Source organism: Lygodium microphyllum, chromosome 16 (genome assembly GCF_053477565.2).
Source record: "Lygodium microphyllum isolate KBCC chromosome 16, Lygodium_microphyllum_v1.1.10, whole genome shotgun sequence".
NCBI classification, from domain to species: Eukaryota; Viridiplantae; Streptophyta; class Polypodiopsida; order Schizaeales; family Lygodiaceae; genus Lygodium; species Lygodium microphyllum.
The window spans coordinates 21,653,226-21,725,314 of record NC_141150.1 but is presented as its reverse complement, the minus strand read 5'-3'; the positions used below and the strand labels follow the sequence as shown (position 1 = coordinate 21,725,314).

The following is a 72,089-nucleotide window of genomic DNA, read 5'->3' as shown; positions in this document are numbered from 1 at the left end:
AGGGAGAGACAATGGATAGAGAGAGGGAGGGAGAATGAGAGATACATGGAGATGGAGGGGAAAATAAAAACAGAGGGAGAGAGAAATAGGAAAACAATGAGAAAATGAGAGAGAGGGTAAAGACAGAAAAGTAGAGGGAGAGAGAGAGAGACATCGCTTTTTATTTCTTTGTTTTTTAAGTTTCTTATTTTCTCTCTTTATTTGTGTTTGTAGAGAGATGTGTTAAGTGAGAGGGGAGAAGGGAAAGAGAGGGAGAGAAAGAAATAGAGAGAAGAAGGGAGAATGAGGAAGAGAGAAAGAAGGAAAAATAAAATAAAGGAGGTAGAGGGGCTTCAGAAATAGAGAGAAGAAGGGAGAGGGAGGAAGAGAGGGGCTTCATAAAAACTAAAAAGATAAAGAGAGAAAGAAAGAGAGGGATAGAAAGTGAGAAATAGAGAGATGGAGGGAGGGAGAGAAACACTGAGAGAGAGGGGGGAGAAACAAAGTGAGATGAAGGGAGGAAAACAAGAGAGAGAGAGAGAGAGAGAGAGAGAGAGAGAGAGAGAGAGAGAGAATAGAGAGGGAGGAGAGAAAATGAATGAAGAGAAATAGAGAGATGAAAAAAGGGAGTAGAGAGGATGAAGAGATAAAAATAGAGAATGGAAGAGAAAAATAAGGGAGATAAAAATAGAAAAGGGGAGACAAGAGAAAGAGAGAGAAATATAGAGATAAAAATAGAGAGGGTGAGAGAGAAGGAAAGGAGAGAAAGGGAGCTTTATAAAAATTAGGGAGAGGGAGAGGGAGTGAGAAATAGAGAGATGGAGGCACGGAAAGAGAAAGAGGGATGAGGGGGAGAGGGGGAGAGAGAAACAAAGAGAGATGAAGGGAAGGAAACAAAGAAAGGAAAAGAGAGAGAGAAAGAGGGATGGGGAGAGAAATAGAGAGGGGAAGAGAAAAGAAAGGGAGAGAAATAGAGAGAGAGAGAGAGGGAGTATAGATAAAAATAGAGAGAGAAAATAAGAAGAGAGAAATAGAGAGAGGGAGGGTGAGGGAGAGAAACAATGAGAGAGAGAGGCGGAGAGATAAACAAAGAGAGCGAGAGAGAGGGAGGGAAAGGGAGAGAGAAAGGAAGAGAAAAAGAATGAAGGGGGAGAGAAAGGAAGGGAGATGGAGGAGAGACAAATAGAGAGATGGAGAAAAATAGAAAAATAGAGAGAGAGAGAGAGAAGGGGGAGAGTCATAGAGAGATGGAAGGAGATAGAAAAAGAGAGATTGAGGGAAACAAGAAAAATAACGAGAGACAAACGGAGGGAGAGGGAAAGAGAGATGGAGGAAAAGAGTGAGATAAAGAGAGGGAGGGAAATCGTGCTTCCCATTTCTTTATTTTTTAAGTTTCTTATTTTCTCTATTTACTTTTATTTTTAGAGAGATGAATGGGAAAGAAATAGAGAGGGAAGGGGACACAAATAGAGAGATGGAGGGAAAGATAAGAATAGAGAGCGAGAAAAAAAGTCTACAAAGTCTAAGCTAAATACATATGTATTCACAAGGTCTATGCCATGTAGTTTTAGCTCTCAGTCAAGCAGCATGGTGGTCTAGGTCTAAAAAATAGCACCATCTCCTAAGGTCCCTTCTATTGTCACTGATGATCCATCCCAAGTGCAACAATCCTCTCACAATAGTTGCAAAAGTATCGATCACGTCCACTCTAAGGAATGGCAAGGCATCCACACTTCCACTAATTTCTCCCACTACTCCATTGAACCTAGCGGGTCATTTCTTTGCTTGTGTTCAACTGGTTGGTTATCCCACCAATACCCCCTGCATTTTCACTCTCTAATGAAATGGCCCACCCACTTATATCCCACTCCCAAAATTTTCTAGATCTTCCAATGAGGATCTAAATGTGTTTATATGATAGTTTGATGTCACTTACATGATCAACTTTCCTCGTCAAGTCAAAGAGTCTCACAAAGTCGTCATATTCAAATCTTTAATGCAAAAAAAGAAGGCAACCTAGCTAGCATCAGAACATGGATGGCCCACCTAGAATGACACATTGATCACATTCTAAATTAGATTTCAACCCGATCAAAAAGATACACGTAAGCATAAGCTCTCCCAGAGACAGCACCACCAAATCAGTTGTCAAATGCTTATTCAAAGATATCTTCACCTGGTATGGTACTCCCATTGAATTGGTCAATGATTGAGGTATGCATTTTGTTAATAAGGTCATCAAGGAAATGACTTCCTTCCTCCTTAGCATGCATAAGAAGTTATCCCCCTATTATCCACAAGCTAATGGCTTAGTAGAATCCATAAACAAAGTGCTTTGTAAAAGTTTAACTAAATTGGTAGATCAAAATCGAAAAGACTAGGATACCAAGCTTCCAACCACATTATGGGCCTACCACACTTCCTTCAAGGCTGCTACCAGAATGACACCTTACAAATTGGTATTCAGCCTAAAAGCCATCACATCTTTGGATGATATTGTCACTAAATTGATTGCTTATTATGCATTCTCTATTTAATAAATTCATGTCAATAAATTAATGACTCACTTTTCTTTAAGTGTTGATGATGATCTAGCATGGCCATGAGACCATTTAGAGACCAATATTCCTAGTGCATCACTTAATGGGGTGATCAGAGCACTATTGACAGGGATATCTGGTACAGGCAGTACAAGTTATGAAGGGGGAAAGAAGTGTCTTCCAAGTGTAAGAGTGTACACAAGAACCAAGGAGTTACACATAAATGAAGATAGATTGAGTTCTAAGAAGAGGGAGTGCATTAGCATTGTGTATATGTATTTATGTGTGCATCCCGGGATGCCCGGGAATGTTTATCTGTGTTTGCATTCATTTGGGGTCATCCTTTCCCCTACAAGTCAAGGTTTAAGGTCTTTTCTTTCATTAAGAAAGACAAGAGAGGGAATTCTCTCACTAAGAAAGACAAGAGACGTGATCCTCTAGAAGTGAGGAGAGAAGTAATTTTCTCTTTCTAAGGTCTAAAATGACACAAAATTTTGTGTGGAATTCAATCTTAAGGTTGAGGCCCAAGGCAAACTAATGAACTCTCCTCATCTATGACTCAAGGTGGTTGCATGGACCACAAGTTAAGAGTACAGTTTAAAAAGCTATTTTTTGGAAAATCCATTTTTAAAATATCTCTCAATAGAAAAACGATCTCTAAAAATGCGTCGTGAGGGTTATCAAAAACAGCGAGATCTACAACTTTCGTGTTGGATGTTTTTTCATCCAAACAACACACAAAGAGATATCTCAAAATTAGTGCTGCAGAGTGGAACAACCACATCTTGCATGAAGATCAACTCAACTCTCTCTCCAAGAAGAGAAGCTCTTGAAAGCCTATAAAAGAGGAGGCTCTCCTTGGGTGTAAGGGAGAGGTGAAGGAAGCATTACTTTGCATGTATCCAAGAGAAAAAGATAAGCTACAAGTGCTGCGAAAGCCCTGCTGAAATCAAGTGCTGCGAAAGCCCTACTAAAATCAAGTGCTGCGGAAGCTCTGCTGAAATCAAGTTCCAAGAGGAGAAGAGAAGGTGCAAGTGTTGCGGAAGCTCTGCTGAAATCAAGTTCCAAGAGGAGAAGAGAAGGTGCAAGTGCTGCGGAAGCTCTGCTGAAATCAAGTGCCAAGAGGAGAGCCCTACACATATTGTGTAGGAGAGAAGGAGACTCAAGAAGGATCAAAAGGTGCCAACTTCCAAGTTATGCAAGTGTTAGCCGGTTGTATACCGTGCAAGGAGCTCTGATCTTGTTTCCAAGATCTACAAGTAAGAATTGGCTTATGTGTAACGGAAGAGCTTGCTCCTTGTCAATAATATAGCTCCACAAGGGGGGGACTGGCCCATCTTCCAGTCCCTAGTGTATTGCCAAATTCTCTACCTCTCTCTCTACATCTTTCTTTTCTCTCATCTATTCTCCCTCTGTGCCAACATAATATTCGCCATATATATTTTAAGCATATAAGAAAGTGAGCGTGTATCTCGAATTCTATAATAGATGTAGTACCCAATCTACAAATCATGTTATAAGGATGGCTCATCCCAGAGGAATCTCTTTTCTTCTAGATGGAAGCCCTCACCCAACTAGAAGAAGACCGGATCCACAATGCTTACATCTTATCCGAAGTCCAAGCCCAGTGAAAGCATTAAGTCAATAGGGTTTCCAAGAAACAACTCTTCCAAAAGCGCCAACTTGTCATGGTCTTCAAGACTCGGATGGGCAAGCTCTCAAGCAAGCTAAAATTCCAATGAAGTGATCCCTTTTAGGCGTTCCATGATTCTGGTACTAACTCTTTCTACTACTTGGCTGACTTACAGCTAAAGCTACTACTAGAACCCATCAATGGATTTTTGCTACACCATTATCATGCCAATGGCTTCCATTGTCCATTTCCCATTGACTCAAAATCCCCTCCACCTTCACTACCAAATTCTAAACATTTTTCCCCACTGGTTACCCACCTTACTTGGATCTAATAGTTGCTAGTCACTATTACATGGTGTTTATTTATGAACCCCACTCATTTGATGATACCCTTTATGGTGTCATGGTCTCTCAAAAAGCTTATCTTCATCATATTCTTTTATGGCCTATTTTGCTTACGTGGAGAACATACACTGGCCACAACACATTTGCATTAACTTAATGGCCTTTTAAGGAAGATTCTTCCTCTCATCACCCTTATTTGTCATCTTAAATCTATGTCCATCACCTTTCTTTTTCGATCTTCTTTCACTTCTTTTATGTTCTCTCTGTATCTACATTCTTGGTCCTCTCTTCTATGGCTACCTTTCAACTCACAATCGAGGAAGTTTGCCCTCCTAGCCTACAGACTATCGCCAAAGTATAGCCTTGGATCTTCGACTCCGTAGAGTTCTACCACTTCATTAGACTACCATGGAGCACTACCCTAGTTCATTGTGACACACAATAAATCTTGGTGTAGCTCATCTTAGGCTCCACCATCTACATCCAGGGTCATAAGTACACCTTGTCCACCAAGAGGGTCTAGGAGAAGTGTGTGCCCAGTCATGGAGACTCAACCCTCCACTGCTCTTGATCTTGGCCTCCAATTCTTCACAAATAATATCTTGAGATTCCTTGTGGAAGCCCTATATTTGTAGTCCAAAGCATTTAGTGTATCCAAAAAAGTTGCTTCTTTATTATTCTCTCCTTTGGCTTTTCCTATTTTCTAGGCCCATGTCTTCTATGATCGCCTCTTCCTCAAGGCAAAATGCCTAGTCTACAAGACAGTCAACACAAAAACCATGAAGGTTATGTGTGGCCAACATTTTACTCTTCTCTTTTTCCCACCTACTTTCCTCACCCCGGACTATTAGCTTCCACCACCTGCAATAGATGTCACCCAATATTGGAATCTCATAGAATCCCAGCTCTAGCCCTCAATAGGACCAAATCCCTAAAGATCAAGTCCTCAAAAAATATGACTAGATGAATCAAGTCATTGCCAAGCCAATACCAGATCATAGCCGACCCACTGCCCCATTAAAGACACTCCCCTAACTCAACCAAGAAGTCCACCTCTGCCAGTAGCCTCTTCATTAACCACCCTCCTCAAATCTTAAGGACAAAAGTGCTAGTGTGAAGAGGAACCTTCACAAGACAAAAAGCATCCCATTCCAATGACACTCATAATTTTGAATGTCACCTCCTTTGTTGCCACCCCATCCTTCGCAACTCTTTCCCAGCAACTCATTCTCATCCCTCCAAACTTTAGATGGGAAATAGTGCACTAATCCCTAAACTTTGTCAATGGATTCTTGATCCACCAAAAACACAACATCTGGATCTCACCACCCAAGTGGACTAGTCCCAAAGCCTACCAAACCACCCTCTATGAATAGCTCTATGGGAAAAGGATACCACACTTTGCAAACACCAACAAAGGCTAGAGGCATGCCAACATGTGTAGCTAGCCTTTACAGATGATATCTACAGTAGAGCATAAGAGCTAGAAAGGGAGAATGTTTTTCTCCAAGTGTGTGCTATAGGATTAGAGCACCCAGATGGCATGACTCCACTCACCTTGGAGACCATTGAAGAACTCCAGCGAGACTATGAGAAGGTGTGGCTCGACCAATAGGAAAAGCTAAAGAAAGAACTCTAGGCTACCATGATGGACTCTTACTCCAAGCTCTCACCCCTTAACAACAAAATAGATGAGTTGGACACAAATGCCAAGTTCGCCCCTTCTACCTAACTTCAATCCACCACCACTTCGCACATCCACCAATAGTAAGGAAAGAGTACCCTTCATGGTCTTGCCCCATCTCACTCGCACTCTGCTTCTAGCTCTATTGCTAAGTTCAAACTTGTGGCCTTGCCCCAAATCAATCTATCCACTCTCCAAATCCTTGCAGATCGATCACCCAAGGATCAAAGGATAGCAACCAAGCATCCCACATCTCCGCCTTTAGGACAAGGAAAGAAGCTTGCCATGGAAAATCCCATCACTACCATGAGTGATGAGGATATTGTTGGGGGTAAAGGCACCTCTGCCTAGCCACCCATGTATTACTACATCGATAGTACCCGCGACTGCACATTATAGGTAGTAGGCACTCATCACTGTCACTTTATTCTTTATTCTTTCAATGACATTTTTTGAATAAAGGGAAGGCTGGTCACACATTGTGACTGTTAGAGTTTCCACATTGTGTGTTTCTCTCTCTTGCTCTTGCTTCTTCCACCAAAGCTCTTGCTCCCACTCGTGCTTCCACTTTAGGGCCCACCTCCCTTCAACTAGTATCAGAGCCTTCTTTGTAAGCTCTCAAGCTTGGTTTGCCACACTCTTAACTTCCATTTTAATACCTATAGTAGTCATCTCTTTGTTGGTAGCCATAGCCACTCCGTTCGACCTTCTATCAGTTGCATTCTTCTTGGGTACTCTCCAAGCCTTCTCAAGTAAGTTAGAGCAACCCCCATAGCCATCACCTTGTTGGTGCAACATCACGTTGTGTGAAAGAGGCCTTTTTTTTAGCAGTATCTCACATTTTTCATCTCCTATAGCATATCTTCTTCATTGGGCAACTAAATAAGTACATATACACTTGGTTTTGATGTTTGGCATCTATCCTTCCACTCTTGGCATTCCATTTGAGTGCTAAGCTTCAGTTTTGGACTGTTATAATAGTCCACACACTATCATAAAACAAGTCACCAACTTATCTTTGATGTCTACACTCATTGCCATTGGTTCGATGATGCCCGGTTGATGCTTATATATTCATGATTGCTATGTCACTGCTTAGAGTTGATGTTGGATTGATTTAACCCCTTAATTTACTCTGTTTTGGTTGAGGTTTACTAGCTAGAAATATAGGGCAGCTCTCTATTTGATGCTTCTATGGTCAGCTTTGTTAGTCTTATGATGCTCGATTATGTTGAAGTGATGTCTACATGTATGGGAATGCTATGCCCATGTAATGGGTTGGATTTGGAGCTGATTTTGGTACTGAAATAGCTTGGTTTGAAAATGTATTCATTATTATATATAGTAGGGTTGAACCTCTTTTAACAAGGATTTTATGTGCCTATTGCTTCTAGCTATGATTCGGGTGTTCTATATGCACTCCTGATGTATACTATTGATGCTAGGACATTGGTATATCATATGCCCATGATTTGAGGTGGCTTTGAGCTTCATTTGAGTACTGATTTACTCAGTTTTGATAATGAATTTATTATTGTAATAACCAAGGTTGAAGCCTATTTGGTTTGTGTATGCTCTATCTATTGGTCATGGGTGCATCTCGAGTGACTCATATGACTATACGAATGTATACGGAGGTTGGCACATGTCTTGTATTGCTCTTGAATGCCTTTTGAGCTTTGATCAAGCTCTATCTTGGTTGTAATTTGATTGGCATTGGTCTACAGTGGCATGCTTTGTGACAGTCATTATGCTTATGGTCTATGCTTGACCCTTCGGTACATGCTTTGATGCATATGTCAAAAATGCATGCTCCTTACATTGTTTGTGTTTGATTGCCACTTGGAGCTTTAGTTGGGTATTCATTTGCATACTTTGGAGCTCTTGGATGCTTATTTAGGTTGTTAGAGATTTGATATTGATTGTTACATGATATACTAGATATTATAGGTGATGCTTGACCGATCCCTTACTCTGGATGCTCCGTTGATATACGGTCTTGGCTCCATGATGCCTTATGCATTCACATACTGTCTTTGAGCTTGGTTGCTTGATTGACATCAATCTTTCTACTACTGGGAGCTTCATGCTATCTTTGGATATTGCAAAGATTGTGGTTTATGCAATTAAGCTTCTTGAGTAGATGAGACTGGGATCTCTTACATGTCTATGCTCTTGATAGATACTTGTTTGAATTGGATGCTTTTGGGCTGGTTTGATCCATCTTCTCTTTGAGCTCTTGATAGATACTTGTTTGAATTGGATGCTTTTGGGCTGATTTGATCCATCTTCTCTTTTGGGCTGGTTTGATCCATCTTCTCTTTGAGCTCTTGATAGATACTTGTTTGCATTGGATGCTTTTGGGCTGGTTTGATCCATCTTCTCTTTGAGCTCTTGATAGATACTTGTTTGCATTGGATGCTTTTGGGCTGGTTTGATCCATCTTCTCTTTTGGGCCTTCTCTTTGAGCATACACCAAGTCAGGTTTTTGGGTTTTTGGCTCATGGTTCTTGGCTGCTACAGTGTTTGTTACATTCCCACTTCATGCAAGATCTAATGTGGTAGTCATACTTGACTTTGAATCATTATTAGCTCATTGTTTGCTCTCTTTTTCTCACTGCTGTAATTTGTTACAACAAGCTATTTTATGCGGACTGTGATGTATTTACTTAGCTGAATCATGTCATTTTAATGTACTTTTGGTACTATTTGGTGGACAACTGGTCATTTTAGTAGTTTCTCTTATTTTAACTTGTTTTGGTAATGGTTTTGGCATGTTTATTGCTAGTTATAGCAGGTTGTTTTCTGCATATTTTGCCTCTGTTTGACTCATTATGGCTACTCACCTCAAAGATATGGTTTTGTTTAACATTGCCAAGTTTTATGGCACCAACTATGGCTACTAGAAGTCTCAAATATGGTAGGTTTTGGTGCAAAATTTGCAGATTAAGCCAGTAAGAAACAAAGGTATTAAACCCAAGAACACAGATGATGATGACTGGGCTAATTTAGATGCACTATGCAAGTCCGCTATCATTTTATCACGTTTTGAAGAGGTCCACAATAATGTTGTTGAAGATGAAGATAAGAGTGCATGGAATCTATGGGAAAATATTCAAGAACTTTATGCAAACTAGAGCCTTGCTTCGTAGATGTATTGGCTTAAACAGTTGATGGATCTCCACATGAAGGAGGGGACCCCATTGTCTGCTCACTTTAGCCAGTTTCATTCTATCATGAAGAATCTGCTTCAACAAGGTATTGAGTTTCGGGATAATCGGCATTCTTTGTTTCTGCTTGGCACTTTACCTGAGTCTTGGGATGTATTTCGCACTGCAATCTATACCAACAAACTTGATGGGCTGAAATTGAAAGATGTAGAGAGTGCTCTTTTGACGACTGAAGAAATTAACATGAAAAACAATGATGCTTTCCACAGTTCACATGTTTTATCCATTAGAGGTGGCAGAAGTGGTAAGAAAGATAATGATCGTCATGGGAAGGACTCTCAAAAGTCCCGTTCTAAGTCACATGGATGCAGCAAGTCCCATGGACGTAAGTCTGATCTTACATGCCATTATTGTAGGAAAGTAGGATACATACGGCCTTAGTGCCATAAGATGCGCAATGACAAGTGCAAAGAAGACAGGAAAGAAAAAGTGCAAGAGAAATCCAATGATTGCGGCATTATACCTACAAAGTCTAGCATAAAGATTGAGGAGATAAATGTGATGCACTAGCCTGAGTGTCTCGATGGTGACCAAATCTTAGCAGCTCTTTTCATGTGATGCCTCTCAACTGATCAAGGCTCAGTCTATGCATGCACATTATTGGCTCTTGGATTCCGGTGCGTCTTTTCATGTGACCCCCTACCGTGAGTGGTTTCATACCTATTGCAATGTATCTGGTATTGTGCGCTTAGGTGATGATTGGTCTCTTGCTATTGTTGGCATTGGTGATGTCACTCTATAGTTTCCCTCTGGTAGAACTTTTGTTTTGCATAATGTATGTCATATACCCGCCTTGACTAAAAGCCTTATGTTTGCTAGGCAGCTTGATGATGTAGGTTACCATATATGCTTTGGTGATTCTGCATGGAAGATAATTTGTGGCAAGCTTGTTCTTATAAGAGGTACCAAGTCTGGTAGCCTCTACTCCTTGGTTGTATATGGTACTATTTACCATGTATTGTTGGTGCTTTGCAATATCTTTTGCATTTTGACTACTCGCATTTTAAGTCATATGATCATTATTTATATGGCAGGCAGACTAGGAATTCTCATAAAAAGTCTAGTATTCTATGCATGGGTGAGCCTTTGGCTCTTGTGCATTCACATATATATGGACCCATGCCATGTCAGTCATTAGGGGGTGTGAAGTACTTTGTCATGTTTAGTGATGATTATTCACGTAAAATTTGGGCTTATCCCATAAAGCAAAAATCTGATACCTTTGTTGTTTTTCAACGTTGGCTTTATTTAGCAGAGAATCGGTTTGAGCATAGGCTGAAATGCCTAAGGACCGATAATGGGGGTGAGTACATCTCACATGCCTTTGGGCAGTTTTGTGACGAGCAATGTTTTAAGCGTCAATTGACTAACCCTTACACCCCTCCCTAGAGTGGTATGGCTGAATGTATGAATAGGACTATCCAAGAGAGGGTCCGCAGTATGCTTAGACAAGTAGGTTTATCACAGCATTTTTGGGCTGAGACAATCTCTACTGTCGTGCATCTCATTAACAGGTCACCTTGCAGTGATATTGACTTCTAGGTTGCAGAGGAGGTATGGACAGGAAAGCCTCCCTCATATGCTCATTTGCATGTCTTTAGATGTGAGGCCTTCTGCCATGTGCCCAAGGATAAATGCAATAAGCTGGATCCTAAAAGTATAAAATGCATTTTCCTTGACTATGGAGATGCAGGTGAGATGGGATATCGTCTTTGGGATCTGCATACACAAAAAGTGATCCGCAACCATGATGTTGTGTTCCATGAGGACAAAATGCATATGCAGCCTAAGAAAGTTGTTGAGATATGCAAGCTTATCTTTTAGGAGGAGCTCCCTGCTCTCGCTCTCGCACAGCTGGCTAGACGACCTACACTAGCATCCGATCTTCATGGCACCACAATGTTAGACAGGATGTTGGACAGGCAACATAGCCTACATTGAGGTGTTCTACTAGAGAATGACTATTATGAGCCCTCCATAAATTATGTATTGGTTATAGATTCAAGAGAGCATCTCCCCTATGATGAGGCTATGTGCAAGGGTGACAATCACTCTTGGGAGAGGGCTATCCAACCTAAGATTGAATCATTGCACAAGAATCGTACATGGGATTTGGTTTCCTTGTCTAGTGGCAAGAGGGCTTTGCCTTGCAAGTGGATGTACAAGTTAAAAAATACCCCTTGACACCCCAGGCTAGCATACAAGGCCAAATTGGTAGCAATGGTTTATAAGCAGGAGCATGGTGTTGACTTTGATGAGGTCTTCTCTCCTATGGTTAAGATGACCACCCTATGCTTAGTCTTGACTTTGGCTGCACATCTTGACTTGGACTTGTATCTGTTGGATGTCAAGATGGCTTTCTTACATGGGGACTTACATGATGAGATACACATGGAGTAGCCTTAAGGGCTTTGCAAAGCCTAGCAAGGAACGCCTAGTGTGCACATTGAGGAAGAGTCTTTATGGCTTGAAGCAGGCACCTAGGAAATGGTACCACAAATTTGATACATTCATGCAGTCACAAGGCTACAACCATAGTGCTATGGATCTGTGCTTATACACGAAGAAAGCCCGTGATGGTTCATTTTATTGATTTTGGTACTCTATGTGGATGGCATGCTTTTAGCAGGGAAAGCTCATGATGAGCTAGATGCCCTTAAGGCTCAACTCAAGAAGAGCTTTGAGATGAAAGATATAGGATAGGCCTCTCATATACTTGGTATGCATATTACATGTGATAGGTCTCAAGGACTACTCTATTTGTCACAGAAGGAGTATATCCATAAAGTCCTTAACTGCTTCTGTATGCAGGATGTGAAGCCTATTGGTCGTCTATTACCTCCTCATGTGCTGCTGATTGTCCACAAACAGATGAGCAAAGGGCTGAGATGGCTAAGATTCAATATGCATCCGCAGTGAGCAGTCTTATGTATGACATGGTAGCCACCCATCAAGCAAGAATTTCATACTTGAGGATAACTTCCTTGGAGTTTCGTAGGTCTTTGTCCACAATAAAAGAAAATCTTGGCTAGTTTAATTATGAACAATGCCATTTGGCAATTACATAAATTGAATAAAATCTTATTTTACGCATGCAGTTTTTGTTGCCTATTCATGAGATAAAAGCGGATCCATGACGGGTGCTTGGTTGATGGTATTTGCCACTTCATTTGTAATCCCCGTACTCGCCATTTTGTTTGTAGTAATTGTGTCTGCAGCATTATTAGCAGCTCCTACCTCCGTGACCTTTGTATCTTTCTTCTTCAAAACCATGGTCTTTAATCACGAGATCACAAAAAATGAGAATTTGGCAAAGGAGCTTGGGGTTAATTAGATTGATGAAATTTTTTATTGACAAGAGGGGGGGAGAAGCAATCACCAAGAATTCTGAGAAATCGAGAAGAGTCTTGATTTCACACACAAGAGGGCAATAGGATAGAAGGGATAAAGGAATTGAATTCAAGAGATCGTGGAGTATCCTCCTTATCCTCTTAATAAGAAATTCCCATGCTCACTCTTCTCTTGCCCCACTAGCTCTTGCTCTATACTCCTGAGAAGGGCCTCTCCTCTCTTGCTCCAACTACCCTCAATGGCTCCCCATGCCTCGTATTTATAGCTAAATTGGAGAACAAGGGTTGTGGCTAAGAAAAAGAGCTCTTTATGGAAGGGATCTTGGAAAAATTAGTAATCTAAAGCTTTCAAGATGCAATCTAATGTTCCATTGGCTCCGAAAGGGGGGTAAACCATAAGACACCTATTCAGAATTCTTCCAGATCACTCCTTCTTCTTTTCCTCATTCAGAGTGTTGTTTGCTACATGTAAACTAGATTGCAATGCACACGATTTCACAATCCTTCTTTTTGCATGAAATCTCCAAAACTGGCCGAAAAAGCCACTTGCTTTTTTCAATCACACCCTATTCTAGAAGTTTCCATATCTTTTTAGGATATTTATAATAAATAATATCAAAAATATGTTAGTTTTGTCCAAAAATCTAGTATTTTTGGACCATCCATACTATAGACACTGATACTAATGACTAATATGGCTAATAACTCTCGTTCACATGGTAACTTCAGTGGCGGGTGGCTACAGTCCTTGTCAATCCGAAAATATGCCGGGTTACAATCCTTGGGTCTTTTTGCTCGAGATCTTCTCTATTTAATGATTTTAGAGTTTTTCAAGTCCATTCTGCGAGAAGTCGGGAAGATGTCAAATCAAAGTCAAGATATCACAGCCTCTCTCCCTTAGAGGAATCGAGATGTCCTCATCTCAAATGAAACTGGGGATATTGGTTACATAGTGATTCATGGTCAACCCAAGTGGCATCCTCTTTAGGGTACTCTTTCCATTGGACAAGATATTCTCTAAGGCTTTTTCTTATTAGAGTCTTCTCCCGCATGTCAAGTATCTTTTCTAGTTGAAGTTCGAGGACTCCTTGACTTGGCATTACAATTTGTTGGCCGTTAAGTACATGGTCTGCGTTAGGGTCTTCTCTCGCATGTCAAGTATCTTTTTTGGTTGAAGTTCGAGAACTCCTTGACTTGGCATTACAATTTGTTGGTCGTTAAGTACATGGCCTGTGTTAGGGACATATGCTTTCAATAAACTGACATGAAATACATTACATACTTTCAAGTTATTAGGGAGTTGCAGCTTGTAGGCATTTGGTCCTAGCCCATATGGATAAGTGTGCTCTTAAGCTTAAACCCCAAAAAGGTTACCATAATGAATCTCTTATCGTTTTCGGGTGCAGCTTTAACACCTTATATGGCCCACAATACTTGGGACTTAGCTTCTTGAATTCCCCCAAAGATAATAAACTTTTCTTTGGGCAAACTCGTAAGAAAACCATGTCACCTTCTTTGAAGATGTGTTCTTGCCTTTGTTGATCGACATATGCCTTCTGTCGATGCTTAGCGGATTGAATATCTTTACTTATAGCTTTCACTTTCTTGATCCATTTCTTCTAGCATGCTTCTACCCGTAGAGTAGGATCGGAAAAATTTAATGGTGTAAGACAATATTGCCCATATAGTGCCTGAAAAGGAGTCATTTGAATACTTTGATGGTATGATGCATTGTAGGCAAATTCAACTAAGGGTAGGTATTGTATCCACCGTTTGGGTTCCTTATTAAAATAAGCCCTCAATATGCCCTCAATAACTTGGTTGACCCGCTCTGTTTGACCATCAGTTTGGGGATGGTAAGCAGTACTGAAGTAGAGTTGGGTTCCTAGAGCTTCGAACAAACTCTTCCAAAAGTTTGAGGTAAAGAGAGAATCATGGTTGCTAATGATTCCTTGGGGTAATCCATGTAACCTAAAATTTTCCAATGAAAAGCCTGGCAATATCGAAAGCCTTCTAATTGGTTTTTATAGGAATAAGGTGTATAGATTTTGTTAGAATATCAATGATTACCATTATGGAGTTATATCCTCCTTGTACCAAGGGTAATCCAACTATGAAGTCCATGCTGATATACTCCCATTTCATTTGAAGGATGTCAAGTGGCTAGAGCTTTCCTAGCAACTTGGCATGCTTAGCCTTAATTTGTTGATAGTTTAGGCATTCGGTGACATACTTGAGTACATCACCCTTGAGTCTTTTTCAATAGAATCTTCTTTTGACTATATTAAGAGTCTTAGCATAACCAAGATGACCCAAAAATGGGTAATAGTGAGCTTCCCAAAGTATTTTCCTTTTGAGTTCCTAGCGTGCAGGAATACATACTCTTATCCTATAATAGGCAAGCTCCTCATTTATGGAAAAATCTTGATACTTAGTCTTGAGTTTTGGATTTGAATCCTTAACAAAAATTTCTCTTAACAAGTTCTGATAGCTTGGATCCTTCGTTGCCCCTTCTCTAGCCATTTCTATGAGAGGGTTACTAGGCATTGAAATCATTGTGGCAAGAGTTCCAACCCTAGAGGGTTCTTCTAGGATTAGAGCATTAAGGAATGATTTACGGCTTAGGGCATCTGCAATCACATTCTCCTTGCATGGTCTATACTTGATTTCAAAGTTAAATTCTTGCAAGGTCTCAATCCATTGACACTGTATCATATTGAGATCTGGTTGAGTAAAAATCTACTTTAGGCTCTTATTATCAATGACTAGAGAAAACCTACTACCAAGCAGGTAATGTCTCCATAGTTTAAAGGCATGAATTAGAGCAAGTAATTCTAGATCATGTGTGGCATAGTTTCTTTCATGGATCTTTAATTTTCCTGAAGCATAGGCTATTGGATGTCCTTCTTGCATAAGCACACAACCCAAAGCAAGAGAGCTTGCATCAGTTATGACTTCAAAGTCTTTGTTGAGGTCGGGTAGCCTTAGGATAAGGGAAATTACCAAACTATGCTTGAGCCTCTCAAAGCTAGATTATTCTCGCTAGACATCCATGTAATGGAGACTTGCTTTTTGAGAAGTTCGATGAGATGTGCGGCGATTGAGGCATCGTCTTTAATGAAAACTCTATACCAATCCATTATCCCTAGAAATCTTTACATTTCCTTAACCGTTGTTAGGAGTGGCTAGTCTTGTACATCTTCGACCTTGGCAGGATCCACTGAAATGTTGTCTGTCGATACTATGAACCCTAGATATTCAATCTACTTCTTGAAGAAAGCACAATTCTTCTTTTTAGCATACATTTTGTGGGCTCTCATTGTTTCAAGAACTATTAGTAATTGTGGTTCATGGTCTTCTTCATTCTTGGAATACATTAGGATATCATCAAAGAAGATAAGGATGAAGTCGTCAAGGTAGGGTCAAAAAATGTCTTGCATCAACCTGTTAAAGTGCCATGAACATTTTTGAACCCCAAAAACATCACAATAAACTCATAATAATGACGGTACCTTGTGTTAAAAGAAATTTTAGAGATATCTTCCTCCCTAATTCTTATTTGATCATATCCTGATCTAAGATTTACTTCCTAGAGTCAATCAAGCAACTCATCTATCCTGAGAATTGGATATTTATTTTTCACAATCACCTATTTTAATCCAGGGTAATCGATACAAAGGAAAAGTGTTCCATCTTTCTTTTTCTGAAATAAAACTGGGGCTCCCCATGGTGAAGTACTTGGCCAGATGTATCCCTGGTCTAATAGCTGCTTGACTTGTTCTTTGAGCTCAATGGCTTTAGGAATCGACAGTCAGTAAGGCCCTTTGGCAACGGGAGTAGCACCTAGAATAAGTTGAATTTCATGATCTACTTCCCTTTCTGGTGGGAGCTCTGTCAGGCCTTCTGAAGAAACATCCACATATTCTTTCAGCCAAGATGGTTGATCCTTGGCTTCACTATCCTACTCAGCCTTGTTGAGTTTAATTAGATAGACGAGTAATCCTTTTTTTAGTCCTGCTATTTGAGAGGCTTTAGCCAGCTGAACCTTAGGGTTTCTTACTTCTCCCTAAGTGGTTATTTATTCTCCCTTTGAGTTTTGGAATGTAATTTGGCCCTTTCTGCAATGGATATGGGCATTATTTGGAATTAACCAATCCATGCCTAGCAAACATTCATAAGCCTCGAGGTTCATAATTCGAAAGTTCATTTTGGAAGAATTGCCACCCAATCTAAATTCTACCCTGCTAGTTTGTTGTATTGATAGAACTTCTTTGTCGTTTGCTAATCCCACAAGCATTCAAGGTGTGAGAATAGTGTTTATGCCTAGCCTTTTTGCGCATTTTAGTGATACGAAATGTTGAGATAACAAGCTCAACACGTGTGGAAATTGATGATGGATCACCTGGCTAGATGGGTCCTCATGCCTACACTTACCATGTTGGTGGTCATTATGATACTCACATGGCCACACTTATCGCTTATTATATTTAGTTTGTTACACCTACCTACAGCTAGCAAAGATATAGGGCCAGTTGATTAATGTAGTTTGTTATGCATTGTTTGACTTAGTAGGCCACTTTCCTTTATATTGTATCTTATCTATACTTTGTGTATATTATATAATGTATGGAAGAAGAAGAAAAAATCAGAAAGAAAACATTTTGGCCTCCATCTCTCTTCTTGTGTTCTTGAGTGAGCTTCCTCTTGTATATACAATGTGTGTTTGGCGCAACAGCTCAAGCAAGTCACCTCACCACATGATTCTTGACATGGTATCAGAGCGGTGCCACTAAGAGAGGCTAATTTTGAAGGTTGAAGTGAAGGAAAAGAAGCAAGGTTCGAGTAAGAAAGCAATATATCAGAAGCTCTGCCATTCTTCCACTCCTTCTCTTGGATAGTACCTGTGGAAGCACCAGAAGCAGGGTAGAGTGAAAATCTCAAATTGTTGAGATTTGGTGTGCGAGTAAAGCTGTTCTACATGCATGTAGTTTTTTTGGCCATTTGAGGTTGTTTCAGGCCCTGTTTTAGAGTTGCAAGCTTGCGGAAAACAGTTTCGGGGTATATTGTGATTTCGGCTATATTAACTAAAAGTGGGTGCACAGGTTAGAGATTTCAAATTTGTAACCGTTGAGGTGTTTTCCAAGAAGCAAACATAAGTTTTATCTCCAAACAGGTTGCAGATTACATGTACTATTGAGGAACTAGTAAAAAAGGTTGCTTGGTGTATTGCTATGTACTTGTTGTGAAAGGTTACAAATGACTAGCTTGCTGTGTTGTATCATTTTTTGTGATAATGGCAAAGAATAGTGGAAATCCCATTATTGAGAAGTTTGACAAGAACAACTACCCTTCATGGAAGTTCCATGTGACGAACTTCCTCATTGGAAAGGGCCTTTATGAGTTTTTTTCAAGTGAAGAAAATGAGCCATAACTAAGTATCCCTCTGACTACAGATGAATTAAAGGCATGGAAAGAATGAAATGCAAAAGATAAAAAGGTTATGTATTAGCTATCTACAATAATTGATAATACTATGCTGGGACATATCAAGAATGCAGAAACTTCACATGCAGCTTGGAAAATTTTTGAGAACATGTTTTCAGTGAATACAAAGGCACGAAAGATTCAACTCAAGAAAGATTTGAATACCTTGAAGAAAGAAAGAATGTCTGTCAATGAGTATGTTTTGAAGGTGAGCATTGCAGATGATTTAGCAGTGATTGATGCAATGCTTAATGATGATGATTTGGTTTTATTCACTTTGAGTGGCTTTAATAATGAGAAGGCATGGAAATCATTTGTCACTTCTGTATAGTACGGAAGCCATTTTCAGATTTTGATGAGCTAGTCTCTCTCATGATTACCAAAGAGATCAATATGTAGGGTGACTTGTCTGAAAGAAATTGTGAACAGGTCCAAGCATTTTACTCAAGTTTAGGAAGGGGAGGTAGTAGATCCTTGTCGAGAGGCCATGGTACGGGACGTGCTGGGAATAACCAGCAAAATAGGTTAAATCAGCAATTTGGTGAAATGCAGGTTTCAGGAGGCCGAGGAAACTTTAGAGGTAGGGGGAGCTCTAGAGGAAGAGGTGGATGGCAGAACAGAGGTTCTGGAAATTTGCTATTATTTTCCATTATTGTGGCAAAACATCCCATTGTTATGCTAAGAAGGATGATATTCGCAGTGGTAAATTGCAGCAAGGAAACTATGTATCGTCTTCATGATAGAATAAAGACAAAATTGAGTGTTTGTTTGTTATGCAACATATAATGAATGTAGTTACAGAAAAGGTGACACATGATGATGCATATGGTATGTCAATTCAAGTGCATCTAATCATGTGACCAATGATGTTGAATGGTTTGGAGAGATACATGACTTACAAAAGTACTATGACATTGCATTCGAAAAGAGAGCAAGTACAATGCTTTATAGGAAACCGGATGGTAGCACTTCTCCTACTGTGCATATGGGATTCTAGTCCTGAGCCCTCATTGCTCCTTACAAAGAGACTGAAGTAGGTGTGATTGCAAACATCTCAAACACCCCTCCTCAATCACAACTAGAAGTACAAAGCATATAGAGGCTTTAGTGAAAGCAACACTTGCAAAGTGTGGGCACACCATAAACATGGAAAAACACCAGAGGCTATCACAAAAAAAGGCTAACTATGGATACCACAAATATGATGGTCATCCAGAGGCTGTAACAAGGACCTCACAAAGTGTACAGGGGCTGTAATACAAGGCTACATGAGAATTTTACAAGTTTATGTCCAAAGCATTAGGGCTAGGTAGTACAAGGCTAAAAGAGTCTATCCGAACAGAAAGACTGATGAGATTTGTCCTTCTCCTGGTGGTCTTATTCTTCTTTCTTCTTCTTCTTTAACAGCAACTAGATAGGCCTTCTGGAACCTCTTTCTAGCGTGGCAGAACTTCTCAGTGTGTCCGATCCTTTTGTAGAAGTCACAGAAAAGCTAGTCCTTCTTGCCTTTGTACCTATTGCCAACATATAATGCTTGTTCATCTCTAGAGGCGCTTAGTTCTTCCTTAGTTTTTAGATTCTTTTCCTCCTCTAACAATGATGGCCTGGATATCAACAAGCTTAGGGTTTGGCATATTGATTAGATTTGTTGATTTATCCACATGGTGGATATAGCTGTCATCTAGCTCCAGTTTGATAATGGCCTAAGCCTTATCATCATTCTTTTTCCAAGTGACTGCAAGGTCCGCATCACGAGGCTTCTTTTATTTTCCAGTGGTAATGGCCCAAATGCCCTTCTTCATCTCAAGATGAGTCTGATGCAGGTTTGCCATGTGTGAAACCCGACTCCTTTGAAGCAAGCTATTGGAGAGTCTTTTTCCATGTTGGATTTTGCAAGGAAAATAGCAAATCAACTCCAAAATTCTTAGATTTTATCAGTGGAAGAGCACATTAGACTGTGTCAAGAGACACAAGTAATGACAGTGTGAAAACACACTATGTAAAGACTATGTTTGAGTTGATGTCGAACTTGAATCTTCTTAGTTTGTGGTCGTCGATCCTTCTTCAATCTTTCCAAGTCCTTCCCCTCCTTGATTTGATGTTGAGATAGTAGATCAGCAATGGGTTTCTCCAGATGGTAGGAGAGAGAAAATGATGAGATTTTTGAGCTTTAGTGAAGTTTGGCTATGGCTTCTCTATGGCTTCCTGGATTAGGGTTTTAAACTAGGACTGGTTTTTTGCAGATATCAAGAGCTATAATTGATCATTTTTGAAACTTTTTTTATGGAAATGAAGCTTGAATGATGGGCTATCAATGCCATGTGGTGGTTTTTGACATTGCAAACTGTAGTGATGGCAGTAGTAGTACGAATGGAAGCAGACGCATTCTAGGCAAATGACCACGAATTTTGGCAATGCCGGGCTCAAGGTGCACCAATGTTGGGGTTTGATGTGAAAGAGAAAAGTGCCTTGAGTTGAGGAGATATCTCCAGAAGGAATCTTGCAAAGATATGGCTTCTATGAAGAGTTCCAAGGGCTCAAAGGATGCAGTGTGCAGACTGGCTATGGCTACCACAAAGGTGCAAGATGAAAATGAAGTTAAAAATAAAGCCATGCACTTATCCTGAGTTTAGACTGAGCTGTAGAGGAACTGAGAGAGAGCAGAGAAGAACTAAGCCGAGATGGGCCATGTCCAACTGGGCTCTAATACCATGTTAAAATGTGCAGGATCTAAAGCATGGAAGATGCAGAAGCTATGGAGGTTGGAAGAGAAAGAGTGAGTTCATGAGGACATTGGCATGATTGACTATTACACAAGTGAATTAGGTTCCAAGATGGAAGCTTGGACTCATAAACATAATCTTGTGTATTGACTAACAATGACACAGAGACTTTACTAAAGGACAAAAGTATTATGACATTGCATTAGAAAAGAGAGCAAGTATAATGCTTTATAGAAAACTGGATGGTAGCACTTCTCCTATTGTGCATATGGGATTCTAGTCCTAAGCCCTCACTACTCCTTACAAAGAGACTGAAGTAGGTGTGATTGCAAACATCTCAATAGTTCATACTGCTATCTATATTATGAACATAACACCCACACCTATAGTTCATGGGATGACCCTTGAAGAATGCTTTACAGGTAAGAAGCCCAATGTATCACACTTGAAGGTGTTTGGGTGTATTGCATATGTTCATGTGCCAAATGAGCTGCAGAAGAAGCTTGATCCAAAGGCTAAAAATGTATTTTTATTGGATACTCTTTAGAGCAGAAAGGGTATCGTTGTTATGACCTTGTTGTCACAAGTGAGTTCAGAGTGAATAGGGATGTTATTTTTTATGAGATGAGTAGTTGATATGCACCTATTGGTCATGTATTAGATGATAATAATGATCATGATAGCTATGTATAGAAAGAAAAGCAAGAATCACAGAGTTTTAGTGGACCAAAAACATCATCTAGTACTACACCTACAGTGAGCCCTTGGTCTGGGAGACTAAGGAGTAGCCCCACATCTTCAAGTGGATCTATAAGTGTTGCATGCAAAGACAAAGGAAAGAAGAAATTGTTAGATGGTAATGATGCATCTACTAGTCATTTGGGATTTGATAGAGATTCTAGTGGTTCACAGAGTTTGGATGATGAGCTTAGTATTCCTTCAGCCAGAACACCAGGTGTAAAAAAGAGAACATAGTAATGTAAAGGCTCCACTAAGTGATCCAATGGTATGTAGGTCTAGCAAGGTCAGATACCGTGTTAAATGATTTGGTTTTTAAGGTTATGCAGCTCGACATTATGCTTATATGGTGAAGGTAGTTGAGGATGTTGAGCCCACTTGTTTTGATGATCTTGTTGGTCATGCTCATTGGGATGTAGCAATGGATGAGGAGATGGCTGCATTAGAAGCCAATAAGACTTGGGATTTGGTACCCTTTCCTAAGGGTAAGAAAACTATTGGTTGTTAGTGGGTTTACAAAGTCAAGCATAATGCATATGGTTCCATTAGCAAGTATAAGGCTAGGCGGCTGGTTGCAAAAGGCTATGCTCAAACATATGGCATAGATTATGAAGAGACATTCAGTCCAGTTGCTAGGATGGCAACTATTAGATGCATGATTGCCTTGGTAGTAGCCAAAGGTTGGAGTTTGCAACAAATGGATGTTAAGAATTCCTTCTTGCATGGTGACTTGCAAGAAGAAGTGTATATGGAGCAGCCAGCAAGTTATGAGGATTTAGAGCATCCCACATATGTGTGTAGGTTAAAGAAGGTGCTTTATGGGCTGAAGCAAGCACCTAGAGCATGGTCAGACAAGATTGGAGAGTATCTTGTCAATATTGGATTTTGCATTTCCAATGTTGATCACTCACTTTATGTGAGAAGGGAAGATTTAGGTTTGGTCATCATAATCATCTATGTGGATGACGATTATTACAAGTGATAGTGACAATGGGATTGCTGAAGTTAAAGACTTCTTGAAGAAGAAGTTTGAGGTGGAGGATTTGGGTGAGCTTAGATACTTTCTTGGTATTGAGGTGATCAGATGTGATGATGGTATATGGCTATTCCAAAGGCAATATGGCTTGGATATGTTATCCAAGTATGGTATGACAACATGTAAGCCTCTTTCAATACCATTAGAGCAAAATGTGAAGTTGAGTGCTGACGTTGGGGATGAGATAGAAGACCCTACTATATTCAGGAGGATAGTAGGGAGTTTGATTTACATGACTATCACAAGGCAAACTTGAGCTATGTTGTTGGCCTTGTTAGTCAGTTTATGCATATGCCTAGAAAGCCTCATTTGGATGCAATTAGAGGTATGTGAAGTCCACTTTACATCATGGACTTTTTTATGAGGCAGGTAAGGATGTACATGTCTTTGGATATGCAGATGCGGATTAGGCTAGGGGTAGCATGTCAGATAGAAGATCTAATAGTGTATTCATGTTTTTCCTTGGTAGTGCACATGGAGTAGCAAAAAGCAACCTACAGTTGCTTTATCGAGTATAGAGGTATCGCTATGGCAGCATATGAGGTTTTATGGCTGCAAAAGTTATTAGGTGATTTGGATGTGCAGGGAGATGGTCCACTTGTCATTCATTGTGCCAACATGAGCAGGATACAACTAGCTAGGAATCCATTGTTCCATGCTAGGATAAAACACATTGAGGTGCACTACCACTTTGTGAGAGAGAAGGTACTTGCAGGAGAGATTAACTTGGTATATGTTAGCACACAAGATCAGATAGCTAACATTTTCACAAAGGCATTGGGTGCAAAGAAGCTTTGAAAGTTCCAAAGCTTACTTGGAGTTGCAGAGATAAAGTTGAGCTTGAGGGGGAGCATTGAGATGGCAAGCTCAACACATACAAACATTGATGATGACCGCTTGGCTAGATGGGTCCGCATGTCTACACTTACCACGTTGGTGGTCATTATGATACTCACATGGCCACAGACTTATCGCTTATTATATTTAGTTTGTTACACCTACCTAAAGCTGGCAACGATATAGCACCAGTCAATTAGTGTAGTCTGTTATGCACTACTTGACTTAGTAGGTCACTTTTCTTTATGTTGTATCTTATCTATACTTTGTGTACATTGTATAATGTGTGGAAGAAGAAGAAAAAATCAGTAAGAAAATGTTTTGGCCTCCATCTCTCTTCTTGTGTTCTTGAGTGAGCTTCCTATTGTGTATACAATGTGTGTTTGGCACAACAACTCAAGCAAGTCCTCCCACCACATGATTCTTGACAAGAAAGAGTGGGTACTTCCACTATCAATTTAAAATTTAAAATGGTTTACCTTGATAATCTATTAGTATTTGAATTACTGAGAATTGGTGATTTGGACCCTTCTTATTGAGAATAGTGTGTACTCTAGCTCTTTCCATATCGAATTCCATCGTGGGATCTTTATTGTTACTGATCTCCTTTAGGTCTATTCCAATGATCTTTCCCCTAGCATCTTGGCTTTGCTCACAAAACTAGCTTTGAGCACTACCTCTTAAAATGTCTTAGTTCCTTGCGATAGAAACACCTTGGAGTCTCATTGTTTCTTCCTATGGATATACAGCTTCCCATGGCATTTGATTTGGCCTTCTTTGTTTTGTTTGGTTGGTACTATTCTTGGGCTCTTTTTGCATAGCCTTGAAAGTTGCCCTTATTCTAATTGTTTCTATTCCATATTTTTGCATTTCTTGGCCTTTGTTCAATCTCCTGAACTATTGGAGCTACTCGAATCAATGCGTCTTGTAATTCCAATGGTCTCATTGATTCAAGATGTGTATTCAAGGGCGGATTTAGACCATTGCAAAATTTGGATACTTGCTGTGAAACATCCATCATAGGTGCATATTTTAGAAGTATTAGGAATTTGGAGTAGTAGGCTTCTAGGCTTAGGCCTAACTGCTTTAGATTGAAGAACTCATTCATCTTTTGGGCTTGATATGTGGGTAGAAGATATCTCTCATGTACTGCGTCCTTAGATTTCTCCCAAGTGATAGTGCCTTCGGGCGTTCTTTGGTCCTTGCACTATTTTTTCCACCAAAGATGAGCATCTCCTGTGAGTTTTAGCTTGGCAATCATGGCTTGATTTGACGATGCAGTCCCTACAGCAGTGAAATAGCCCTCCATAGATTCTATTCATGTTTCTGCTTTAGTTGGAATGTCCCTTCCTTTACCATCAAACTCTAGTGGCTTGTAGTACTTGAGAAGAAATTTCTTCTCTTGGGCTTCTATAGTATTGAGATTCGAGGTGACGTTTTGAGAATTATGCAATTTTATAATCAATTTTATTTCCAATCATATTCAGAAACAAAGGATGTTCACTTGCTTACTCTACCTCATTAATTTAAGAGGAAAATTATGTACTACTTGTCCTTCCGACAATGATCAGGGTTATACTTCAAAAAAGAGTTTAATTTTTAATCAAGAAAAAAACTCTATCTACTATTTTTGATTTATCAAGGAGACAAACGGATGGACAAAAATAATTCTTAAGGTCAATAGAAAGGGAATACATTATTCGAGTAGTTCTGGAGCTCATATTATTCTTGGAAAAGATTTTTCTACCACAATCTAGGCATGGCATTGTGATATATCCATCGCATAGTAATTAGGATTTCGAGAATAAATATCCAAAATTCTATATTTCAGAGGAAGATCAGGTAATCCATCTTTCTTGTAGTTGTGGTAACTGGAGTGTCCTACCACCATGACTCGATCAACAGGTATAACCCTTGTAACTTCCTCATAGATGTACCAGTTTAGTTTGACATGTTGCCCTCTAATGAACATGTTTGAGTTTCCTCTTGCCTCTTAGAAGAGGTAAATCTTGGCAACCTTAAGGGCTTCCATCCACCTTGATCTCTTTAAATTATTCTAGAGGTAAGCAAGATGAACATGGATGTAAAGCTAGAGGAGTGCATTACTGACATAAACATAACTTGGAAAATCAAGAATTGTTCCCAAGGTTTGTCTTTCTCCCAGAAATCAAGAACATATATCAATAAGAGAAGACTTCACTACTTAAGGGAAAAGATATTTTATGCTGTAAATATAAATAGTTTTATTTACTTGTGTCATGTCCTACATCAATGTACGGTCTGATACCAACTATAATGTGATGCCCAAGCTTTTCTTGGTGGTACGTTCTTAGTAGCCCATCAAGATATGTCCTAGGAAGCAGCATCCAAGATTTTGATAAAACCCTTGGAGTTTGGTAACTAGGCTCGCTTGAGTCTACCCTGTAGTTGAAGTTCCAGCCGCTCCCAAGAGGATCGACCTAAGTTTTCTTTGTTAAATCTATTACTAGGAGCTAATTAGTATTAACGGATTCTAAAGTGATGTGAATCGGATTTTTTGGTTTCTAATGGTCCATCAAGTGCGATTTTTTTTCCTTCTTAAAAAAGCTCTCAGCTTATCGAGACCACCCAGTCATAGGTCTAGATCTGTTGGGAGTCCATCCTCCCACTTCCCTCGATAGACTAGTTTTAGTTATCCAATTACCTAACACTTTAGATTCAACATATAAAAATAGCTTATTTGAATTATCTCTTGATACAAATTCATTACATGCCCTTAATTAATGACACAAAAATAGACTAAAGTAATTCCTTCTTAAAAATTCCTTTCAAAAAAATGACCTTTTACAAATATTTTCTTGTTCGAAGGTATTATTCTCTCCAATTTATGTTTTCCAACTAGTATTGGAACTTCCAAACATAGTTTGGAAATCAAAGGGTAGTTAGCAGTTTGTAAGAGCTTAAGGAGTTTATGACCAAAGCCCCTTGGTATCCTCACCTCCTCTTGTGCCAACTAGAGCTCCCTACAACAAGACCTTTTGCATTATTATTGGTCTAAACTCAGTAACGCAAAACAAAAAAAGAAACACCCCTTGGAGTAGGTTTTATTCACGCTGGCCTTGGGGAAGTCTAGTGCCATCAAGAACACTGCCTCAGTTGACTTCGAAAGGGGGGTAAAACCCCAGAACACCTAATCAATTTTTTTCCAAGATGCAATCTGATGGTTCCCTTGGCTCCGAAAGGGGGGTAAAACCCCAGGACACCTAGTCAAAATTTTTCCAAAGAAAGTACTACTAAGTGTTGGAGCAACAAAATAGTGAGGCAAAGGAGTGGATTTAAGTCCTACAACAATAGGTAGTGTTGGACCTAATTAGAAGGCAAAGTTTGTCACACCTTCTTTGGCACTACATTATAGAGGAATAGTGGACCAAGGTAGCCCAAAAAATGAAGAAGGCTGGAATTTTCCATCTCAATCAAGATTCAACAGACAGACCCATACCCTCCACCATAACACCACTAAAGTGCTTTATGAGCCAAAGAAACCACATCCAAATCAAGGAGTAAAATCCCCAAATCCTAATTATCTAAGCAAGGATCAAGAGGCAAAGATCCTAACCCTGATAATCCACTCTCTAAATACCCCTCCACTCCCACTCAAGATATCATGAAGTTGGCCAATATATTAACTAACTTTGAGCATGCCTAAAGGTGAAGCCATATCCCTAAAGCACTGGAACTACGTCCATGCACTCCTGAGCACTGAGTCTATGCACAAACATGAACTGGATGGTTTGCAGGCTTGCCTTGCTACTAGAATCACATTTGAGTGTGACCAACTCCAATAGTAAATCTGGCTAGAAGCAATCTACTTGGAAAAGCTCGCAATCAAGCTCATCTTCCACAATGTTTTGCAACCTCCCCTATGGACTTGACTAGATCTTTGGCTACAATAGCACCATTTACAATATAATTGGCTTCCTCTACTGTAACCCCAACCACTCAATCTAGTAGCACCTTGTCTCTAGCCTCCACCAAACCCCAAACACCCCACCCCTAACTCCCTCCCATCCCTCCTTCAACTCCAGTATCTATTGCCCCACATCAATGCCAGGACCAAATCTAACAAGATAATGTACTTGCCACCATCAAGGATGAAGGTGGCATTGGAAAACAAGTCTATGGGTCCGAGTCCACCATGTATGCCGATGTTAAGGGTAGTGGCAATTAGTGGCATTTAAAGCAAGGCAGCCAATAGTGCATTGATGAGCAAACAGGTACAGAAGTAGTTACGACCATTAGCACAACACATGGGCAGAGAGAATATTGCAGCTAGCAGCAAGCTATATAAGGGAGAGGCCTACCCAAGAAAGGGGTTTGACTATTCATTTGTCTTTTTAGATTATGTTTACCCTACACTTCTTGGGTCTTTCGACCAATTCTTTGACTAATATCTTGAGTGCTACAATAGTAGTAGAGTTATTCCCCTTTGTATATCTTGAGATCTAAGATTTGCAATAGTATTGCCATCTCCTTTTGTATTATTATTTGTCTCTAAGTCTATGAGATGATGTTGTTCCTCCAATGATTTTCCTTGTGTATCTAATTATTATCATTTTTGTCTCTATTAAGACTATTGTATTGGTTTCATATATCAATATACACTTGAGAGTTTAGTTTAAGTACTTTGTCTTTGTCTTCATTGTTTTAATGATGTCAATCTCGGTACCCTAGAAGGCAACTAAAAAGTAGGATGTTGGTGTCCACCTAGAGACAATAAGGTTTGGGAAATAAGGAAAAATAAGAAAAAGATAACTCTCTGGATAACCAAGAAACAAAGAAACAGGAGAAGACAAGAATTAGATTTTTCACGTCCAAAAAGAAAAATAAAAGGTAAGGGAAGAAAGAGAGAACACAAAATGTGAAACAAGGGGGAGAGAGAGCTCATTTGCATTCAAGGAGATTGAGAGAGAGCTTATGAGAGAGAGACAATAGGGATTGACGGGTCTACATGCTACAACACCTATGATCCTTGACTTTGACTCATTTAGCCCTTCCAGATATACTCAAAATCCATGTTACTATCTATCGTATTATTTTGGAATCTTGGGAGCATTGAATAGCATGCATTAAGTGTAAAAAAAGCATATTTGTGCCATTTGGCATGTTTCGAGCGGCTCGGAGACGGTGATTGTAGGCCTCAGATGGCTAAGTCGTAACTTGGCTCAAACGTCCGAGCCACTTAAGTGTCCCACTTGGACCACTAGGGCAGACTCAGATGGGAACCACTCAACCTCAGATGATCGAGTCTGGGCATTGGATGACTAGCCTCCTAGAACACTCAGATGAGTACCCCTCATCCAAGACCACTCAAACATCCAAGTCTAGGGGACAAACATTTAGACCATGTCTGATTGGGTTTTTAACCCTTCAAGGGCTTGCCACGGTAGTTTTTGTCCCCCAGCTGACTGGTGACTAGCCAAACCCGTAAATGAACTTGTAGAATTATTTACAGCCAGAGAAAGAAGGAATCTCAACCCAGCAGTCCATGGGGGCTAAAAGATCTAACCTTGACCACTAACTAATTAGAGGCCCAAGCTGACTCACTGGGTTGGATGCCCAACAAACCACGTGTCATAACCCATAGAGAACTCAATCTCAACTGGTCGAGAGTAATCAAAACCTCTTCTAATCACATCAAGAGCAAGAAATAGATTGAAGCAGTTGACTCCATCAAAGGTCACACTCGACAATGTAGGCATTTAGGCATGTATGGAAACTGAAAGGCCTAATTTTTCACAACACACATCAAGATGATGCACTGCTAGTGCATAAGTGTTACACACTAAGGGGAGTTAACCTAAACACCCCAGGAATTGAAGAAGGGAACCAAAAACCAGAGACAAAGACATAGAGGGGACCGAACCATCACATTGCCAAGTGAAGGAAAGGCTCATCAAGATTAGGAATATGTCTCTAGCCAACTTAGTTGACCTCATAAATGCACTTGTGGTCAGGAGGCAACTACTATGGTAGGCACTAGCTCACGTATGGCAAGTTATAGTCAGGAGCAAAGGGCTCATAGGATATGTCATGAGAGAGAGCTCAATGAGTTCACAGGATCCTGGCCATATCCGGTAGGAATAGAACAATAAGAAATGCCGATAGAGAGAGAGTTATGGAAGCCAATCTCACACTAAGCAAGCTACTCACCAAAATATTACTAGATACTACAAGCACTGAGTAGGGTGGGGCATCCTTGGCAGTATCATTGCTATCTGAGCTGGGAGTTACCCCAAATGCCAGGAGCCAAACAAAAATACCCATAGTTGCAATATCATGCAAGGAATGACCCATACAGCTTCATTGAGTAGTTTGAGTAGGTATGTGAGGCTGATAACCTCATGGATCTTGCTTAGCAAGCACAAGCATTCGATCTTTGCTTGGGAGACAAGGGGAGATTTGGTTCACTAGTCTAGACAATGCTGAATATAATAACTTTACCCAGTTGAAGGATCCCTTCATTAAGAGATTCTCAGAGGTAGCATACTGTGATAACCTCATTGTTAAGCTGATGAATGTTAGCCAAAAAAACAAAGAGGACATACGAGACTACATCACCCATGTAAGAAGTCTCTGTAAGAGGATACCTGCAACTGACCGACCCAATGAGAGAGTAGTCTCTATTGTGTTCATTAACTGGATCCGCAACAAAGAACTCTATAAGGCCCTTGCAAAGCAACTCAAACATGCAAAGGGACGTGCTTGCAAGAGCCTTTGAGGAAGCCATATGGGTAGATGACTTGATTAGGCAGAGAAGCTCTCGAAAAACACAGCAAGGTAGCAATGCGATTGGGAACACCGAGAGAGTGGTAGAAACTAGTGAATGAGAAATCTCCAGTGAACAAGAGAAAGGGAAGATTATTGACCAAACCCAAGATATAGCCGACCTAAAAGCAAAGCTAGCTAGACTACAAGAGTCAATATAAAGACCTATGTGACCCCACATGCAGTGTGTACATTGTGAAGAAAATCACCTGCCATCTAAATGCCCCAATCCTAGATCAAGTCCTTGAGCCAATTGTGGAAGTTTCGGGCATGATGACATGCACTATCAATTGCCAAGATAGTTGTCTTACCAACAGCCTTATACCCACCCATACTATCCTATCCAGGGGTTAGACAGCCATATTTTGAAAGGGGAGCCCCTTTGGCCCTCCCTATATCCAACAATTCAAAGCCAACCACCCCGATGATAGATATCAAACCTACATGAATTCCTAGACCTCTAGCACCTATTGTGACCCACACCATGCAACCAAGCTCCAATGCACTTTGTAGAGGAGCCCCTAGAGGAAGATTGTTACTTGAATCCTTATGTCTCTTATGATGAAGAAGGCAATCCCATGTTGATGGACTATAGACCTATGTTAGTCGTGGCCTTAGGTAGAGGAAGAGGTAGAGGCCTAGGAGGAGCTTAGACCTAGGAACCCATAGCATGTTGGACAAGTGGTCATCTAGGGCATATCTCATCTTATTGTACTGAAAAGAAGCAATCAAATAGAGAAAAGGCTAACTTGAGGTGCCCTGAATGTGGAATCACACATCTGCTCACTAATTGCCCTAAGCAGAAGCCCTCCACTAGCTCGGCAATTGTACCATATGTGCTGCTCAAACGCTTTTGTGTCGAGTCTCGCGACAATGATACTACACTTTTTCTCCTAAAAATCATGACACGAGCTCAAATGAAGCAGACTAATATCTCACTACCCGGGCCTAGCAACTTGGATGCATCCTCCATAGGGAAGAAGAGTCGATCACAAAGGAAAAAGAGAAACGAGGAAAAAATAACACTCAAGACTGAGAGTGAGACCACATTAACCAAAGGAAAACAAGTTATGGATGCCAAAGTAGAAACATCCGCTCCTAGGATGAGAGAGAAGGGAAGCGCTAAGGTTGGAGAGTACCCTAAAGTTTGTAGATAAGGTCAAAGAGTGGATAAAATAAGCACAGGCTCACCTTCAAGATGCCAAACCTATAGTTGAGGAAGAGATTACATAGCTCTCAACCATGAGCCCACCACTCTCACCCACATATTTGAGGGCAAAAGAGACAACACCACCATGTGAACTATTGCATGGGCAGAATGAGAAGGCCAAGAATACACAAACAGTTCAAGAACATTGGCAAGAAACCCATGAATTTGAGGAGGGAAAGAGGGATGGTGGCTTGCTAGCCACACTCGTAACAACTCCTGTGACTGTCATTGGGAGAACTACTTAGACAAAAACCTGCACTTTGGCAAAAATTAAAGCAATGGGTAGAACATAGTAATGACCATAAGCCACAAGACTTTCCAAACCATGATGTTGTGGCACATATACCAAGCCTAGCCCTAAATCCCATGTCTAAGTCCCCACAAATAAATGCCTTTTGGGAGGGCACTGAGATGCACACAGTCTTACCTGTCGTTGCCTTAGGAGATACTACACGAAAGGGGATAGTGGACATAGGAGCAAGAGTTAGTGTACTTAGTCATGCAGTCTTCCAAACTCGGGGAAACCCATTGGTGGAAACCGCAAGGTTCAATTTCACTCTAGCGAATAGGATGAAGGTTAGACCCTTTGGAGTCCTAAAGGATTGGACACTAAAGATAGAAGGAATCCAATTCTTAGTGAACTTCATAGTTTTGAAGGGAGTGGATTATGATATCCTACGAGGGAGACCTTAAATGGTAACACCAAAGTAATATAAGACTAGGATAATGGCCTGATGTTCTTGGGAAATAGATGAGAAGCAGTCTGAGTAGAGATGGACATTTGGAATACCTCACTAGTGGTAGATGCCATCTCTAACCTACTGAAGGGTGACTCAAAATCAAGAAGCAATTATGGGCCTCTAAAAAGGTACATTCCTTGCCTTGAGGATGAGCAGAATTGGATGTGCATATTGGCAACCATTGATCTCCCATTCTTGGAGGAAGAGGATGAATACATGCAAGCTATAGGCTCAGCTAGCACCCCTAAAAGTGCCATCACTTCTAAGATCTCCACAATGCATGTGTGCATGATGACCAGAAGCCCCATGGGCCAATCAACATCAATCACCTGTCATGTCCTCGCAAACAAACTTGAACTTCACTAAATCCTCGAGCACTTGTCAAGAAAACTTTTGGATAACCCAATTGCCAACTTGAAGCCCCTCAAGGATCTTATGGAAATTAGAGAGTGGCAATGGACCAAGGTGCTTGACCTAAATTTGTCATATAACTAGGCTCTCATGACAAGTGAGATAGCATTCGGAAGTAGGAACCTTGTAAGTGATCTATAGCCCCAATTTGAAAATTCTAATGATGAGTACAAGGTCTCTTGTTCCACTAGTGAGGAGAGCAAGGAGGAAGTACATACCATAGAATATGATACAAAAGGAAGATTAGTTGGGCAGATCATAGTGGACACTAAACCCCAAGATAATAAACATGTTTCGAATGACCAAAGGAGTTACTAAGGTAGATTGCGATCGAGCTTGGCTAGAATGTATTGAGGTGGTAGATCATGAGCAAGAAGGACTATCTCATCCTTGTACCCCATCACTATTTGGAATTGAGACAACTTCAGAGTTGTGAGCACCAAGGGAGACAGCTTCTTCTAGTGAGGAGGGTGAGTATAATTCTGAGTTAGAGGCAAGCTTTGATAGTGACCTTGAGATACCTCAACCACCTAGGACCCGATGCACCAAGGGGGACCTTCCAGTCCACCTAAGGCAGAGGAGGTTAAAGGAGAAAAAAAGGAAACATTCAAAGTCAATAGAAGTTGAACGGTAAAAGAAACTCACAGATCTACCCAAGTACTTCACGAGGTATAAAAAGGGTGATAAAATAGTGGTGTTGGTAACAGCCAAACAAAAATAGAAAGCAAGTGAATCCATCAAAAAACAAGCCAAGGTTAAGGAGGTCAACTTGCCCAAAGAAGAGGACAAGCCTCAACCCACATACATAGAAGACGGCCTGATTGAAAACAAAGAGCACGACCTCATGAATCTCCTAAGGGAGTGTAACGTGCCCACCTACTAGGCACGTTTTTAGCGGTCCATCGAGAGAAAAATCTAAGTGATGCTACCCAGCACTCCCATGGAATGTTACGAGGTTTGTCGCCTAGGGTTTTCTGAGTCCGCCTCACAACGAAACATTCATGGCCAAACCCACTACGATCTACCTGAAACTTGGCGCCCTATTGTTAAAATACGCGAGATCTAGAGCATGGCAAATGTAGAAGCTATGGAGGTTGAAAGAGGAACAAGAAACTCATGAAGACATTGACCTTGGCAAATACAAATTGTCACACAAGTGAATTAGGTTCCAAGATTGAGACTTGGACTCATAAACACAATCTGGTGTATTGATAGCGACAAGACACTTTACTGGAAAGATCTTGTTCGCGCATATGGTAGTACGAAAGACATCCCATGATTTAAGCAAGGTGCCAAGCAGAAACAACAGGTGCAAGTTTTCTTTGAACTCAATGTCTTGTGACAACAGACTCTTCATAATAGCATGAAACTGACTTAAATGAGATGAAAGGGAGGTACCCTCTTTCATGGAAGTTCCATTAACTGATTCAACCAATACATCTGTGACACAGGACTCTGCTGCGCATAAATATCCTAAATCTTCTCCCATAAATCCCATGCACTCTGATTTTCATCTTCAACAACATTATGATGGACTTCTTCTGAGAGTGACAAAATAATGGTAGACTTGCATAGCTCATCAACTTCCATCCAAGCATCATCATCCATATCCTTAGGTTTAACACCCTTGAAAAGCAAGGGTTTAATCTACAACTTTTGCAGCAAAACCTGCCATATTTGGGACTTCCAATACCCATGGTTGGTACCATCCAACTTGGCAATGTTAAAGAGAGCTGTATCTTTCATATGACCAGCCATATTGTCCCAAATCAAAGCAAAAAGGCAAAATTGCATGTTGCTATAATTAGCAGAAAATGCACTAAAACCACTACTAAAACTGGCTAAAAGGGTGGATTTCACCAAGAGAAGCACCTATCCACCAAATATGACCAAGATAACATCAAATAGTAAGCATTACTCTCATAGAAGTGCTCAACATCTATAGATTTCAACTTGCTATAATAAATGACAGTAGTATGTAAACCGTCCCAAAATGAAGCAATCGCTGATACATATGTCACTACAACTGCCAGGTAACAAGATACATCCAATAGTGAGTTTCCAGGGGCAAGAAGGTACCAAGAACTGTCAAACCAATAACCTGTCAGGCAAGAGACATCTCATAGGTCCAAAAGTCATGCATGTAATGGGTCTCGGGGTAAGAGAAGAGACCAAGCACAAGCATAATTGATAGAGCAAGAAGCTCAATACATAACCATCCAATATGCATACAAAACTGAAAAACCTATGACAGAGATAGGTGCCTGCCCCAATAGGCGTATCAAATCAGCCCACTACAGACAAACTGTAGACATAAAGCTCTCAAGAGAGCAAATGCATGTAACTATCCCACAAGCTCAAGCTCATATGTAAATAAGAGTCTGTGTACATCCGAATATACCAAGAGGCTCCCACTTGAAGTGAAGTCAGATGCAAAGAGAGCAAGCAATGCTATAATACATCAAATGCATAGCATCAGACATGCCAAATTCTAGTAGGGTACATCCGAAGCATAAATCCCAAGCTATCTCAAACCTATAAAGCATAAGCCTAAAAACATTCAAAGAGCATGTAACTAACAACCAAATGTAATGCCCAGTAAATCCAAAATGCTCAAATACATCTAAAGATGAAGCTCCAAGTAACTGTCAAGCATGGGCAAACCAACTGGTATCCATATCTGGCCAAAGTGTAAATGCAAGAAGCATAAATGTCAAGCAGTGGCAATAGGCATAGACTGGTCCAAGGCATGCCAACTGAATCCAAATGCTAGTGAAAAACAACCAAGTTGGAGCTTAATACAAGCTCAAAAGCATTCTGGAACCAAGAAGAAGCATTTGACAACCTCCAGATACATCGGTATGATCATTCAAACCACCAAAAAGCACCTCGTATCCATGAACCAATGCATACACCAAGTAAATGAGCTTCAGCCCACTGTATTATAGCAAGCAATTTACTATTATATGAAGCTCAAATGGTGCTCAAATCTACTCCAAATCAGTCCCAAAGCATAGGCATAGCATCCCATAACATCCAGGCATCACCGGGCATCAATAAGCATCAAACGGGCAATGCCAAGTAGCATCAAACAGTAAATGTCAAGGGCTGCCCTATTTTGACAGTCCTAGGACTGTGTATACAACAAAGGGCTGAAGGGGGAAGCACTCGAAACGAGCATCAAGAGCCAATATCCAATTCCAAGGAGTCGGAAGATGATCAGGAAGGTTGCAAACAATGCCGGGAAGCCAGGGAAGGAGCTGGAAATGCCAAGAGGGGATCAGCCCAGCCCCCTAAAAATGCACCGCATTTTGCGCTGGCTACTCCTGGGGGCTGAGGAATCTTCTACAGCCCTCAAGGGCACTTGGCAATATCGAGGGGGCTCCGATGCAGCCCACGAAGAAGTCGTTGAAGGTCCGAAAGCTTGGGGAGGAGATGAGAGATCAAAACATACCTGTAAATGAAGGTGCCATGGCTGCCATTGAAGATCGGGTTGAAGTTCTTCAAATCTAGGCTGAAGAGAATGTTGGGCAAGCTCCAATGCCTTTGCTCTGATACCAGTTGAAAGGGAAGTGGAACCCAGGAGGAAGAAGCTTGGCGGTGAGAGCTATGGCGGATGGAGAGCAAGAGCCCAGAGAGAGAGAGAGAGAGAGAGAAGTGGGAACTCCAACAACCACAATGTGTGGCCGAGCCTTCCTTTATTAAACTTTCACTAAAAGAATAAAGAATAAGTGACTGTGATGGGTGCCCACCACTTGCAATGTGCAGTGTGCAATGGCGGGTACTATCAGTGTAGTAATACACGGGTGGCTAGGTGGAGGCGCCTTTATCCCCAACAGCCCTTATGAGTAGAATCAGTGTACCCTTGCTGGAAAGCCTTGCAAGAATGCCTATGTTTGAAAACAATACAAGCCTCGCCAAAGGTACTAGCTACAGCACCAAGGGTGGCTGGAGGAGAGTCCTTGGCTACCATTGTTGAGTTCGAAAGGGAAAAACCTACCTCTAAGGCTTCAACCATAGGTTCTAGAGGAGTGTTAACAGCCATTATCTAGGAAGCTCTAGGGTATGCATAGAGAGAAGTGGTAGAGGAAACCTCGGCCAATCCAAGAGGAGCATTGCTCTCCCATCCAACAAGCCTGACCATCTCACTTTCAGCAAGAGAACAAGGGGGAGAAGAAAGCCACAAAGAGCAGGAAGACAACGTGAAAAGAATTGCTAAGGAAAAGAAGAATGACCAACCACCTCAACCACAAAAAGCCTCGAGCGAGGGGGTAGTTAGTGAACAGCAAGTCTCAGAACTCTCAAGCCAAGGGGTAAGAAGAAAGATCACTCTCAAGATCTCGATACGAAAGGCTCGCTCCACCATTAAGGAAAACGGGGAACTACAAAGGGTGGAGGAGGAGTCAAAGAGACTAGAAGAAGAGCGTAGAAAGAGGCAAGAAGAGGAGGAAGAATGGTTGAGACAACAAGAGAAAGAGGAGATTGCCTTGGTCATTCAGAGATCAGTGGAGCAACCCTCCCGATCTCAAGAATTAGCAATGATGAGCCCAACAAGGGAGGACATGCCAAGCATGAGCGCAGTAGCAGAAGAAGCTAGATCAAGACCGATGGTGGAAGGTAAGGATAAAGCCCCGCTATAACCAATCCCACCAATCTTGGTTGCACCAACAATCACTCCAACCCAAGGTACTACAGAAGGGATAGTCAATGAAAGCAATCACATGGCCTAGGTGCAGTACCTAGTTAGAAAATTACAAGAAATTACACTTGTATTTAGCCAAGGAGCCCCTCTTACAAGAACCAAAAGACCAGTAGAACACAGCCAACACAGAGTCATGCCAAGGGCCTGAGGTACCCCGCTTAGAAGTGTCAACCACTTCAATGCCAAGATGAACTTGAACATATGATGATTGAAAAAGAAATAAAAAGAAAGAAATGAAATGCATGTGCAAACATTATGTCACACAGTTTATGTACAAGAAGATTCAAATAGATTCAAGTTTGTAGGATCTTGCTATGCAACAACCAATCATAAAATTGAGGATTGTATTCCATAGCAACAAAATGATCCGTGTCACTTGGTCTTCCCACATGAGTGAGATAGGTGAGGATGTTTGTGAGAAGATTCCCTAACCCCATCTGGAAATATGTAGTCCCTCGTCACTTAGCATCCAATCCAAATATGGGTGGAGCAGAACATGGTCCTCTAATGGTCAATTCTTTCATGGTTCAAAGAGAGTGAGAAATGAGGTGGAGTGTAGCATATTAATCCCATTGTCCACAAGCCATAGTCTCACTCTCATCCCCTAAAAAGATAAGAGGTAAGATCTAAAATTACCTAGGAAGATTATCCTTCAGCTTTTTCATAGATTATCCTAATTCTAGTGCCTTCCAAGGAAAACTCTCGGCTCACTAAGGCCAGCCATCCATAGGACGAGGACCCATCAATGGATTCCGCCCTTTAACTTTCCTCAATGGTGTGTTTTAGGTATTTAATTAATCTAATATATTTATGTTATTACTAACACTTGGAATGACATTGGAGTAGCATAAGTAGGATCATACTCACCCATTTTTATTTCCCGATGATGTTCACCATTGGTCATCATTTCACAGACAATAATTTCCCACTGAATGCAAAGAGTGAACCACTTTTGTAGAAATGGGAATTTGGATTTGGCTAGAGTATCTAGTTCCTATATTTCTTCTCTTATTTTTTCTATGAAATTTTGTTTGAAGGAGGTTATCAAGCTGTCATTGAGAGCTTGCTCTCTAGTCACTTGTATTGCTATTAACTCTTTAATAGTAGAAGCATGCTTGGTGAATATGAATTTGAATTCTCCGCAAGAATAATGAATGCAAGATGGTCATCTAACAAAACTAAGCCAAGATCATCATAGCTACAAGAAAATAGGGTATGAAATTATTATGAAGGCATTGAATGCTATTGACTATGTTGTCACTTGTATTGAAGTCGTACCTACACCAAGTTCTAATATTGACAACAGTTTGAAATATGCAGGGAGCAACAAATCTATGGTGGGTGATTCTAGTTTAGTGTGGCATACCTATTAAATATTATTACTTGACCTCATGAGAGAATTTTCTTGGTTTTCATTTGGTGTCACTTATAAGTTTACGTGTGATTGAGCTACCGGTGATGTTTGTTGATCTATGGGTGTTGGCTTCAACAATAACTTGCGAGTGAGCCCCCCGAGGGTCTAAGACTTGTTGGATCTCAAGACTTGATCCTCAACATCCTTCCTAATTTTTTTTGGTTGAAGTCGCTACTGAGGATGCGGGTTCTTTATGTTTGGGCTTCCACTTTCAAGCATATGGTGGAAGTTGATGGTTTGGAAGTGTTCTTCTATTCAATTATGATGGAGTTGCATTTTTGTGATACGAAGTTAGGGGTAGTCGTATGGTATCAAACTAGTTATTACACTTTTTGTTATTATCTACTAGAAGGAAGCACACTCATGAGTAAAATAGAGGGTTTATAGCCCCTATCACTTTGTGTGTGTTTGCACTCCCTTTGCTTAAATAGTGGCATCATGTGAGATGGTTTTACAACCTCATGTGGGATCATGGTCTTTGTGATCTGCAACTGAGCATTTTGGAAACCTTTGAAAGTCAAATCCATCAATTACTTCATAATACCTTTGTGCACACAATAGGGTTTCAAAAACCCGTCGCTACTTTGTATGTGTTCATTTAACATAGCACCAACTCTTACATTTTGGTTTATGGTATGTTTTTTAGGTCTATGTTTTTATGTAGACTGAGTCTCCAAGGATTTAAGCTCTTTGTTTGATGAATTCAAGTCAAGGTCAACTTAGTCACTGGTTCTACTTTGTTGTTTTGAGCCTTTTTTATTTCATTTAGCAAGCTTTTATCCCCTCACTAGAGCCGGCACATAATGTGGACATCAGTGGTGCCATTAGCTTTGTAGAAGCCAGGTTTCCCTTGCTGAAAACTATTATGATTCTTACATCACTAAGGCAAGGTGGATGCATTAGTTCTCGTAATCAACATTACAATGTGTCTATTTCTTAAAGGCCCTTCCTAACATTGTTTCCTTTCCACCCCTCAATGTTTTGGTGGTATATAAAAAATCATTGGAAGGCTCTCAATCTAGATGGTTATCATGATCTTGCATTTTAGTAAGGAATAGGGTTTTCCCCTATATGGGTTGACCTTAGTTGTGTTAGGATCAGCTAAGATTGTCCCATTTTGGTCTTATCTTCATGGGTAAGGATGTTATGGTCTACCCCTTCATCAATCAATGCATCAAGGATGTGTTCTTCCTATGTGGTGACTCTTAACCAGATCAATCTCTATAATCGAACTACATGTACAGCCATGGATGGTAGTAGCATGGGAGGCTCATGCAATGGTTGAGCTAATGGGTAGTAGTTATCGATTTGGCTTCCATTGAAAAAGCCTATTCCTTCATATCTAGTCCTAGTGATTTGACAAACTTGGAAGGGTCCAGGTCCTCTAAATTTCATTTTTTGCTTATGGTTTTTGATAGAATATGGAAAAATTAAGTCACCTTTCTCATAGTTTGATTGTTTAACATATTTGTCTTCAAGCTTGTTTTGTCCAAGCTTCATGTCCTTCCCATCTTTCTTGAATGTGGTAACCCTCAAGCTTGGGACAATGAATTTGATTGACAAGATCACATCTGTCCCATAGGTCAGCCTAAAAGGTGTCCAAAAACTCTCGATTCTATAGCAAATGCCATTTTATGCCTATCATTTGGATGGATTTGCACTTGGTTATATCCTAAAAACCCATCAAGGTAGTCATACACCTCCTTTCTTGCCATTCTCTCAAGCATTTATTCGATGTAAGGCAAAGGGAAATTGTCTCTCTTCGTTGCCACATTGACTTTTTTATAACTCAAATACTCTCTAATTTTTCTTTTCTTTTTTAGTACGATGACAATGTGTGATACCTAGACAGTGTGCTCAATCTCATACATGAATACAGTGCTCAAGAGCTTGTCAATCTCCTCTTTCATTGCATGGCATAAGGTCTTTGCTTTAGTAGTGTGGCATCCGATACCATAGGGATGTTATGAATAACAATCCTAGGGTCAATTCCTTTCAACTCTTCCATGGACCAAGCAAACACATCAAAGAATTCCCTTAAGAGATAAATGAAGTTAGTCTCATCTTTCTCAATTAGGTTGTCTGTTATGAACATAGGTCACAGATTCTCCCCTTCACAAGCCAAGTTGAATTTCTTGACCTTGGTAGGTCCCTTGTTGATGGGTTCACTATATTATCCTTGTCTCTTGGCTCATATTAACACCATTAACTGGTCAACTTTCTTGAATTTTTTGAACCACTTTGGTAGATCATGTAGTTTCTTTTGTCTCTTGAACTTTGAGTCCTTGGACTGTTTCTTCTTCTCCTCTCCTTCAAATTTTTACATTGTAGGTGGATTGGAAGGTCCTATTTAAAGGGTCATGGAATTTTTGAGTCATTGTCAAAGCTAACCTTGGACTCGGTCCTTCACTAGATGAGGGAGTTTCACCAACAAGTGATTGTAGGTTAGATTCAATACCTATTTCATATAGAGTTGTAGACTCAACTCCCATTCATTTTACCACATGTAGATGTTCCAATCACAATCAATCACAATCTACTTAGACAACTCCTTTCTCAATACGATGAAGGGAGGTGAGCCCTAAAGTGGAAGCACAAAGCAAAAGCACGAGCTATGGTGGAAGGAGGAAGATCAAGAGAGAGAGACACATTAGATCCAACAGTCACAATGTGTGACTGGCCTTCCCTTTATTCAAATGTCACTAAAAGAATAAAGAATGAAGTGACAGTGATGGGCGCTTGCCACCTGCAATGTATAGGTATGCAGGTATGCAGGTACTATTAGTGTAACTAATACACAGGCAGTTAGGCACATTCACCTTTACCCCCAATAACTTTCCACTTAAAGGCAAATCTACCCCTGGTGAAGAGAGAACATGAAAAAAATAACAAAGGAAAAATGTACATAAGTACAACAGGATGAGGAAAGATGCCATCTCATCCAATGCCCATTAACTTCATAAGGGGAAGGAAAAATGGTCCACTAAGGGACTTTAGTGAGTAGATCTATAAGACATTGATTACTTGAGAACTTGACATGCTCAATGGACTTGTCCTCAATGACCTCTCAAATAAAGTGGTAACCACCTCAATGAGTTTCATCTTCATATGGAAGACTAGATTATTGGCCATCTGAATAGCACTCATAAAATCTGAATGCAATGTAGGGACCACATCAATAATACCAAGGTCTCCCACCAGACAGCCTAACCAGAGAGCCTCCTTGCAAGACTCAATGGCTACAACATACTCTGCCTCTGTAGTAGATAGGGTCATGCATTTTTGTACCCTAGACATCCAAGAAACAGCACCTCTAGCAAAGGTGAAGACATAGCCAAAAGTAGACTTTCTATTGTCTGTATATCCTATATAATCAAAGTCAGTGTATCCCATGACTCATGTATCCTAGCCACCATAATAGAAGCACATATTTGTTATGCCCTTCAGGTACCTCATGATATCCTTGACCGCATCATCCCAATACTATCTACCAAGTGTAGCCATATAGCGTGCCACAACCTCCATTGAAAATGCTATGTAGGACGAGTGGCTATCATGGCATACATCAAATTTCGCATCACTTGCCTTCTTCTGTATAAACACGAATCCATATCACCGTGGGAATATCCTTGTGAATGCATAAAAGCAGCAAACCGTTTGAAAGAAAATAATTTTTTTTTAATTTGGTTAGTGAAAAGGTTAGCTGAGAAAAATTTAACTAGGTTGGTATTAGAAATTAGTTAGTTTAATCTAGTTTTTATATTATTATTATTACTATTATTAAAGCTTTTAAAAGGGTTAGGTAATAGGGAGGGTTAATAATAGGGGGTGGTCACCATTACAAGCATGTGTCTCATAGCTTAGGCCCCCTCACCCCCCCCCCCCTCATGGTTCATGTCCTACACACATTCTCCTCCACCATTAGCCTACCCCCTCCTCCTAACTCCTCTCTCCAACCTCCATATCCATGAAACCATGCCTCCCCCCCCCCCCCCCTTGCAACACATGAATTTCAACCTCTCCCCCTCCCATTATTTTAACACGAATATCCCCCCTCCATATCTACAAAATCCCCTCCCCCCCCCCCCCCCCCTTCACCTTAGTAGCAAAAGCTAGCAACATGCAATGACTCCATACAAGCTTGAACAAGCTATGAGAGAGAGAGAGAGAGAGAGAGAGAGAGAGAGAGAGAGAGAGAGAGAGAGAGAGAGAGAGAGAGAGAGAGAGAGAGAGAGAGAGAGAGAGAGAGAGAGAGAGAGAGAGAGAGTGTGTGTGTGTGTGTGTGTGTGTGTGTGTGTGTGTGTGCGTGTGTGTACGCGCGCGTGCTCTCCCCCCTTCATGCTTGGAGTAGGCAGTAGAGAGACTGAGAGAGGAGAGAAAGGGGGGAGAGAGAAGAGATCAAGAGAGGTATACACAGTAAGAAGCCAGCATCAATCTAAACCATAAACCCTCCAAACAACTACCCAACTAGCCATTTACAAGGACTTTTATGAAGACCTCTTCTTGAGTAATACACATTCATATTCCACATTTTTTTTAAAAGAGAGGCATAGGTAGTGAATCAAGCTTGAATCGAGCTTCATTTCTCCCCCCTCTCTTTAATTACCTCTTCCTCTCCCCTCCAATTTACCATTCAATTCAGGGTCTTCACCCCCATTGACATCAATACCCCCTTACGTGTTTGAGATGAGGTGCTCAAGCCAATGATGGTTCCAAGAAGAGATTGCACGCAGTGCTCGATTTCCAACATCCCCAAGTATGATGGTGGTAGGCTATATCCATATTCTAATTCTTGGTACTATCCAATCTCTTATGCTATTCAAACCTTAGATAACATACATACTATTAGATGGAAATTGACATGTCATATCATAGAGGTGCTTAAGGTAGAGAAATTTAAAAAATATCATAGAAAATTAAGCTAAATGAGAGGAAGGGTTAGCTAATATGCAGAAGGAAGATAACTTCTAAATAATGGTAACAAGATCTAATGTAAGGTGCAATGTGAAGATTAAATATTTGCACCTATATGCATGGGCAACAACCATACTGGGTAGATGATCATCTCTAACATAACCCTAGGACAAAACCTTGGAATTTTCAGGAGTAGCACTAATACAAGGGGAAGAGATTAAGCCTAGTGCCCTAGAAATTTCTAACTAATTTATATTGATGATACCAAAGTAAGAGAATGTTCACAGTTATAATGTAAATAATGCTAATTTTAATAATGGATGGGTTTCCTTATGAACCCCTAGTGTTGATTTGATGGAATTTTATACAAAGACATGGCAATGGTATCATTAAGATTATTGAGATAGGAAGATGTGTTAACCATGTAATTTTTTTCTTGAACCATACCTTGTACCTATATAAGTGCGTTGTTCTTGAGGACAAGGATTATGCAATGGTGTTAGCTTGAAAATGTGAACCTTGTGTGTCCATGGATATGTTGTTATCAAAGATAGAGATCATGCAATGATATCAGCTTAAACATGTTTGAAAATACTAAGGAATTGCTTAAAATGAATTTTATATTAGGTCAATATGCTTGTGCCCTGGTATGCCTATTATGAATATGATTCAATAAAACTATCATAGGTTTGCAATATATAAATTAAGAAGAAAATTACTAGCATCGTGCTCTCCCCTTGAGTTTTGCTAGGGTTGGTTGCCACCAAGCCAGAATTATTATCATTTAGAGTATAGCATCAACAACTAAGACAATGAGGTCAAACATTCGATCATATGGAGGAGTGGGACAGAATGAGGACTCTAGTCATGTTAACATCCTATAATGAGACAAAAAATCCTCATTAGGCACAGTAGATGGGCATTAGAGGAACCCTAATTCTAGATAATAAGGGTGAGAGACTCAAGAAGGGGTCAGAATATCCAACGATGGGATATCATTCACACATTGAGGTTGTATAAACTACTCAAATAAAAATTGCTTTAAGTAATTGTTTGAAAAGGTTTGTTTCCAATTGCTTTGTGCTGCCTAAAGGGTGATCAACAAACCTATGTAACTAGATCATTAACAAATGTATTTTTATATATCCTCATGGCATAGTAGGACTTTATTTATATAATTGAAATGACAAGTGCATTGGGTGAAAAGCAAATGGATAGCTATCATGACCATGCATCTTACAAGATAATGCATTAGCCACTACATTGTCTTTTCCTGACATATAAGAGATCTCAAAGTCATAACTTTGTAGGGTGGCTAACAATCAACTTTGCTTTGAAGAAAGGTTAGGTTGCAAAAGAAAATATTTCAAGACTCTATGACCACTCTTGGCCTTGATGTACCATAGAGATAACAATGTCACTTCTTGATGGTGTGGAGGATCACAAGCATCGCTCGCTCATAAACATGGAGTGTCATTTCCTTATTATCAAGCTTTCTACTTTCCTATGCAACTACACCATTGTCTTATAACAAAATAGACCCAATACCTTAGCCATCAACATTCACACAAATGGTGAATTCCTTAGAGAAATCTAGGCATAGAAGGATAGGTATTGAAATTAGTAAGAATTACAACTCATTACAACTCTTCATGACTATAGCATCCCAAAAGAATGCTTCATGCTTCAATTGATCGGTGAGATGAGCCAATGCATATGCGTAAGTCTTTATGAAATACCTATTGAAAGAAAAAGACAAAGAAACCATCACAAAGAGGAAGAATTCATTGAAATAGACTAATCTTTGACACATTGTACCTTTTTAGGATCCGTCGTGATTTCTTTTTCACATACTATCTAACCCAAGTATTCCACTTCATTCACCGTAAATGTACACTTGGATTCTTTCACAAGCAACTTCTCTTTCCTCAATTCATCAAAGACTTTCTTCACATGCTAAAGATGGTCTTTCTTATTCTTACTGTAGATCAAAATTTCATCAAAAAATACTAAGATGTTTTGAAGAGAAATGGTTGTAAAATTTTGTTCATTAGATCTTGGAAAGTAGTAGGTGTGTTAGATAGCCCAAATGGCATCACCAAAAAGTGGTACAGACCTCTTTACATTTGAAATGATGTTTTGTACTCATCATCTTCCTTCATCCTTATTTAAATATACCCTGATCTTAAATCAATCATGGTGAACACATTGGCATCCTTTAGCTCATCCAAAAGGTCGTCTATGCAAGGTATTGGGTATTGATTCTTAATAGCACACTTGTTGAGGTCTCCATAGCCAATGCACATGCAAAAGGACCCATCCTTCTTCTTAATGATGAGATATATTGGAGAAGATAAAAGTGATTGACTTGTCTAAATAAAACTCATTTTCAACAACTTAGCTTGTATCTCCACTTCTTCTTGGTCATACTTTGATAGTCTATAGGGTGGCTTGTTAATGGTCTTGGTGGTGGTAGGTGCGAAACCTATTGGATGATCCATTTCCCACTTTGGTGATACAGAAGAAGGAGGCTGAAATATATGTTCATACTCTTCCAATAATTTGCAAAGACATAGTTCCATTTCTTTCAAAGAAGAAGATAGCTAATTTTCATCCACGTTTGATAAAGAAAGTGTAAAGATGCATGACATGGCATTGATTTCCTTCTTGACTTTGTTTGAATTTATTAATTCCACTTTTTTCCTCTCTATTTCATGAAAAAGTACTCGCTTTCCTTGCCAATTAAACTCCATTTGCATATTATCTACATTCATTAAAAATTTTCCAAGGTGTTTGAACCAATCTCAATCAAGCACAATCTCAATAGGACCCATCTCTAAGACAATAAGATCCACTAAGATAGTATATGAATGTGATAAGGCTATAGGAGTATGTGGATATTTTTGCTTATTGGTTTCATGTGCCCTATTTGCCACTTATACTCATAAATATTGATCCATTTCCTAAGGAAGCAACTTCAGCATATTAAGATCTAACTTAGTATTTATAAAACTATGAGTATCTCTCGTGTCTGTTTGAGCTAAAATGTGTTTTCTCCTTTACATCCTGATCAAGCATCATGAGAGATTAAATGTAGCATTGAAGAACATATGTCTTTCGATTATCATTTGATACATATCACAAGTAGGTACTTTTAGCAAATTTTCTTTATGTGCTTCATCATCCAAATCATCCTCGATAATCATGCTAACTTTAACATTCTTTGCTTTGCACTTTTCCTTGTATTGGGAAGTTCACTTTCTCCACATTTGAAACATAAACCCTTCAAATACATATCATTCAGCTTAATATCATTCAATACATGCTTGCCTTGCATATTATTGGATGAAGATTTGCCACCAAATTTGATCCTCTTATACTCCATTTTTGCTTCAGCGTTATACCTAAAGTTTGTGGCCTTTTTTTAACCATAAGTTGTAACAAATATAGGGAATTTATTGTAGGTATTTGGAAATCTTTCTTCATGCATAAAACGTTCTCTTTGTTGTCTGAAATATTGGACCAATCTTAAGAACTAATTTATTTGAGAATTCCCACTATTTCTAGTTGAAAATTTGACACATCCTTATGATATTTGTAGCTATAATTCGTAGCAAGTTGAATAGCCTCATGCATGATGGTGGGTTGCATAGCACCAAACTTCAAGGATAGATTTGGATCAAGGACAAATATATACTTGTTCAACTTTGCCAAGTAGACTGAGATACCCTCAATATACATAGATAGGTTCACCATGGCTTTCTTGAAGGCTTTCCATGATTGGAATACTTGACCAATTTTGTTCATATAACCCTGCCATGTGTGAGCGCATAGCCTTCTAGTTATAGAGAAGCATTATAAATCTTTGCCTCCTCCGTGAGTAGATAAAGAGAAAAACACATTTCTAGCTTGGTCATCCATTTCTATAACTCTATGAGAGAAGGGTTGACATCTTTGAAGTTAGGTATGTTAATTTTCTCCTTATATTCATTGTCACAGTAATAGTGTTTCCCTTTATTATATGGTTATCCAATAGTATGTGGTCTATGGATATCATGCCCCAAAGAATGTTACCCTAATAATGGTTTACCAAAAGAAGGCTATCCAACTGATATAGTTGAGCATAAGAAGATGATTGTCCATGAAAAGATGGTTGACTATGAAATGATGGATGTCCTTGAAAAGATGTCCTTTTATCATAACTATCCTCAAGATTGGATTGATTCGGCACCTCAATCCTATTTGACACCTTAGTGAACTTATTATAGGGCTTATAGAAAAGATTGCATCTATGAAGCTCTTGCTTATCTCTAGGATTTGAAGGAAAATCATCATGTTGGTCTTGATTTCTTGACACAAAATAAGTATGGTATTTGTATCTATAAGCCATAGATGTAGATTGATTTGCTTCTCTTGATGGTCAACAGACTTTAAAAGTTGAACTAACATGCTAATTTGCCTCTCTTTGTGATCCCCCAACCTCAAATGTGGAAGGAGTTATCTGAATTATATATCCTGTTTTCAATGCATCATTAGAGGGTTGTATAACTAGTTCATTAGAAGGGTCTGAGATTGACCATTTATTTACAACCCAAATTATTCATTTGTTGTAATTAGCTTATCAAACTTGGAATCCATATGATTGATCATGTAACAAAACTTGGAATCAACAGTGTTGTTGAGTTGAATAATGCCCTCATTCATATGCTTAACATCATGGGAGACATTCTCATTGGAATCATGTGAAGTACACCTCTCAACTATGGGTTCATTGACATTTGGGCTAGTGAAAGAAACTTTATCTCCAATATTTTTCATGCTAGTTCTAATGACATTTTTGCCATCAATTCTACCATACATGAGCACGCCAATTATAGAAAAAGAGGAAGATACAAAGGTATTGGGTCAAAAGATTGCATCCCTTAGTTATGCAAAGTTAAAGCAACATGAACTGTGATCCAATGTACTATGAGATCAAAGGGTGGTAACATTGTGTCTTGCATGAGGGATTTGGATGACATTAGGTTTACTTTGGACTCAGAAAGGGGCCTTTGTTCTATAGAGAGAGAAAGCGTTTGCCTAATCAAGAGAGGGCTACTATAGTATACTGCATCATTTCCTTTATTTTTGAAAATGTTTTTTATAAACAAGAAATTGAAAAGAAGATGTTTTATTGAAAAGAAAATGGTTATACACACTTATAAAGGCAAGGTAAAAGGCTTAATGGCCAATAATAATAGTAGGCACATAATGGAAGTGTTGATACAACATGCAAGTAGAATTTGCCACATCTTTGTACTAGTGGTCGTTTGCAATTTATGTTTATGAACATATATAGAGCAATTATTGCTTCCATCCCTTCGTAATCTATAAGACCACCACATTAGATGATCTAAGGGAGCCAAGCATGACATGATCATTTTGATTAAGGTGCAATAGTGACATACTATGCATAGAAATAAATAGACACCACTAAGTGTACATGCATACTTCATCATCACATATTATGTAGGAAAAAAGTAAGAAGCAAGAAGAGCTACTCACTTGATTCCACATGCCCGTTTTTTTATGATGCCACTTTTCATCTTCACTTTAGATAATATTCCAAAGCTTCTTTTCTCTTTTGCAAAGATCCAATGTTGTTTGCTTAAGTCACAACACTTTGCAAAGATCCAATGTTGCTTGCTTAGGGCACAATGGTTTTTTTCTTTTGTAGCTGCCAAATGATCTTTCTTCCTTTCTAACTTCTTCAAACATTTATTCATAGTTTGCTTTAAAGTTATTCACATACCCATACATCTATATTGTTTGCTCCTTGCACACTAAACAACTATTTTCATTGTTAGATAAAGTGAAAGGCTTGTTTCTCTTACAAAGGGATTAACATTCAAGATCAAGTTGAACCTAAAGATTGCAAATTTATCTCCTCCTAAAAGCACCCACTTCTTCCATTTACTATAAATTCAAAGAAAATATGATAGTTTTCTTCTAAGTAAGAAGAAAAACAATTACGATTAAGCACCACCAACAAATAATATAGTCATTTACAATATGAGGCAAGTGAAAGAATACAAAACTAGAAGAATGGAAAAATACTAAGCCCACAAGAAAAGACTATGAAAATTTGGTCAAATATTAAACATCTTGAAAGGTCTACTTGAAGGCTGAATCTTTTATATGTTGAATCATATTCCACCTTTCTTTGAAACCAAAATTATTGGGATCTTTTGATCACCTTTCTCTAAAGCTAAGTTGGCTTTTCTTAAGAGGCTAATTTTTTAATCCAAAGTAAACCTAACAATACACAAGATAATGAAGTAGAAGGACAAAAGAGGCCTAAGGCCTTTCTTGCTCAAGCTTCAACAATGCACACAAACGAAAAAGTAAATACTTTCAAACTCATGTAAACAAACAAAGTTTATGAAGCTCCCTACATGGCAAGCACCAATGTTCCTCCTCATTATCAAGACTTTGATTGAGACAATGTGTTCCTCCTCATTATCAAGACTTTGATCGAGACAATGTGCTTTCTATAATTGTCGTGGAACAACCCCATGGATAGACTAGCCTTTAAGTCCTTAGTGCAATTACATCAATCAAGGGCTCTAACTGCCATACTCACACATTGATGTCTACTATGGTTACACAAATTCTTCCCCCAAGTGCTACCACCTTTCTAGTACATCTTGGACGCTCTTTCTTATGCACTTGGCCACCCACAAGTAAAAACCGAGTGATAGAGTAAAACATAGTTAAACTAGGCACAATCAACACAATCCTTGGGAAGTAAAAACGGTGTTCCACCCCAACATCAACCACTTCGTCGTACAATCAAGACACATGGATGTTTAGATGTCCTATGGGTTTCAATGGGCGATTTACCAACTTTGCACGGCTTCATAGTGACTATATTGAAGCAACTAAATACACTCCAAAGGTTGTGTACACCAACAAACATTGTATGCGAAATCTATCAATAGGGGATAGCATCAAGGGATCATCACACATCGCTAACCACCATATTGAGAGATCAAATATCACCACATTAGCCTCTTCATTCGTGGGGCCACCTTTTCGCATCAGCCCAACACCACCTTGAGCTCAGCCTATTTGAGCTTCGCAAGCACGAAGGATCCTAACTACAATGGGAACTAATCCACCACAAGGAGCCCACAACAATAAGCCCTCACAAACCTCTACATGAGGCCATCTAATACCAACCATATTCCAACACATTGGTTGTCATTCCTCCTCTAGACATGCAACATACTCTCATCCCAAGGGGATAATTTTAAACAAGGCCACAGAGATCAACAAAGCTGATCATCTATGTCCTAAGAGACAGGATTAAGTCTGACCATGGACAAGTCCATGGCATCTTTATGTATTTCCATACCCATGACATCAATGAGGACATATTCACCATGCCTCAAATGGCCCGTGAAGGCAATCCTTATATGATATACAACTCCCTACTCAAGTCAATTTCTCCCCACAAATCCTGTGGCCCCCTAGCACCTTGTACTCTGTCATGACATGTATGTACATGTACCCCATTATTGACTATAACTGTTATCCATCCAGAGTAATCTAGCACGCTCTTACCAATCTCAGAATTTTAAGATGCAGCTTAGTTAACTTTTCCTTTCTGTTGTCTGATTGATGTGCATCAGAATCCTGGCAATGCCTATGCAGGGTCTCATGGGCCACTTTGGACTCTCTTTAGGTACGTCAATAAAACCCCCACACACCCCAGCACACCCCCCCCCCCCCCCCCTTTCTCTCTCTCTCTCTCTCTCTCTCTCTCTCTCTGTTGACAAATTTTACAAGTCAACTTGCTGACAAAATTTACTACTGCCTAGGCAAACCTTCAAAATAACGAACTCACCATCAGTTGCGAATACCTTAAAAGTTAAGACTTTAAAACTAAGCTTAAATTTTATTTCCACAATTTTTTGAAACCCAATAAAGGTAAATGGAAGTATGTAAAGCTCCTTCAATGTAATCAAAGGCTTGACACCATATACATACAGGCCAAGAGCACAGTTTTGCTGACCACAAAAACCTGAAGGCAAAGGACCATTATAGACAGGCAAAGACCATCAACAGCAAAGCATGTAAAGTCTCTTTAGTATCATTAAGCTAGACTCCAAGATTCTGCTGAAAAACCCAAAGGCTTTCAGAGTAATTATATACAGGCGTTAATGACCATTTATGGATATAGATCTAGTGTTACAGTAACTCTTACATTCATGCTATTCTGCATGTTGCAAAGTCATAAGGATACCATCTGCCAAACAATCTGTAATTCAGTTATCTAATCCTGTACATTGTCACCAATTGCTTGAACAAATGCAACTTGAATATGACTGAGAAGCCAAGCAAGCAAACAGAACAACTACTGGCATTTTGAGTTGCATTGTACATAGTTTGCCTACTCTGGCAGTGCATGGGCCACCACAAGCACTAGGATATGTAAACATGCTAGCTCAATTAGAAAATGGCAAAGTTACTTCGTTGCCTGTAACCTGGGAGTTGTTCTTCCAATCTAGTAGCACAATGAAGCATTCAGATTAGGATCCCCATAGCTTGCTTGCTGTAACTGCTATCCATACTGCTGTGACCGCCCAGTACCAGGCAAATTGGAGCCCCTGCCTCCACCAGCTCCAGAATAGGAACCACCTTGTGCATATCCGCCAGAACTCCCGCCTGCATAGCCAGTTCCTCGAACCATCTGATTGCCCACTGGAGGTGGTCCATAGCCGCCTCCTTGTGCTGGACCATATCCACCACCCTGCCCTCCACGAGTTTGATTGTAATTTCCTCCTGGACCTCCATGTGGTGGACGCCCTCCCTGTGAAAACCTGTTTTGAGGACCATTAGGAACCCTTTGACCTACATACAGATGGTTTGGACCAGACATAACTGGGCCTGCATTATGCACAGGCTGGCTGGGTCCAGGCCTTGAAGGCATGTGTCCCTGCTGCGGCTGCTGTATTGGGGGCAACCGACTATGCTGCTGTGGGTGTTGTGTCTTCTGCCGCTTAGCCATTTCTTCTTGCTGCCTTTGTTGTTGACGCTTTTTCTTGGTTTGGAACTCGTGAGATGCTTCATACTTGGGCAAGCTGACAATCAGAATGCATGTATCAGTATGAGCCACACTATTGGATGATGTGATCCAAAAATGATTACAAAACTCGTTTAAGTCAATTACCTGCCGGGCTGACAAGGTAGGGGATCGTTCCAAAAGTACTCAGCATCCAGTGCATCTTTGGCTGTTATCCTCTGTTGTTGAGAAGAATGAAACGTTATCACACAGCAGCATCTTATGGCCAGAACACAAGAATAGAAAGCCATGTCCTGACACACCCCCCCTGCCCCCCCAAAACACTGCCCCAAAAAAAAAGAACCCAGCACCACCACCATCTTTCTATTTTTTTTCTTTCAAAAAGTATGGTGCTATGATGTTCATATCACATCAGTAGCCATAACCTATTGAAAGAAGACACTTTTGTGGATCTAAGTTGCTGAAAGAACCTTAGATGGATCCAAAGTCAAAAGGGAATCCACCAAATCAAGGGCATGCCTGTCAAAACTGTAAGAAAGTAGAAATGCTTCAGCAACTAATTGAAGCAAACAATTTAATAAAAGATCAAGTTGTAAGGAGGGCACCCACTGTTTGAATACTTCTCTCACTCGTCTTTTCATATTTCTCTCAGGTTTGAACTGAAGGTACCAGGGCATTTTTGACACTCCTGGCCATACCGTCTCATCAGGAGATCCACAGAGCTCAAAAATCTTGCTAAGCTGCTCAGCCTGCAACACAGAGAAAAGAAAGCCTTCAACTTGGTCCAATGATTTTGCAATGTGCATAGATGCATCATGCAATGTCTGCATACATCATCCTATCTCCATCACTACCAAATCATCAAATGGAGGGAGGAGTGCAATGCATACCTCATTCTTTCCAGGTAGAATGGGTTTCCCATGGAGAAGTTCTGCAAATATACAGCCAACTGACCACATGTCCACAGCAGGTCCATACTTGGTTGATCCCAGTAACAGTTCTGGAGGTCTATTTTGTGATGATCCTTAGTTCTCTTAACTGTCTAGGATGAAGTATTAGGCTAGACTGAAAATGTAAGAAATTGCAGATGCAAATTGTACCTGTACCAAAGTGTAATAACACGATTTGTTAACTTCGCATTGTGATCTCCAGTAAATGACCTTGCCAACCCAAAATCCGCAAGCTTCAGAATGCCATTGTTGTCAATCAGAAGATTGGAGCCTGCATTAGAGTGGAATTGTTATGGAAATAGTTGCACATAATAAAGTCTTAAAGAACTCCAAAACCAAGTTCTGATAAGAGCTTATTTGTTCAAGTAAGGGCTTTTGAAACTTTAACTCTCATGCAGATGGCAGTTCATAAATAAGCTTTGACTCATAAAGCCTTGCACCAAGAGGGCACTCACACATGCTACCACAAACATACGATTGAGGCCAGTTAACTTTGCATCTACAACTACTGGCATGAACCATGTTAAAATAGGTGATGAATCAAAGAAATGGCTATAAGTTAGCAGCCATTTCCTTAAGTCCGATTACTAGGTACCACTAACCCTGGCCTAAAAGCCCAATCCAATCAAACTAACACCTTGAGCAGATTCATTTCAAGAACAAAAACTAAACTTTTAAGAATCAATTTGAACTCACAGTTCTGATGTGACCTATGAAAGAAATGCAATAAGTACATCAAACCAACATTCTAGGTACAAGTCACACCTTTTATGTCTCGATGCAGAACCTGATTGACGTGACAGTAGTGAAGCCCAGTTAGTAGTTGCCTCATGTAACACTGCATCAGGATAAATGGTTACACAAACCAAGAATGAGGTACACATGTACATACATAAAGCCTGCAACACTTCTTTTCACAACAAACATCCATTGCTATTAGAAGCCATTGATACACACCTTCACTTGTGGCACTGTGAATCTCATCCCAGGACGATCTGACAAACCTGTCAAGTCATGGTCCATATACTCAAATACCATGTAAATGCTACCTTTGTATTTGTTGCCTTCTGCAGGGCAAAAGTTGCCAATGCACACTTCAGCTTCATTCATGGAATGTCTGAAATATCCAATCTAACAGTTGTGCAAAAAAACTATAGGCAAGTATAAACCTGTCCTTCCTTGCTCATCTCTTTCTGGACCTGCACAAAAGTCAAGATACTGCAATTCTTAAAAAACCATCATTTACATGGAAAAAAAATTAGCTTTTGATTTAGAAAAAGCAATGGTTTAGATGCAATATCATGCCCCTCTCCCTCAGACAAAAGACAGGCTCACATCAAAAATCGGAAAAAGAAACAAGAAAGATTATTGCACGCCTTAGTACATTTCTTACAGATCAGGAAAACCAAACTTATAAACAGTCGTAACATCACGTTACCTGGAGACGTGACTATCTCTTTTAGCTTAATGACATTATCATGCTGCAATTTCTTTAAAATCTTGATCTCCCGAATTGCTGTAATTGGGAACTGCATAAATACGAATACCATTGATGATTAGCACTTGCAGGTTATGAGCAAACAAACTCCAATTACGAACTGGCAAGTTCACAAGATCGCAGATCTCTTTTACTCGTTACACTTCAGGAAGTCTCACAAAGATAAGCTAGAGAGACACCATGGTCATAAAGCATGATCAAGAACAAGAGAGGAAATAGAGTGCACACACATGTGAGAGAGTAATAGAGCGCACACACGAGTGATAGAGACAGACAAACAGAGAGAGAGAGAGAGAAATAGAGATGAGTCGATGCAATGTAAAATATCCCCCGGCCATAGTGAGGCTTATGCTTCTGCTAGTTATGTTATTACAATACTATTTTTATGATCTGCTACATAGGCTGTGACTGGGACAGGTCAAATTAGGAAATGCTCAAATGTCAACGTCAGCACTTACTGATTATACATAAGGGAACAAGAGTGGGTGTATTAGGAGCTATCTTCACATGGGAGACCTAGTTAGGATAAAGAAGCCAGTATTTTTTATGCTTACAATAATCTGCTTCAATGCAAGCCATTGATTAATGAATTTATGGTGCACTACATTTTGCTGTTCACAACTCACACGTCTTCCATGTCCAGCAAAAGGAATGTCTAAAAGCGACTTTATTCATAAGCATTTAACAATGCCAGCATTCCTTTCAAATTTTGAAACCTTAGCCTGCAAACATTCCAAACTAAATGAGAACGTTCCCCAAGGTGCTTCATCCCCAAACCCCAATTATTGCATTATCTACTGCTAGAATTATAAAACCATAACAGAAGATCATACTTTACTATAATCACAACAACGAGATGTCTTCATCTCACCCATAATGAAGTAAACATAAGCACCTACCCCTTCTCTTTCATTGTCCATCCTCACTTTCTTAAGCGCAACAATTTCTCCTGTTGCAATCTCTTTTGCCATATATACTTGGCTGTCATATTCAATGCCCAAAAAATTTTATCAGAATCCAAGTGCCAAGAAAATCCAAGAGTGTGTAATCATTTTTGAAGCTAAGTTCTATGAAAATTCAAGAAAGTGTATATCATTTTTCAAACTCTAAGATCAAATAATGAATTGACATCAAAAACGGAAAGTCAAACTGCTGTCCCTCTCAATTATTCATTTTGATTCCAATAAAGAGTTGCTACCAAGTTACTTTAACATGTTCACTAAGAACAAGAAAATTGATGTTTGACTTGCAAACTACATAATCACATAAGATTATAGTATGTCCAAACAAGACTATTGCAAAGAGAGAACTATGAAGAGAGAACTATGGTAGAGAATTAAGATGCAAAGCTTAAGACTGTTGCTGCATTGAATTACTGAAAATAGAAGATAAGTCCTTTGCAAACAGCAGAGTCACAGGAAGACATTTCTAGAAAAAACAGAAAGAACACTCATCAGAACATTACGGGTGAAATATGAATCACAACAGCAGCAAATTTGCCTATTTGGGAATAGATTTTGTCCCCTCTTTTGGGCCCAACCAGTGTTTTGAGAAGATGGAGCCACCAGGATCCTACATGTAATGCAGCAGAGAGCACATGCCAGCTACATCCACATTGTACAGATGTTGCCATGTTAGGACCAACCTAAGCAAAAGCCAGCACTGTCACTTTGTAGCAAACATGTGTTGTGGGCCCAATTCAATCAGACACTTTCAATCATCACACAAGCAATAGAAAAGCACAAAGACAAGAAACAACAATGAAGTGAATGTAGTGAGAAATCACAACCACAAACACACAAGACCCTCTCTTTAGCTAAAAAGCCAAGTGCAAGTGTGAAGTGGATCAGATCAACAAAAGTGAAAGACTTAACACAATCCAATGCAGGTTGGCCAAAAACACAAGCCCAAAAGGCTCAAAAACAACAAGTAAGAGAAGCCATGGCCGTAGGAGTACCAACCAAATGACACCAGCAGAAATCAAAATGCAAGTTTCCAACTTTTTGGAGCAGGGAAATCAAGCCTCCCAACTCAAGAAACAAGTCCCCAACTAATTGATAGGTCTCCAATGTTGAGAAACCATAACATTCAGTATTGTTTCCCTCCTCCATTTCTATTCTTGATTTCCATTTACAGCCCCAAAAAAGGCTTTATGTGCGCCTTCAGATAGGGTCGGGGCACCACCCAAGAGACTTCAATGGGCGACACTCTAGACAGTCTACCCCTGTACATATGGCACTGGCACTGACTTCACCCATTCCACTGATCCCACATTCATTCCTTCCGACCTTCTGTCACTCTCTTCCTCTCCAATGCTGCTCACAGCCCACCTGGAGGGTATTGCAGTTCGTGGTCTACATCTCCATACATCTACCACCCTATCTTCCATACCTTCCAGGCTGTGTTTTGGGCTACAAATTCTCTTCCTCCACCTAGTGAGCATCTCCACCATCTAGCATCATATTGTACCTACGTTTTTGACTGCAGATTCTTTTCCTCCACCTGGCCACCATCATCTCCATTTGGTGTCAACAAGCACTTGCATTTTTTATTCCAAATCACCTCTCTAGTTTGCTTTCACAATAGACATTTCTTGACATGGTATCAAAGCCAAAGACGCTCAAAGGAGCAAGAAGATCCTTTGCATCAAAGAAGGCACAGACAGGTTGCTGGTTTAATATTACATTTTGATCACATCAGTACCATAGCTTCTCCCCTGACAAATGAAAAGTCCACTAGGTGTTCCTGTTGTGGCAAGAACGGTCGTACCATCGAAAACTATCAACTTTGACCTTCATTCCACACCCCACCAAAGTATATGCGACCAAGCACTCCTTGTGCCACATCTCCCTTGAGAAACCATATCATTCAATATTGTTTTCCTCCATTTTTATTTTTGGTTTCCATTTACAGCCCTAAAAAGGTTTTTTGGGCACCACCCAAGAGACTTCAATGGGTGACAATGTCACGAGGACGTGAAAATTTGATGCTTCGCTTATGATTAATTGACATTTGATTAAAGGATTAATCAAATGTGCAATTAAAATATGCACGTGTTACACATGTGAGGTGCAAGCTACTTTTTCACAGTTGAAGGCCGAAGGACCTTGTGAAAAAGTCAAAGGCAAAAGTTGTAACAAGTTACACTTGTTAGATTCTAGGTGAATTGTGGTGTTAGTTTGCCCCTAGGACCATTAATTGGCCATTAAGTGTCAGTGGTGAGGGACTAGGCATTAATTGACGGATTAATGCTTGTCCAAGGGTCAATTAATGCATGGGACCACTTTGAGATGCAAATGGCCTAGCCAATTAATTTTTGGATGGGCAAGGTCAATTTTCTGGGCATGGATTAAGGGCTGAATTAATTTTCAGAATTAATTAATTCTAAAAATTAATTAAATGGCGAAAATTTGCTAAAAATGGATTAAGAAAGCTGCCACTTGGCAAAACTTTCCCATGCAAGTGGGGGAAAGGCTAAATAGGGCTGAAGGGAGAGGGAAATCTCGGATTTTCATTTTGGAGCTGTTGGGAAGAGGTGTTGGACTGTTGCTGCCAACTTTTGGGGCCATTTCCCAGCCATTGGAGATCATTTTGGTGATGGAGATTGCATATTCTTGACCTTGAGAAGCTGGCAACAATTGCTGCTAATGCACTTTCTCCTGAAGATCACAATCTCTAATGCTCCTATTGTTGTTGGTGCATCCGTTTGGGGCTGGTACAGCAGGGCAGAAGCAGATTTTGATCAGTTCTTCGCGACAAATCTCAAAATTTTCTCTCTACAGCATTCTCTCATCTCCTTCGGCCTATGCTCAGCCATTCTTAGCAATTCTTAGCCATTCAGAGATCTCAGCCATTTTTGGTGGGCTGATCTGTAATTTCTGCAGTAAACCCTAATTTACAGCAGAAATTAGGGTTTAGCAATCACCTTGGGATCCGTGCCAGAGATTGAAGGCTCAAGGGATTGAAATCAACAGCTGATAATTGAGGATTATCAAAGGATTTCACGAGCCAACCCATCCCGAATTGATTTGGGGCAGCATTTGGCCAGCCAAGGGTCAAATTGGAGAAGAAGTCCTGGGTGAATCAAGGGGCAAATGACCCAAAAGGCTTGCTGGTCATTTATGACAGCAAGAGCAATTGGTTAGCAGGAGGAGATTAAAGAATCTCAAATTGTACTCCTTCCAATTGAATGAAAGTTAAAGAAATACCGCAAGGGGCGCCAGTTTTGGGGCCAACAGGAAATCTACTGTCCAAGAATGTTATGGTAAAGTATGTATTTCATTTTATGTGCATTTATTTATTGCTGTAATTAACTCTTAAATCAGGTTATCACCACCCATTCCAAGAAGGAAGGCTGGTTTCAAACACTCTAGACAATCTATGCCTATATATATGGCACTAACTTCACCCATTCCACCAATTACACATTCATTCCTTTCAGTGCTCTCTCTCTCTCTCTCTCTCTCTCTCTCTCTCTCTCTCTCTCTCTCTCGCTCACACCCCACCTAAAAGACACTACAATTCATAGTCTACATCCTATTAAGAATCTAGTTAACTCATATGTGAGTCTATTCTATGCTTCATATTATTAGGAATTTATTGCTGGCCGACCAGCTGCCATTTTTGGCATATTTTGAGCCTATTTATTCAATGGCTTCTCCTCTCATTCAATCATCATCATTCTCCAGGTGGTCTTCCTGTTGGAGAGAGGAGACACTGCAGTGCCCACACAACCAATGACTCACTATTGTACGCATCATTCTGGTGTTTGGTATATAGATTCCATTTCCTACGCACATCCTTGAGTTCCCTTCTTTGGCAATGTTATTTTGTTCTCTTCTGTCTTGTGTGCAGCAATTTATTTCGGCACTTGTCTATTCTTCCATTGCTGCACGACTCTTGACATGGTATCAAATGGCAAGATCTAGGTTCATGCTATGATTTTTTTGTTCATTACAAGTCTTTCTTCCCCCTGTTGATTAGGCCTGCGTTTTTCAGACCAGCAACCTGCGCTTACAGCCTAGATTTCAGCCTGCAATCATCAATTTGCTGCATTACATACTCCACCAGCCTGCATTTTTTGTTTTCTACCCCTAACTATGGCTGGCAACTGTTTAAACAAGCCATTTTTGCTGTTTTTGACAGTTTATGCTTGTATTTTCTTCATTTTGCAGCAATTTGCCTTCATTTTTTATTAAATTTTTTGTTACATTGCATGTGAACTCTCACTTTGTGAAGTCTTTGCTATTGGTTTAGCTATCTTCCCTCTTTCTATACCTTCTCCTCTCCAGATGGCTCCTCCTGCACTTCTACAAATGGTTAGTTACATGGACCTGACTATCTTACATGGAGTGCTCTAATGAAAGCTTGGTTTGTGCAAAAGCGGATTTGGTACATCCTTTCCCTCTTCCCAAAGATTTTTATGAGGACAACCATGAGAAAGCTATGCTTACATGGGATTCGAATGATACAAGTGCGCATTCTACACTGCTTCGACGTATTTCTACAGAAGTTCTCGCGGTGGTTACCTCTTGTAGGACATCCCCAAGGATATGGTTGAACCTTCAGCTGTTGTACGAGGCACCTTCCCCCATGCGTGTTGTGCCTCTTTATGGACAGCTTCAGCAGATGAAGTTTAAGTCCAAGGACACCATTCAGTCATTTTTGCTCCATGTTACACAAGTACAAGACCAGCTTCGACACATGCAATCTGCCCTTCTAGAGGCACATCTAGGGGGTATTAAAAGATGACGTACCAACGAGACAGTAGGGTTTGCGGGGAGAAACACAGAGTGAACTCAACAAACAGGAAGAAGAGAAGAGGAGAGAATAGAAACTCTGATGAATGGAATGATGAAGTTCTAAATCATGGAGTGAATGTGATACAAGGGAACAAGGGTGCCATAGCACAAGGAAGATGATGAAAACAGCCACGAACCACGAACTACAATGTTCTTCAAAAGAGATGTGAGGATAGTGGAGAGGCTAAAGAGAAGAGGTGACGGACTGAATGAATCAGCCGTAAGGAATGAATGAGAGAGTGGCCTATAAATAGGCACAATCAGTCTAGAATGGCGCCCCTTTTTGGGGTTGCAAACCCTAACACAAACCCTAAACACAAAGATGCAAACTGCGAGTGAAGGGTGAAGGGTTTCTCAACACCCCCTCTTAGGCCCAAAAAGGGGAACGAGAAGAGTGAGGTGGAGATGCAATGCTACATGCTGAAGAATGCTCATGTAACAAGTGTCACTTGGACAGTATCCCTCATGGGAAAATTGTTCACTTGCCCAAGCGCCCTATTACAAAGAAGAAGAAATCATGCAATGCATAGCAGGAATGTCAGACTTTGTGTGGTGCCGAGAACCATAAGGATATGCCCGTACTCGATCTCGGGAGATGGCTCCATGCTAACCAAGGGACAAAGAAAATCCACCCTGTAATCTGAGAATATCACCTAGAAGGAGACCTTTGAAGATAATCAGGAGACAGGATAAGCTGTAGAATCCGAAACTCAACCTCGAGGGAGAAGTCACCAGCTCCGTGATTCCATGCTGGAAGGAATACAATGCCTAGCAACCAAGTCACTGTTGAAGACGCAAGGGCCCAGATCTAGGTAGATCCTCCAAATCCTAGGTATGAGTAGAGGAAATGACTGCTCAAAGAAGAGCCACTCCTTGAAAGTGAGGTAGTAGTGTGAGAAGAACCTCATGGCACAGAGGGTTCCTCACTGAATCGGAAGAAGTAGGAGTAGGAGTAGGAGCCCCCTGTGAAGCCGAAGAAGAACAAGAATCCCAATCTGAGAGAGAAAGGAAATCCAACTACTCATGGCTCACGAACTCCGAAGCATCTGATGACGAAGGAAGCGCCGCGAATCGTGCCGAAGAAGGTATCTGAGGCTCGGAAGAAAAAGCCGAAAAGCACCCAGAAGTGGCCTTGCGAACTTGAGTGGAAGAGGGTGGGGAAGAAGGAGACTTAGGATGAGCCAAGGGTGGGAAACAGTCGCAAACTCTCATTGGAGTAGACTGTGAAGGAGATGTGGGCCATGGAAGCCACTGTACCCAAAAGTAGGTGGGGAAAATCTCCGCGCAATGGGGTGGTCTCCAAGAGGGCTTATCGCCTTGTAAGGTCTTAGAGCCTCTGTGTGCTCGAAAGAACTTAGTGCGCATCGGTTGTGACTTATTGCCTTGAGCATAATACTTTAATAACCAATGCAGAACAATCTCTGTGGCCCAGAAAGAAGAGATGGCACAAGAAGTGCCAGGTGGGAGACGTATATACTTCAGGGGATGGGGAGCAAAGGTCAAAATCGACAATCATCAATGAAATGACCGTTCGTGCCGCAGTGGTAGCACCCAGTAGAAGGGCAATCTGTTGGTGGAGACGCCATAGTACTAGTGTGGCAAACTGGAGAAGGAAGGGTGGGAGGGGAAAAAATGATATCTCCCAATGCGCAACAAAAATGATAGAGAAATCAAATATTGATGCCGAACCCGCCACTGATCTTTGACTTCTCTAATGAGGAGAATCTTTGTGGGAAAACGCAACTAAGGAAGGTTGGATCTAATGCAAACGACAGTGCAGAAGAGAGAAATACTAAAAACGCAAGTGAGGAGAGAAAAAGACTAAAAACGCAGGTGAGGTGGAGGCGGCAGCAGAAGCCTTGAATGCAGGCTGGAAAACAACAAACGCAAGAGGGAGCAACCGCCAGTTAGGGTATTGATGCAACAGAAGAACAAAAGAAGTGGATGTCGAATCCTCCACCGGTCTTTGCCTTCACTAAAGTGGAGAATCTTTGCCGTTGTTAGAGCAGATCCAGCTCTGATACCAGGTCAAAAGATGACGTACTAGCAAGACAAGAGGAACACGGAGTGAACTTGGCAAACAGGGAGAAGAGAAAAGAAGAGAGAAGAAACTTTGATGAATGGAATGATGAAGTTCTAAATCATGGAGTCAATGTGATACAAGGGAACAAGGGTAACGTAGCACAAGGAAGATAATAACGACAGCCACGAACCACGAACCGCAATGTTCTCCTGAAGGGATGTAAGGATAGTGGAGAGACCGAAGAGAAGAGGTGACGGACTGAATGAATTAGCCGTAAGCAATGAATGAGTGAGTGGCCTATAAATAGGCACAACCAATCTAGGATGGCGCTCCTTTTTGGGGCTACAAACCCTAAATCAAAACGCAAAACGCAAAAGCGCAAATTTGCAAACTACGGGTGAAGGGTGAAGGGTTTCTCAAAGGGGATACGGTACTCTACAAGCTCCTCCATGAGTTTAATGGAGTGGCGAATGCTTTGAGGGCGCAAACATCCTCTACACTTGTAAGCTTTACACATATGTCCTCGATACTGCTTAAGCATGAGACATCTTTGCGTTTACAGGGAAGGTTCTCATCTCATTATGGCAATTCCAGTGAGACCTTGACAACTTCAGAGAGGGGTGATAAGAACAAGAAGTCGAAGGCCTAGTGTTATCATTGTGGTAAAAAGGGTCACTTGCGGAAGTATTGTAAGGAGTTAGCAACCTCACGGAAGAAGAAGAAGAAGTAGGATACGGGATCCTCCGATGTGTCATCCTCTTTCTCAAACTCCAACTCCGATCCTCCGACCAAGAAAAAGTCTGCGACGTGGAAGGGATCCACTTCTTCAAACAGCAAGAAGGGCTTGATTGCCCCTTCCTCTACTACTTTCTAGTCCAAGTAATGCCACCATCTCTTACAACTCTCCGATGCCAAAGAGGAAGTGTGAGAGGGTGGTGAAAATGGGCCAACTGAGTCTCATCTATACAAGTAACAAATGCGCAAGTTCCAAAAGGGACATTCCTTACACATCAACCAAAGTTTGATAGATTCAAATCCTAAAGCTAAGATTGATATCAATCATGATGGACTATTCTTTGATAGCAAGGGGGATCAGCTCCTAGTCATGTATTTCCGGTATTAAATTTAGTGTTTTCGTCCGCCAAGGATGAGAAAAAGAAGCATTGAATCTGTTCACATATACTTCACTTGGCCGCCCGTCACACTATGGAAGCTAGCCATACCCGAAGTCATCACCTCAACCACAAGATGTGAAACACCCAATGCCATTTTGACCTCTAAGGGAAAACTTTGGTGGTCTTGGCCGAAGGTGGGGAATCCATGGTCACGTATATTTAGAGGTATTTTGGCAAGAAAATCTTGTATGCTACTGCGAGACATTGTTAACAAACACAAAGATTTGTTATGACTCTTTTCTATTTTCAGAAGCTGGTACAATCAACATTGACCTCAGATTCTCTCTGAGGCACCTTGGTGGTTGCTTGATCACCCACTACTTGGATATCCATGGTTCAACTCTATGGTTCTTTATTGTATATGATTATCATTGTATCATTCTATTGTATCAGATCACCCATGATATGAGAGAGGGTGTTAGCAATCTAGTCAGTTCATGTGTGAGTCTGGGCTATGCTTGATATTACTAGGTAATTTGGGTGTTCTATAATGGTCATTTCAGCTAACATGGCTGCTATGGTTGCAATCACTACAACAATAGACAAGCAGGAATGATTTTTTTCCGCCATTCTAATTTAACTCCTGGCTACACTCTACCTTATTTTGACTAATAAGCAACATTAGCTGCTGCTATGATTGCACTAGTGCGAGCATGTATGGCGATAAATAATCTTCAGACATGATATTATTTTCTGTAATTTAACAGATGAATTTCACATTTGCTGCTATGTTTGCAATCACTGCAATCATAAATAAGAACAAACTGATTTTATTCTACCATCAGTATCATGGTTTCCTTTTTACATTCTAATCAATAAGTCTGATATCGGCTATAGTTGCAATCACTGCAAGGGCACAAAAGCATACATAGTTTTTCTCGAACATTGTTCCTTTTTCAACGGCTATACAGTAAGGCCACCGTTGCCTTGGGAAGTTCCAAAAACAGAATCAAAAATGTTTACCCGTAAGTTCCTTCTCCAATTTGCTCGAGCTTCTCGAATACGTTGACGCTCCTGGATCCCCAGGATGGCGACTCTTCAAGGTTGAGCTGCCCTGGTGCAGCAACCGCCATATCCGGAGTTCGACGCTCTCGGCGAAGGGGAAGCCGTTCGTTGATGGATGAGAAGCCCTAATCCTACGCGTCTAGTGATAGAGAACGCGGCAGCGAAATCACTGACGAGCCCCAAGCCAGTGCGTCCTGTAGTTAGGAGAACGCAGCAGCGAGATCGCTGTCATCGGCCTGTGCGTCCTTTCTTAACGACTAAGGGAGGGTCTGGCGACGATGGCCGCAGGAGGAAATTCCGACAGCAATTACAACGGAACACAGCTATATGGCCTTTAGGGTAAAGGGGCAAATACAGTCTCAAATTTTTCTTTTTATAACGCGCATTACCTAAATTTTCAGACGTGCAACTTAAGGATGCCTTTTTTATTTATTTGCTTTCTCGTTTTTGTATTACACTTAGGCTGGGTTCACATGGGGGGTGCAGAAGTGGATGGTTGCGGAATGCATTTGAATGCATTTCCGGGTGGATAAGCTTCAAAAGTATCCTTGTGTTTGGCCTTGAGTTCACACGACATAGGCGGAAGAGACTTTTTTTAATGTTCCGTCGCCCTTATGTTCTCATGATGGTAGTGGAAGATTCAAGATTTTTCATTTGGCAGAAGTATGCAATTTGTGAAGATATGAAAATTTAAGATTAAGCCGCATGGTGGATTTCAACTTGCAAACATGGTTGAAAAACAAAAATAATCATAACATTGATCTGGAACATAGTGGAAAAATACATGAAGTATACATTTTCTTTCAGATGGACCATGAGGATGTCTGACTTTCCGAAATGCTATTAGCAAAGACTTAATGTGCTTTTTTCCTTGCATATTCTCTATACATTGATTTTGCAATATTGTTGCACCGATTAGCCTCAAGACCAAAGTCACTTGATATAGCTCCACCACCACCTTCGTCACTCTTTATGCTCGCTCCATTGCATCTTCTACTTGGATGGGATGAATTGCTTGTATCTCAACCATTGAGTTTGTTGCTATTCTTTGATCCTCTTCCATTGAGCTAACAGGTTGAAAGCTTGCATCAACCTCACATACCCATTCCATGTCAAAAGAGTCACCATGGCATATGCAAATATTATGTAACACAAGACAAGCAACTACAAGATCTAGCGTGTGAGGTAAATCCATGTCACATCTCTTCAAGAATGTGTAAAACCTTGCCTTTAACATACCAAAAGCTTGCTCCACTCTCATTCTTATACTAGATTGTATAATTTTCAATTATGTTTCATGTGTGATAAGCCTTATTGCATCCTTTCACTACAAGGATACAGAGATATAGCTACGATGCTTTCCGACGCAAAATAGCGGCGTCGCAAATAGCAACGATGCTCAAATGAAAAAATACGGGCCCAAACCCAAGCGCGTTATTTTGCGCAATTGAACGAAAGAGAGAGCGAAAGGGAGAGCGAACTCCATCTTGCATTTGAGAGGAAGAGGGAGAGGGAGAGAAAGAGAGAAAGAGGGAGAAGGAAAGCTTCTCACCGTCGCCACTGCCATTTGCAAAGAAGAGGAGGAAGTGTACGGAGGGCGAAGAGGAGCCGCCGAATCCATCCTCGAGCCTTTGCGGTGAGTGCATTGTTCCTTCTTGTTTTGTTTTTGTTTTTTCTCCTTTTCTTTTACTTATTTTTGTTAAAAATCATGTGTATTGAGAGAGGGAGAGGAAGAGAGAAAAAGGAAAGAAGGAACGAGAGAGAGAGGAAGAGAGAGAGAGAGGGAGGGAGAGATTGTTGTTATTGTTATTGTTGTTTTATTTCTTCTTTTCTTTTTTTCTTGTTTGTTGTTGTTGTGGTAGTAGTAGTGGTAGTGGTGGTAGTGGTAGTGGTAGTTACTGTTTAATTTCTTATTTTCTTGTTTGTTGTTGTTGTGGTAGTCGTAGTAGTAGTAGTAGTGGTGGTGATAGTGATAGTAGTAGTTGTTGTTTAATTTCTTCTCTTCTTGTTTGTTATTGTTGTGGTAGTCGTAATCCTGGTCGTAGTTATCGTAGTCATGATTGTAGTAGTAGTAATAGTAATTTTCTTGTTTGTTGTTGTTGTAGTAGTAGTAGTTTTTTTTTCTTTTCTTATTTATTGTTGTTTAGTTTTCTTGTTTGTAGTAGTAGTAGTAGTAGTAGTAGTTTTTTCTTATTTTCTTGTTTATTGTTATTGTAGTAGTAGTTGTTATTGTTGTTGTTGTTGTTGTTTTTTCTTCTTTTCTTGTTTGTTGTTGTGGTAGCTGTAGTTGTAGTGGTTTGTTGTTGTGGTAGTCGTAGTCGTAATTGTAGTAGTAGTACTAGTAGTAGTAATAACAGTTTTCATGTTTGTTGTTGTTGTAGTAGTAGTAGTTTTTTTTTATTTTCTTGTTTATTGTTGTTTAGTTTTCTTGTTTGTTGTAGTAGTAGTAGTTTTTTCTTTTTTTCTTGTTTGTTGTTATTGTAGTAGTAGTAGTTGTTGTTGTTGTTGTTGTTTTTTCTTCTTTTCTTGTTTATTATAGTGGTAATGGTAGTGGTTTGTTATTGTGGTAGTCGTAGTCGTAGTCATGGTGGTAGTGGTTTTCTTATTTATAGTAGTAGTAGTAGTAGTAGTTTTTTTTTCTTGTTTATTGTTGTTTAGTTTTTTTGTTTGTTGTTGTTGTAGTAGTAGTGATAGTAGTAGTAGTTTTTTCTTCTTTTCTTGTTTGTTGTTGTTGTAGTAGTTGTTTTTTTTTTCTTCTTTTCTTATTTATTATAATGGTAGTGGTAGTGGTAGTAGTAGAGAGAGAGAGATGTTTTGTTAAAGGAAATGAGAAAGGGAGAGGAAGAGAAAAATGAAGAAGGAACGAGAGAGGGGGAATAAACATACAACATAATAAAGAAATAGAAAAAGAGAGAGAGATGGAAGGAGAGAAGACAATGAATGGATAAAAAACAAAGAGAGAGTGGTGGCGAGGTCCGGTGCAATACCACGAGACGGGAAACACTCCGACATACGTTAATTTGTGGGTGGGTGGAGACTTTACATACGTTAATTTTGCTGAGTTACAAGAAAAGAAATCCCTTCTCAAACAATTTAAAAAAGAAAAAAGAATTATAACAAAAACAAATTGTTTGTCGTAATGTAGACCAAATGGAAAATGACAAAGGTCGTGATGTTCAAGATCGCAAGGTGCATCTTAATCAGTGTGTCCCATGTCCTTGCTCTCAATGTAAGCTAGCAATTAGACAAAAATGTCAATTGTTTATAGAACACGTACGATGCTTCGACGAGTTTCAATCTAAGATCATTGATCAGGCGATCTCAGATTTTGAGCAAACTATAAGAAAAGTGTATATCAATCATGCATTGTATTTGCAAGCTAATTGAATACCATATACAAAAACATTGGGTGTGGCTGGCAAATTTTCTATCCAAGGAGATGACATCTTGTCCCAAGAAGGAGTGCACCCTTTGCGGCCAGTTAGAAGAGTTCGTGGCCATGCGATGGATGGAGTGCCTGAGCCAATTCACCACTTTGAAGGTACTACCCAATCTATACCATCAATACCAAAGGAGGCAGGCAGCCTTTCAGACTTACCTATAATCTTGGAGCCTGAGATGGAGGCAATGATCGATGCATTGATGCCCATGGATGTCGAGACTTCTGATCCGCTTAGAGAGGAAGCACCCATACCATTATATGATGGGTGCTGAGTATCTCACTTGAAGATACTACTTACACTCCTAAGTGTGCAAGCAAAATATGGGTGAAGCGATGCGAGTGTGACCATATTTGTGCTTTTTCAAGGTGTTTTATGATTTTTTTTCAGGTTATTGAAGTATCATATATTACAACTTACAAATACCATGTATGAGTCTCATGATGATGCGCGACATGTTTTACGAAAGCTTGGCATGGAGTACAACAGCGTCCATGCATGTATCAATAATTGCATACTGTTTTCAGGAGAATACAAGACTATGGAGACATGTCCAAAGTGTGGTGCTCATAGGTATCGATAGGACTTACAAGGGCAAACCATCCCTAAAAAAGTTCTTAGACACTTTTCGCTTATCCCCCGCATATGCCACATGTTTCGTACATTCGACATAGCGAGCTTGACAACGTGGCATGCATAGAATAGGTCCACAGATGGAGTTCAACGAATATCAGTGAATTCACATACATGGAGTCACATTGACTCTACCTTCCCAGGCTTTGCCTGAGACCCACTTATAGATTAACCACTTGTTGGATCCCATGCATATTTTCAAGAACGTAGACAGCTTGCTATGGGACCACATCATAGGAAAGAGAGACATTGTAGGGGCACGAATGGATTTGAAGGAGGTAGGCAAGATGGAGGCGCTTTGGCCGCAATTGAGTGTTGATGGTTGCTTGCAACTACCTCGCGCTCCTTGGATTTTGTCCACTAAAGAAGAGCATATTGTAAAGCAAATAGTCAAATCTATCCGCAGTCCAACGAGTATGATGCGCTCTCTTAGGTCCGTGCTTTGTGCAACAACAAGCTCGGCCAGAAGGTAGCATGACTGAAGGTTGGTTGGTGTCTGAGGCGCTAGTGCATATTTCACAATGGTTACCAACGGTGGATTCAGATAATAGTAAGCTATAGTCGCTGAAGGACGATGATAGACTGAGCGGAGATGTGTGTTGAGATATCGAGCTCCACTTGTGATATGCTAGGGTGACCGTTGTGCATTTATGTCACCGACTTGTTAGCTACAGATGAGGTTGGTACACCGCCCATGAATAATAGCTAAATGACAGCTATCCTTATCTACTCCAGTTCATGGCTCAGTTAGTATGCCACCTTAGTTAGTTGAGTTTGGTTTTGAGACCCATATATAGGGTTCTTCTATTTCTCTGTACTAGAGTTATTTTTGGCTTACACAACTAAGAAGATGAAAATTGTTTTCAGTCTCCACCTTTGTGTATATTCCCTCATTGTGTAAGTGATAAAGCTACAAGTGAGACTCCTTCCTTTTCTCCCACAATCTTGACATGGTATCAAAGCCTAGTTCGTGGTAAGGAGCTCAAGAAAGAAAACCAAGTTCGCAGTGTTCTAGTAAGAGGACCAGTGTTGCTTTCATTTTTCGAGTTTGGGAGCAAGTCTTTGCAGCAGGTAGCATAGCCGGAAAGTGCAAGAGTGCATTGTCTCAGATTGAGATGCCCTTCGCGATGTAGCAAGAGGGCAGTATATGCTACAGGGAAGGGCTTTAGTTGTCGGTTGCCCTGTTTTTTTTATTCGAGGCCATTTGGGGGCCTGTTTTGGAGGCAAAAGTTTTTCGCACGCACTCAGGAAAAGGCCCTGTTTTTTGCTGTGCAACCACTGTTCTACAGGTCGGTGAAAAGTTACCGTAGAAATTGCATCGTATGCCTGTGTGCAGAGACATTGGGAGTTACAGAATCATCCTTGTTGCTTGTTGATGCAAAATCATCATTAGGAAGTGACTGTGTGGTCAAATACCACTTTCATAAGTTTTGCAGATTTGCCCTTGTGAGGTTGAAGCTGTGTTTTTTGCAGTGACAGAATTTTTTGCAGTGTTCTGTAATGGCATCTGATTCTCTTTCACAGATTGTCACTGAAAAGCTTGACAAGAACAACTTCCAAGCATTGAAGTTTAGAATGACGAATTTTCTCATGGGAAAAGGATATTGGGAATTTATTGCATGAAATGAAGAATAACAAGTTTTTCCCGATGTTTCCAATCAACAACAAATGCAGACATTTAAAGGATGATATGAGAGAGCCAAAAAAGTTATATGTTGGCTGTCTATCAGTATTTCAGACTCTATGATTGTGCATATTCAGGATGCAAGTATGCCAAAGGAGGCATGGGATACTTTGTAAAAAATGTATAGCACAAATACGCAAGCCAGGAAAATACAGCTCAAGCAAGAGTTGCACAATGTGCAAAGAGAAAGTATGAGCATCAATGACTACCACATGAAGGTGAAGAAGATTGCAGATGCACTTGCTTTCATTGGGTCGCCAGTGGAAGATGATGATTTAGTTTCTGTGACCTTGAATGGTCTAGGAAAGCTTTGCACCATAGAACTTTGAACAAGTGTGGGGGAGTCAGTTTCGAACATCCATTTCTGTTCGTGAAAGATTTCTTGATTTTGAGGAGTTGATTGCTCTTCTAATTTCTGAGGAGCAGAGAAATGGTGGTGCATCTTCTTCAGGAGGAACTTTAAAAGAAGCTGTCTTCTACTCAAATGCTGGAAGAGGTAGAGGTAGAGGTAGAGGAGGCCGTGGTAGAAATCAGAATATGCAGCAAACTCAAGAAAACCAGTCCTATGGAGGAGGACATGGTAACTCTAGAGGCAGGGGGAGCCAAAGAGGTCGTGGTGGATGGCAAAGAGGGCAAAATGAAAACAGCAATGTTGAATGCTACTACTGTGGTAAAATGGGTCATATGGCTAAAGACTGCTATAAAAAGCAGAATGACATCATGAATGGAAAATTGCAAAAAGGAAATTATGCATCTTCTAGTAGACAGGGTGATGACAGAAATGAGCATTTGTTTATGGTGCAGCACATGACCAATTCTGTGACAAGTGCAGAAGAAAGCAACGATGTGTGGTATGTTGACTCAGGTGCATCAAACCACATGACAGGTCATGCAGAATGGATACAGGATGCAAGGAAAATGGAAAAACCAGGATTTGTGGAGACTGGTGATGGTACTGCACATTCTATTGTGCAGATTGGAAAAATTCATTTGTCTATGCAGGATGGCAAAAAGAAATACCTGTCAGATGTATTTCA

The 72,089-nt window shown here is 40.2% G+C and overlaps 1 protein-coding gene across 1 annotated transcript; it reads right to left on the bottom strand.

The window, feature by feature from the left end:
- Nucleotides 1-51,748: 51,748 nt before the first annotated feature.
- Nucleotides 51,749-65,656, bottom strand: LOC148022610 (cyclin-dependent kinase C-2-like). The gene is made up of 12 exons (XM_087695564.1): nucleotides 65,254-65,656; nucleotides 56,191-56,272; nucleotides 55,232-55,322; nucleotides 54,963-54,992; nucleotides 54,751-54,860; nucleotides 54,559-54,631; nucleotides 53,944-54,064; nucleotides 53,734-53,851; nucleotides 53,453-53,592; nucleotides 53,314-53,371; nucleotides 52,991-53,061; nucleotides 51,749-52,901 (listed from the first exon to the last, which is right to left on the bottom strand). The coding sequence occupies exons 1-12, from the start codon at nucleotides 65,361-65,363 to the stop codon at nucleotides 52,382-52,384; spliced, it is 1,524 nt and encodes a 507-aa protein (XP_087551690.1). The 5' UTR covers nucleotides 65,364-65,656; the 3' UTR covers nucleotides 51,749-52,381.
- Nucleotides 65,657-72,089: the final 6,433 nt, after the last annotated feature.

Excerpts from the sequence above, each read along its gene's own strand:
- LOC148022610 (XM_087695564.1), bottom strand. The coding sequence starts at position 65,363 with ATGGCGGTTGCTGCACCAGGGCAGCTCAACCTTGAAGAGTCGCCATCC. Across the intron at positions 54,065-54,558 it reads TCTGCATCGAGACATAAAAG|GCTCCAATCTTCTGATTGAC; the intron begins GTGTGACTTGTA and ends ACTCTAATGCAG. Across the intron at positions 53,372-53,452 it reads GTGAGAGAAGTATTCAAACA|TTTTGACAGGCATGCCCTTG; the intron begins GTGGGTGCCCTC and ends ACTTTCTTACAG.